Source organism: Squalius cephalus (genome assembly GCF_949319135.1).
Source record: "Squalius cephalus genome assembly, chromosome: 18".
In the NCBI taxonomy this organism is placed as follows: domain Eukaryota; kingdom Metazoa; phylum Chordata; class Actinopteri; order Cypriniformes; family Leuciscidae; genus Squalius; species Squalius cephalus.
Genome location: NC_137139.1, coordinates 16,831,191 through 16,903,279, shown reverse-complemented (window position 1 = coordinate 16,903,279; position 72,089 = coordinate 16,831,191). Strand labels below are relative to the sequence as shown.

Genomic DNA, 72,089 nt, shown 5'->3' with positions numbered 1-72,089 from the left:
TTTCAGGCTTCTGCAAGAAGAGCGGCCCAGTCATCCAGCAGTTGGGTTGAACCAAATCACTCAGTTTCTTGCCTCGGGTCAGGGCATCCGCTGGGTTGTTTGAGCTGTCGACATATCTCCAGTCATCACTGTCGGTGAGTTCCTGGATTTCTGCGATCCGGGTGCCGACGAAGACCTTATAGTGGCACGACTCGGATTTCAACCAGGTCAACACCGTTGTGGAGTCACTCCAGAGGGTAGTTTGAGCTAACGACAAGGTAAGTTCCGACCTCAAGGTCGTGGCTAACTGTGCCCCTAATAAGGCAGCACTCAGTTCAAGTCGGGGTATTGACAACTGTCTCTTCGGTGACACTCTGGAACGGGCCATGATGAAGGCCACATGAATGTGATTTTGATTGTCCTGGACACGCAAATAAGCCACAGCACCATAGGCCCGTTCCGCGGCATCACAGAAGACATGAAGCTCTCGGTATATACCCGACTGGTCCGCACAAGGGGGCACATAACAGCGGGGCAGTCTGATGCTGGGGAGCTCCGACAGTTCCTGTTCCCACTTTAGCCATTGATCTGCTAATACGGACGGAGTGATAGGGTCATCCCAACCTTGTTTGAGTTTCCACAAGTCCTGCACCAGCACTTTAGCCCGGGTGGTATAAGGTAAGATGTACCCTAATGGGTCATATTGACTGGCAAGAGTGCGGTAGATGAGACGGAGTGTGGGAATCCTGATTGGCATCACCCTGTGTTTGTATCCCAGGCTATCCGGAAGGCAGCACCAACACAAGCCTAGGATGGATTCTTGAGGATCAACACCCAATTGAGAGAGCCACAAGTCAGTGCTCACAGATCTTGCCTCAGGGGAAAGATGTTCTACCACACTGGAGTCATTACTCGCCCACTGACGGATTTCGAATCCTCCTTGAGACAGTGTAGCGCGAAGTTTGTCCAATAGAGCTTTGGCGGTGGCTGATGTATCAAAGCTCTGCAGACAATTGTCAACATAGAAAGCTCTTAGCACTGAGTTCAACACTTCATGGTCACTCTCAGGGTGCTCCTTCACGTGACGTTGCAGGGCGTAAATGGCGCAGCAAGGACTGCAAGCTGTGCCAAAAGGTAACACTTGCCACTCATAGGTTTTTGGGGGAGTTGTCTTAGCCATAGCTCGCCAGAGGAACCTGAGTAATGGCCGGTCAGCAGGGAGTAGATGCACTTGGTGGAACATAGATTTTATATCACCACTGATGGCCACACTATGCTCACGGAAACGGAGGAGCACACCAAGAAGAGAGGGACCGAGAGTTGGACCAGGAAGAAGACTACTATTCAGGCTGAGACTATGAAGCTGGAAAGAGCAGTTGAACACCAGTCGGTGTTTCCCACTGGCTTGTTTGATAACATGATGTGGGACTAGCCAAGATTCTGACCCTGGCTGGTCATCTTTGGGATCCACCTCCTTCACATACTCCATATCAACGAGCTTCTGAATCTCCTGGTGGTAAATCTCAATTAGCTCTGGGTCCTTGTTCAGTCTGCGCTCGGTTCCCCGGAGCCATGGCAACAAAGTATGGGCTGAGGAGGATAATCTAGGACTGTTGGGTGCTCTGAGCAATGGGGTAGCATACCGCAAGACCTCACCTACTTCTTTGACAGCAGTCTTAGTCTCAAGCAGTTCCAGGCAATAATGGTCTTGTTTAGATCGGGTTACATCCTTCTCCTTACGGTGTGGGAAAGAATCCAGTCTCCACAGTCTCTTCACATTCTCCATCAACTCCGCAGTAGCGGGGCAGGATACACGATCACAGATAGTAAACAAAGCTTGTACATCTGAAGGAGGAGATCGGTATGAATGGCGATAGGTCCCCCATAAAGTCCAATACGGACAGGCTCTTTGGGCACCAACAAGTGGGAATGATCTGAGCCTATTAGGATTAATGGCTGAGCATGGACAAAGTCTGGTAAGGGTAAGCCTCGCAAGTGGGAATATTCCCTCTGCAGGTCAGAGGCACAACAAGAATGCTCAGCCAAATTGAGGACTGGGGCAGTAAAGGCATTGGCTATATGAAACCTAATCTTCTTCCTCTGGCTCACAGGGGAGATATAACAGGAGATGGTCTCACCACTCATGGGAATTACTTCATGTCGCACAGTTCTGAGATTAAGGGTCTCTTTTGGCCCTGTAAGTTGTAGCTGGGACGCTGCTGAGGTCAGAATGATTGTTCTTTCTGAACCATCATCGAGTATGGCATACGTCTTCAGCCTCTTCCGGCCATTGATTAATAAGACCGGAACTACCTTCAACATCACCTGAGGCGATCGGTTTTGCTGATCGATGTACAGTGTGTTGTCAATACAGGGTGCACGGACGAGCACATTGAGAATGTCTGCCGTAGCCAATTTCTCTGGGCTTTGTGGGTATGTGGCCAGTTGACGTGCAATGCTATGCAGAATGGTGAGATGCAGTTCATTGCAAATGTTGCAAGGCTTTTTTAGGGTGCATTTATCCGGCTTATGGCAGCGGGCACATCTGTAACAACGATCATTCTTCTCTATCCAAGTTCTCAGTTCTGATGGACTGAACTCCTTCACCTTTGGACAGGTTCCCAAGAAGTGGTTGTTATTGTTACAGTATGGACAGAAAGGTTGGAACTTGGGTTTACCAAGGATGGTCATCCCTTTCCCACGGCCTCCTTGGACACTAGGCTGTCTTTCCACAGTGGCTGTGTTGCTTAGGTACATAGTGGTAGGCATCACCTTTCTCACTTGGCTCTTTTGAACTGGTTCTCTTCTCTCAATTGAGGCAGGGACAAAGACTTGTTGGGCAAGACTCTTGGCCCTGGCTTTCACCTGGAGCCAGTCAGAGAAGTCTTCCAAGGTATATGTTTGTTCTGCACCATCTCTAAGGATGCCACGATTCAAACAGTGCTCAACGAAACTGTCCCGATAATTAAGGGGGAGCTTGGTTAATAGCTTATCAACATGAGAACCACACCGCAATTCACTTCCACCTGCTCCGTCCACCGATCGCAGCATGCCAATCAATGACTGTACAGAAAGAGCAAATTCCTGGAATGCATTGCTATCTCCGAATCTGACAGGTGGTGAATGAAGGATGCTGGCTAGTTCACTTTGGACCAACTGCCGTGGCTGGCCATACTTTGCCTTAAGGGCAGCAAGAGCAGATGTGTAGGGAGTTGAGGCATGCATATAAGACTGGGCTAGTTTGTACGCAGTAGGCAGCCTCAAGTGGTCCATTAGAACCTGGAACTTATATTGTTCAGAGAGGTGAGCATGGATATCTAACAGGTTTTCCAACGCCATCTTAAGCAAAACAAAGTCACTTTCTCTTCCACTCTCAAAATAAGGCAGTCTTGGCTTGGGGATGCCAAAAGCAGTGGCTACTAACAGCTCCATGATACTGGCTCCCTCTGATGTCCTTTCACTGGACTTCTGTAATGAAAGAGGTGCGGACGTATCAGGAACTGGATCTGAGGGTCTTTTACTCTGGGAAGGACGAGGTGCGGTCCGCACTAAATGGATGAACGAAGGAGGTGAGGGAGTTGCCTGCTCTGGACTCGACCTCTGAACTGCTGGGTGGCTCCCTTGAACAGGATGGAGAGTCTCAGACTGACTCACAGCATCGACAGGCTGAGGTAAGGATTGGAACGACGAAGTGGTTGGCTGATTCACTGGAACGGGATCAGAGACAGAAGTTGGATGACCAACACAACAAGCTTGTTGCTCTGAGTACAGATCGACAGGTTCACCTGAATCCAAAACTCTAGAGCTCATTGAAAAAGGAGCCAGTTCTTGAGGTGGCGGAGCAGGTGAATGTTCTGTGGTCACTTCTCCAGTGAATGAGGTTATCAGCCGAGCCTCTTCTAATTCTCGTTGAACCTTCCGCAGTCGTCGCTGTAGAGTCAGAGATCGGGACATCCTCTCTCGCTCTGTTAAAGCTGCTTGTGCTTGCCTATCCAGTTCTCGGGCCCGGCTATCCAGGGCTTGTTCCTCTTGGATTTGATTCTGGATCTCTTGCAGTTCTCCAAGTTTCCTCCTCTCCTCAATCATGGCTGCTTGTCGAGAGGTGAGCTCCACACCATGGCTCTTGCGCGAGCTTCGGGAACTTCCACTGCCAGAAAAGTATACGAGGTGGCCTTCGACCTGGGTGATGACTCCTGCTTATCCCTCTTGCCTCTAGATCTATTAGGTCTCCCCTCTCCCTGTGAGGGTAGAGTTGGTTGTGGCGCTAGTTGTGGAAGTGAATGTTCCTCAGCCGATTCGGGCTGGACATAATCGTGGGTGATTTCTTCATCCTCCACTTCTCCATTTCCAGCTTCGATTGGATTAGGAGATGGTTTGACTGCTCGGCTGGGATAAGGTAGGCTCTCGGGCTTACTAGAGGCTTTCCTAGCAGGAACCGGGAAGCCATAGCGGTCAGGTTGATGCCTCTCTGGTCTAGATAAGGTGCTACTGGGTTTAACTGGGAGAGCCCTCTCCAACTCCGACTCTTCCTCATCTTTTCCATCCATACCAATGCCTGCCATGGTATCCCTCACTCAGTCTCCGGCTCGAAGGACCACTGAAGAAACTGTAGTATAATGGGAATGGTTCAGGTGAAGTGAGGGGTTTGGTGAGCAAACAGAGTCTCGGTCAGAAGACGTCAGATGATATGGAGTGATGATGGAAGCAAGGAGAAGGCAAGGTTTATTGCAACACCAGTAGTAGTTTATTTATTGTTACGGTTGTCTTTGATTGAGATGCATGGTTTGTGTGCTGCAGAATTAAATAAAGAGATAACAATCAACAATTAATTGACAGTTGTCAATCCACAAATTAAACAATACAAATAAACAAAAAGGATATGAATTTACTAATCACAACTAAACAGGCTGTTAAAACATGAATCAAACAAACAATCGTCCCACATGGTTCATGGCACATGTCTGGCAAACAAAGAAATTAACCAACAGTGCACATGTTAACAGTTGACAGTAAATCATAAAAAAGACAATCAAATGGAAACAAATTAACTCACGTTAACTGATGAAGACACACACAGTATACATCAGAGTGCCAGGAGAAAGTGCAAAGAGTGAGCCAAAAGGTGCAAAAGCAATTTATAGACAACAGGTGAGGCGGGCGTGGTCAGATGGCAAGTGGGAAAGTATCTTGGAAAGAGCGAAATGGAGTAGAAAGGGAATGGAATGGCCAGAGTCTTTTCAGATGCCGAGGTTGTGAGTTCGAGCCTCACCTGGAGCATGATTTTAGAAAGCCTGAGAATTTATAGCAGCAAAAGATTTAAAATTCTTACTAGAAAGATTGTTTGTGCATTGCAAGGCTGTAAACAATTAGAATAATTATCAGAAAGTAATGCAAAAGTCCTGAATATAACTGCATGGTCATCGTTCATTAAAAGAGAGTTCAAGGGCTAATGGATAGCCCAGCATTGCATTGGATAGATATGTTCAATTGAGGTACATAATAGGTAGAATGTGTGTTAATCATTCGGCAAGAGAGGCTTACAGGTAGGGGCTTGTGCGATCAAGCTTAACAGCAAAGCTTTAAATTGAACCATTTTGCTTCTGCTTACCCACATGATGTCTGATAATATGACTCTGCGTCAGAAGCTCCAGTGGAGCAATCGGTTAGCGCGCGGTACTTATAAGGCAGTACGCAGCTGAGCAATGCTGAGGTTGTGAGTTCGACCCTCACCTGGAGCATGGTTTTAGAAAGCAAGTGACGCTATGGAAGTTAAAGATTTCAATGTCTAACTTGAAAGATTGTCTGAACATCACATTGCCGTCATCCATTAGAAGAATCATCACGGAATAATGCAAAACATTTTTTTTTAATATTCTATGCTTAAACTAGTGAAGTATTAATGTAAGTGTACCCATTAAGCCCACCAAAATCTAAGTCTAGTTTTTTTTCATAGATATTAACATAGTTTATAAGAAAAATCATTTGTTAAAATGCAAGATTTATCTCTCATGTATTAATTAGTTGATTTACATTTTAGAATATAAAATTAATTTAATTTAGGAATAAAGTCAGAAGTCTGGCATGGGCTTAATTGGTACTTTGGCACCATTTAAGCCTGTGTCGTAGAAATTTTAAACTGTATATTAAAGCTACACTGTGTAACTTTTTTAGTTGATTCTTAGCAAAAAACACTTAGTTCTTTCAAAAATATATGTGCTCATTAATGTATATTTACTTCTTTCAAGTAATAAAGTATTCTCTTAAGTTTATAATCTGCCATTGAAAGTACATACGGGTGAGGGGTTCGAATGCCGGTCGCCATGTTGCCCCTCCATCTTGAAACTACATTAACCAAAGAGGGACATGCCTGTAAATTCAAGCTTCGCCTTTTGCGTTTTTCACTCAGTGACACCGTGACGAATGCGAGGGGGAGATTACTCGCGAGCTCGCGAGTGCCGGCAGATTTGAAAGATAGTGTGGTGTGTGTGTGTGTGTGCGTGCGTGTGTGTGCGTGCGTACTCACATTTGAAAGAGAGAATTAAAACGTCAACGCGACAGGCAAATCAGCAAGACCAAAGTCAATATTGGAGTAACTTTTCCCAGATGGAAAGAGCTCATGAGGAGAAAAGATTTTAAAACGGACGCCGAGGTTGCCTGCTTTCTTCTCGACAGGTAATTCAGCCTGTTGTAATTCATTTGTGTAAATTCGAAGTTTTATAGTTGCTTGTCTAACCATAGCATGGTTGTGCATAACGCCAGAACGACCTCTAGTATAACTTCATCCTCGCTCAATGGTGAAAAAGTTTTGTTTACCTTGTAACATAAATCTGTGCTGCGACGGATCACAGGTAATGAATAGTTTTAAAGGCACAATTTTTTAAGCTATATATAAAAAAGGACACTGTAAATTTTAGTTATTTTTAATTGCTTTTACTTTGTACACATTGTAACATTAGCCTAATCTGATTATGCTGGGATAGCCGATTCCAAGGGTGACGTTTACCTCCTGACATCTGTCCTGTAGTTTTATTCATTTTAGACGTATTGTTTATTATTGTCATGGACGAAGTTGATAACTGGAAGCCATGTTAATCTTGGAATAATACGGCCACCGTAGGAGTTAAAACGCCCTCGGAATTGAGAGGAACAGAAACTAATATTCACTGGGTAGTCATATACAATTTCACCGCTAGATGGGGGTAAAAATCACACAGTGTAGCTTTAAACTAACCATGTTTCTAACATCTAACCTTATTTAGCATGTAACATTTGAACAGGATGTACTGTACGAAACCAATGGAAAACTTGTGACTGAGTGTGTGCGTGTGTGTGTATAAATAACATAGTTTGGGAAATTAAACTAGACAGTCTGTTAGAATCTTGTGATTAACAAATGAAGTCATCATTAAAACAAAGTTTGCTTTACCTAGTAACAGAGGGGTTTGCATATGAAGAACCAATCAAATAGTGGGGAAATTATGTAATGCAGCATGACATTTGCCATACCTCTATACTATAAAAACTGTTGTATTCTTGTGTACTGTGGGATTTCTCAATGGAATTTGGCTGAGATCCTCTGGCCTTGATTCTTCTTGGGAGAGTTTCTCTGAGAACTGCTCGAACTCTCTCCCGGCCGTTAATAAAGGCATTTAAAGGACATTTGCTGAAAGTCTGTCTGTTATTACTGCTGCGCAGCAGGTCAGTTTAGGGAAGCAAGTAAGTTAGAGTAAGAGACTCAGCCAGTTGTCGACGGAAGACGCAAAGAGCTAGAGTATAGAAGTTATTAAGTGTCGATTTGTAGACGCTCGGTGTCGATCAGTAGACGCAACAGATTTATTTATTAATTGTTGATTTGCAGACGCTAGATAGTCAGGTTTAGGGAAGAAATCCACTACACCCGCATGTGCTCCAAATAAACCCACATCATCATTGATTCACAAAATATAAAAATTAATTGATTCTAAAGAAGTAAAACATCAATATATTTATTCAGTGACAGGGAAGTATTAAAAAAATTACTTTTGCTAATGTTTGATTAGAGTCCTGGGTGGGATGGGTAGGTGTTAGTGGCTGGTGGTCTGGTGCCTTAAGTCGGCTTGACTGGAGTTGTAGCTAGAGTCAAGCTGGAAGTTTGACCGGGTGTATCTCGGGAGCCAAGCCGAGTTGGGGCTCCATACTCTGGGCTTAGGGGGGCCTCCTAGTGGACCCCCCACACCGGGACTCTGGAGCCTTCAGTCGGCTTGGCTCCCGAGTTATGCCTGGTCAAAGGTGGAAGTTTAACCTGGTGTATCTCTGGAAGGAAGCCGAGTTTGGGCTCCAGACTCTGGGGTTTCGAGGGGGTCTCCTAGTGGGCCCCCCACACCGGGAGTATGCAGCCTTAGGTCGGCTTGACTCTGGAGTTATGCCCGATCAAAGTTCCACAGGAAGTGACTAGATCTCGGGAAGAAAGCCGAGTTAGAGCTCAATACTCCCGGCATAGGTGCCCCAACTCGGCTTGGGTCCCGAGTTTTGCTCGGTCAAAGCTGGACAGGAAGTGGTGGTATCTCGGAGCTGGACGGTCAAAGGAGCTCAGGACTGTGGAGAATGTAGGGTCCATCTGGGACATCTCCATGCCCGGAATCTCAAGCCTTAACTCAGCTTGGCTCCTGAATTATGCCTGGTTATACATTAAGGACTTTAGGACAAAACAGGCTCTATCTCATTTGAATGAATGTGTGTATTTTGTAGGCCTATCTAAATATAGTTGTAAATTAAGGTAGTAGGGTAAGGTTAAAAAGTTAGTAAGGTAAAAGCACACAAAGAAATGTTATCATTAAACACTTTCAGAAAATGTATCAAAGTTTTTCAAATTGAAACACATGAGGTGGGCTTAAGTGGTTCCACAGTGAGTAATGGTGAAAAAAGATTTTTTTTCCTTTAAAAATGTAATATATGTTTACAAATACATGCATGGACCTTAAATATACTGTGGACTAAGTATCATAGTAATTTTCATTGTGCCCACATTGAGAAATGTTAAGTTTTTTTCATTCAAGGTTAGCTTGTGTTGGCTATAGTTTTGTGGCCCTGTACCATTAAGCCCATCTTAAAAAAAAGTTAATTTATGAAAATAATCTTCTCTACAAAACAATTTATGATGTATTTATTTGTAAATTAATGTAAAATGAATCACAAAACATTTATTGTTTGCAGTTCACATTCTTATCACTTTGGCAGTCTAGCCTTTCTGTAAGGCTAATGGTTTGACCTAGAGATTAGCTTTGAACGGAAGCTAATAAAACTCATCTTTCAATTTAAAGGAAAATGATATTTACCAAGAAGGTTAAATATTTCAAAGTCTAACTTGAATGATTGGTTAAGGATTGCATGGCTGTCAACAATTAGAAGAATTCCCAGGCATTGATGCGAAAGACCTGTCTAACATTGTGGGGCCATCCTAAATTACTAGAGTGTTCAAGGGCTACCAAGAAAGATCATCTATTGTTTACTGTGCGGTACTTATAAATCAGAACGCAGCAAAGCAACACCTAGATTGTGAGTTCAAACCTTACCTAGAGCCATTATAGCAGCTAAAGTGTTCATTTGCTTAAAGGCCCCCTGAAATCAAAATATAAGTTTTTTAGCTGTTAGTATGAATATGTTTGTATTAAGGCTATGAATAAGCTGGTGTGTTCCAAACCAATGGGAAAATTCTATCTCATTACATGGTAAATTAAACCCAATGTAGTATTGAAATTGATTTCTGGACATCGTAATGTAATTTTTTCCAAAAATTGTTATTGTACACATATATTTTACATATATCTTAGCATGCTATAGCAACCTCTCCCCAGTCTCCCAGTCCCCACACCCCACACTCAAGTTTTATTAAGTTTTTTTATTCCCAACTGTTCATTGGTTAGGAATGAAATGACTTGAATTTATTCACACCTCTACTATTGAATCCAACGTATTACCAGTGCTCAGATTCACTTCCATGGTGCTGTCAAGTATCCTATGACTTGCAGGTCATGAGGTAAACTAAAGGCTATTGGCTATTTGAAAAGGGGGAGGAGCCAATCAATATGTCCTGCCTTAGCTTCCTGTTTCAGTGGAAATGACGTCAACGCATCATACAAAGCTGCGCGTTTCAAGGCACTTCAGTGGGCCTTTAATGTGCGTGTACACTGGAACAGAACAAGCATTACCAATTAATTCCTATGAAAGTTGAGCTAACCTCCATAGGAATGAACTGAAATTGCTCGCTCTGCTCAGTTCGCACTAGTAGGCACATACCGTAACGTGCAAGATCGGCTGAACATAGCATTGCCATCATCAATTATAAGAATGATCAGGGAATAATGCAAAAGACACATTTAACTTTGTATGGCTGTCTTAGGCTAGTAGAGTCAAGGTCTAACTTGAAATATTGTTTTAACACTGAATCACTCACATAACAGCAGCTCCAGTGGCACAATCAGTCAGTGCATGGTACTTACAAGGCAGTATGCAAAAGAGCAATTTTGGAGGTTGTGAGTTCAAACCTCACCTGAATCATGGTTTTAGACAGCAAGAGAAATTATGAGAACTTTCAGCAAAAGTGAAAACTTGAACTTAAACTTGAAAGATTAATTTTGTCAGATTGGTTGAACATTTTATGGCCGTCATCAATCTCAGGCAATACGTTTTTAGAAACCAAGGAATAGCAGCTGAAGAGTTGAACATTGCATGGCTGTCATCAATTAAGAAGAATTCTCAGAGAATGATGCAAAAGCCCTGTTTAAGACTGCATGGTTATCGTTCATTAAATTATGTTTTATTAACAAATTTTGGGAGGAGCACGTTCAGATAATTACCCTAATTATCAATTAGCGAGATAAGAGGTATGCAGCAGACTAAAGCTGGGTGCACACTTAGCGATTTATAATAGTCCTTTGCGATTGTTCCTTGTCAGACTGCACAAACATGATCCTCGCTGTAAGCCATGTCACACTGTAAGAGCTCAGTTGTCATTAATGTCAGACTGTACGACAGTCAACATGCGTTAAAAACGGATGCAGACAAGAAAAGTTGTCCTGAGTTTTACATCATCAATCAATGACACGTTCGGTGACTGATCTGCGTTACATGCGGGATTGAAATCGTGGCTACAAAGAAATCTCTTAACGTTTATTTTGGTCGCAATGATCACAATGGTCATTAATCGGCTGTCGGTGAACACATCAAACTAACGATCAAAGACTTCAGATTTTAGCCTAGGATCAGAGGATTCTTTTAGGATTTGCAAAATTTGTCTCAGATGGCCAAATTGTGGCCAAAATCGCACATTGTGCACCCGGCTTTGCCTCAGTTCCATGACAGTTTTCCAGCATCCCTCCACCACCCCATCTCCTCACCTCTGGTCTGTGCACTGTCCACGTAGCATTAATTTCGTAATCAGGAACGTCTGCAGACATCTGTGCACATGATCTGCATGCAACACAAATTTTCTTGTCCGCTCGGACAGTGCGTGTACACAGCACATGTGCAAGGTGAATGTTGAAACAGAAGAATCCACTAGGTGGCAATAAGCAGTTGCTATGTATTGTGCAGTATTTGAAGAATAGAGTGGAAAGAATGATACAAAACAACATGCTGTTCCAAGAACAGTAAACAAAGCAGCATATCATTCTCCATCGTTTTTGTCCTCCTAAACTTTGCATGCAATAGAGGATCTGCTACTTTTCTTCTTCTATTGTTCCAAGCCAAAAAAAAAAAAACATGACTCATGACTCTTCCATCAGTCGTTGGAAAGCTGTGTGGACACAACTGTGAGCTAGACAGAGTGGAACGTGTAAAATGAAGTATACCTGGCCAGACCTTTAAATTTGCAGTGTTCAAGGACTAACTTGAAAGATTGTTTTTACACCGTGTATCACCATCGTGTCCGTAGGTCCAGTTGCACAATCAGTCTTGTGCATTACTTTTAGGGCAGTATATAGATAATGGTTTTAGAAAGCTAGAGTTATTATGGTTGCAAAAGAGTTCAAGGGATAACTTGAAAGACTGATTGAACATTGCATTGCCATCATAAACTTGGAAGAATGCTCTGGAAATTATCTTAAAGACCATGTATAAAATTGTATGGACATCTTTAGTTGCCCAGAGTTTAAAGACTGGTTTACACAGAATGGCCATCGTTCATTAAGATAGGTCAAGAGCTAATGTGACAGACTACTCTTGTATCGGATCTTCAGTTAAGGCATGCACACAATAGGTAGTATATTAATCTTCCGTCCAGAGACTCTAAGGTAAGGGCTTTTTTACTTATAAGACAGAATGCAAGAGATCCATGCTGCAGTTGTTCGAGCCTTGCATCAAGCATGTTTTTAGAAAACAAGAGACAAAAGCAAGAGACTCGAAAGATTGGTTCGACATTTTATGGCTGCTGTAAAAATGAGAAAAATGAAAAAGTGTTAAAGGGAATGTTCAAATAATAATGTGAAAGACCGTCAACTTCAATTAAAAGACTGTGAAGGTCTAACCTGAAAGATCTGTAAAACATTGGCTGTCCATCAACTGAAAGGCACAATCTGTAGTGTGAAAGACAGCTAGGGAATAGGTATCTTGTGATATAGGTGAGTCTGCTGCCACAGTGGTGCAAATATTCAATGGACAATACTAATGCCACATGCAGCAGGGAAATGATAAGTTTTTTTGGTTCAAGCCTTACCATTTGAGTGCGTTTTTTTTTTAATGAAAGGGACATTCTAGGAAGACAAGTTCAGTAATTTGAAAAAAATGTATAGTGTTTGCTGGCAGTCTTGCTTAAAAAATGTCATGTATCCGTTCTTCCTTCTAGTTAGACTTGAAGATTGGGGCTAATCTAGACAAGCATATTAACAACCCCATTAAAGCCATTAAATAAGCAGGGCTCTTATCTCTATTTATAAGGCAAGATCACACTAAAAGGAAAATTTATTGAAACTAGGACCTTTTGTTAATTTTTATATTAAACACTTAATATAATACAGATAAGTAGTTCTAATCATACTGTAAATGACTGGATTTAACAGTTAACTGTATGCATGATGGCATGCTCTAGTCTAGCAGATGTCACAGTATTATGCACATTTTTTTTATAATTGCAATTTTATATAGTTTATGTCAGGTATAGCAGGCATAACAGGTTTTTACTTATAAGACATAATGCAAGAGAGCCATGCTTCAGTTGTTCGAGCCTCGCTTCGAGCATGTTTTTAGAAAGCAAGAGACAACAGCAAGAGAGTTCAAGAGCTAACTTGAAAGATTGGTTGAACATTTTATGGCTGTTATAAATTAGAAGAATGCAAAAGTGTTTAAGGCAATGTTCAAATAATAATGTGTTTTTTAATTGGTTCATCTACTTCACCTGTCTGTCTCATCAACTCCTTTGTTTGCCCTCTGTATTTAAGCCCTCAGTTTCAATTCATTCCTTGTTCTGGATTGTTTGTCGTGAGTGCTAAACATCATGTTGGTTGTGTTTCATTCTCCTATGTGTTCCTGTTGGGTTTTGTTTTAAAGGATTCCTTGTCCTCATTAGCTTTACCATTTACTACAGCCAACCATGACAGATTATACAAGCGACAAAGTTGTGTCTTAAATCAGACTAAATAACATAATTTGATGCTGACCCATTGAAAGTCTGTACTAAGAAAAAAATATCAACGTATAAGATGACGTTCTTTTATTGCAATTTTTTCCCAATAAAAACATTTTTGAGCTTGGGAAACCATCTTTGAACATATTGTGTTCTGTTTAGCATTCTCAGAGTCGGCGCCAGGGCAGATCTACTGGAGGGGCATTGGGTCATCGGCGGGGGGGCACTGACGTTTGACAAATATTTTGACGCAGTGGCGACATCATAGTCCAACACAGCAGAAATCCTATATAAAACTAAACACGTTTTTTACTATTATTATTATTATTAATTATTACATGGCTTCTTGGTTGAATTCTAATGTATAATGCGGTTTGTTATTTCTTGATAGCAGCCGCTGCTAAGTTTAACACACCGTTGCCATGAAAAACAGAGCGTTGCTATGGACGCAGGATTCTAACCGTAGAGACGGAACGGACTATTTTCTTTAGCGGAAGCAATACAATAGTTTTTAAATAAATAAACTCCTTTTTAAATCAATATTTTGTCAAATTATTGATTTATTTTGTAGGTAGCCATGTAATGCAACCGCCTCGCTCTACTTGCATATCTTACAGGCAGCCAAGTATAAAACACAAATGCAGATAGACCCAGCAAACATTCATCAACAATTCACCTGCTTAGTAGGCCTGATCATGAAAGCCAGGGCTGGCTTCAATAAGTGAAATGAACAAACGACTTACTCTCAGAAAAGTTGCAGACGACGAGTGTTGCTGCTGAACCGTCTAAGTACTGTGTCCTTCCATTCGCTTGTGCATTTGCGTGTCAAGTCTTTCTCGAATGCAAGCTGCACCAACCTGGCTTTTTTCTCGTGTAGCATTGTGTGTCTGTGTTCCGAAAAAACATTTTTCAGAGTGGAGAATGAATTCTCACACATTGCTGTGGATGCGCCAAATGTTAACGCATGTTTGAAAGCAGTCAGCACACTGGGCATTGCAATCAGATGGTTGTGGTACGTTGAGATGATGTGCTGTATGATCCAGTCTCCCTGCATTGCTTGCTTTTGTGACATTAAAAATTCTTTAGCAACTTCAAACTCGGCGTTAATCATAATCGATTGTGACAGGTCGAGAATATGCTTCACAGCTTTCACATCAAGGAAGTTATCGGCCTCTGGATTTAGTGCTGCAAGTGCACTTGCCAGTTGTGAGTTGCGCTCGCTGAATCTGCGCTCCAGTTCCCCAACCACCGAATCAATAGTGCTGTAGTACACTCTCCGAAGTTCAGTTTCCAAGTCATCATCACATCTGTGTCCTCCTGTAGGCCCTGTAACGATGAAACCATCCATCCGTGTGCTCTCTATGCGTCTCCGTTTGGGCCCGGGTCTCAGTGACTCGCTGGTGGGCGTGGCAGTATCCAGCATCTGCTTAAACTCTTCATCACAACGGAGTTTTTTAACACATGCTGTTCCACTCGCCACAACACTTAAACCAGTCAACAAGTCAGTGTCCTCTCTCTGAAGAAGCTTGTTCGGTGGGTCCAATAGAGAAAGGACTCTGTTGGTTAAGTTGGCAAGGAACATGAAACTTGGCTCAGATATCTCGCGCAGCAGGCCTGTAGCTTCCATTCTCGTCTCTGCGCCATAGTTCAGCACAGTGTCAGCATCGGTCAGAATCGATTTTATGTCATTAAATGACTTAAGAATGACTGAGACAGTGGCAAGATGCCCTGTCCATCTCTGCTCCAGAAAACGCTTAAGATGCGCACCTTTATAATGCATAGCAACCGTTGGCTTTCTACAGAACTTGTAGAGGGAATTGCACACCTCAAAAAACTCCAAAAGTGCGGACTCTGCAGACATGGTATGAACCACAACCAAATGCAACTGATGGTTTAGGCAGTGCACGTATGGTATCTCACGTCCAAGTCTGTCATGTAGAATTTTCTGAACACCACCACGTTTCCCCGACATAAGCGCAGCTCCGTCATATACCTGACTCAGAATTTTTGAGCTATCCAGGCCAACTTTGTTAAGCTCAGTCAGAACGGTGTCAGTTAATGTCTGTGCGTCACCTTTCTGAGCCGTAGCGATGCACAGTAGACGCTCTGTCACTTCGTAAGACTCATTCACAAATCGAAGCACAATCGATATATTTTCACATCCTGTGGGGTCACGCGTCCCATCAACTTTCAGAGTGTAATAAGAGTCACCAACTTCCTCCACTATAGCCTCTGTCACCACATTACTGAGTGTTCTTATAAGTACATTTTGCATATCATGACAGGTGTAAGTGGCATTGTGAGGGATTGTCTTCACCACATTAGCCAATTCATTATCCTTTTGGATGGTATAATAAAGCATGGAAAGGAAAAGTCCAGACCCCCCCTCCGACATGTCATCAAAAGCGTCAATCTTCCCCCGTAGTGGCAACTGATTTTCAACCAAGAACCCAACCACATCTATTAATGAAGACACATAATACCGTTTTTTCCTTAGTTGATCTGCATTCACAAGGGTTGATACCTCATTCCCCGTATTACGACGCATCTCCCTCTCCTTCCACATTGCATAGCAAGACATGTGGTCCTTCGAAGATTCATGTTTATGAAATCCACGGTCTTTGGCCATAGCGTGTTTCCAGTTACGATAGCCCACACTGGCGAAGGCATCCAATGTTCCAGATTTTCTAGTAAAGCTGAACATCCGACAGCAAAAACAAAATGCTGCGTCTGCCTTGACACTGTACCCCAACCACTCTCTGTTGTGAAACCATTTATCAACGAATGATCACCCCTTACCACTGTAAACAGTTACAGGATACTGTTTTAACACAATTTGGACAGTCCTGTCAGTCCCGATATCATCAACCGCTGTGCGCTGACTTGGAGGGCGTGTAGATTGTTGCTCTATGGCTGCGCTAGTTAAAGGTCCCGTTCTATGTGATCCCATGTTTCAAACTTTAGTTAGTGTGTAATGTTGTTGTTAGAGTATAAATAATATCTGTAAAATTATAAAGCTCAAAGTTCAATGCCAAGCGAGATATTTTATTTAACAGAAGTTGACTACAAAAAACGGCTGGATTGGACTACACCCCTCTACTTCCTTCTTTAGTGATGTCACTAGAACCGTAACCTCCGCCCACAGGAACACAGGCGTATTGATGGCGAAATGTCAACAGACGTGGTTGATGTTTATCTATAATCGGATACCGCAAAAGTTTAATTCGAAGTTGTTAGTTTGCTCTGTCCATTTCACCACGGACTGTTTTTCTAAACTGGAATAATATCAAGCAGACTTCTCTCAGCGTTTCATACTGACGAAGGGGGCAATTTCAACTATAGTCCAGCAAGCGGTAAGTAGTGATTTAATATGGAAGTAGCGATCACTCTTCACATCGTTCGTTTCTCTTAGTAGGATGAAAATAATCTTACTTAAACTGTGATTAATAAAGAAAGCGATCAAAGAACAATCCCTTTCCAATCGCCCAAGCTATCAATCACACAGCGCGAGTTTATCTGGACACTTGCCAAAACTCGTTATGAAATCAATGACGCTGTTACACTGCACAACGAAGCTCTTACTGTATTTATATGCCTCATGTTTGCATTGGTTAAAAATCATTAGTGAGAGTGCAGAAACTGCGTTGCAATGATAAGATCTTTTTTCACGCGATCAACAGGCTGTCATCTGCTCAATGCTCATAACTGCAACCTTTTATGTGATTGAAATAGATCTAAATACTTAAAAAACTTCTCACGATTTGTTAATCCAGATAGCTGTAATAGTAAAAACGTATAATAGCTGTAATAGTAAAAGTTTTCCAGATAGTTCCACATGTAATGCCAGATATTTCATATGCAAGCATGTCAGCCAATCACAGCAGAGGGCGTTTACACTGAAGTCTCACAGCAGACACGCCCCTTCAAACAGAGTGTTCAAACCAGGGAATGAAATCAGGCTAGGAAATATGCCTTTTATTTCTAAATTATAACAATTTTTGATCTAAAAAACATACTAACATTATAAGGGCACCCCTGGAAACATAAAATAATAAAAATAATCCATGGAATGGGACCTTTAAGTCTGTTGGCGGTTGTCCGGAGCTCGCATTAACAGAAGGGCCAGCTCGGCTCTCAAAGACCGTGGTACTGGTGGTGGTGGCCGGAGTTTCAGAGTCTGCTGATGGAAGAGGCTGAGGAGGACTAAACCATTTTCGTAAATCCATTTTTTGTCGAGAATTAGGCTAACAGTTAGCCGCTAACTGTATATTATATAGACGGACAAACTGTTGTTTTCGATTCAAACAACAACAACTTGAAATGGATTTTGCGCGCTGCAAATCAAATGTAACAAGTTTACTCAACGACCAATAAGCATTGACCAATGATGACTAAGCCTAGTAACATGTCATGAACAACCAAAATAATGCGTTTTCCCCATTCATTTCATTTTATTTCATGTAAGTTACAATTTGTACATTTAATATAAAAAAAAATAATAATAAAACATTTTTTTTGGGCCACGCCATGGCCTGTGGTAGGAGGGGCATCAATAACCGCTAGGGGGGGGGGGGGGGGGGCACGGCCCTCGAATGCCACACCACAGCGCCGACGCTGAGCATTCTACACAATATTTTACATAATTTATCAGATGCAGATTTTGGAAATATATACACACAGGCAGGGGTCATTCTATTTGTCATGAGCCATGCACCATCATAAATCAATACAAATATATTTACTGACCATATAAATATTCCTGTCTGCTGATCAGTTCTTTAATAAGAACTTTGAGCCAAGGACAGTGCACAGTGGAAACAAGATTATTTAATTGTGACATTCTGTTTGGTGCATTATTTCCTTGTTAAAACTAACTGGTTACACAATAGAAGTGGAGACTAAAACAAGCATGATATGCTTCACCTGCTTTACCTTCTTAGCACACACACCCTGTAGCATTCTTCCTATCAAAACCATAACGATAATTTAAATCTTGGTGTGACGATGCAGTTATTACATCATCACCTGATCCGTGTGATAGAAGTACATGAGCGCAAGGAACAATTTCTTTTATGGTTATTATTTATACACCCAGACGATAAAGCAGTGTATATTTAAGGAGGTTTAATTGTTTTTGTCATTCGTTATGTTGTTTTGGTTGGAGTGCATCAACGGGGAATGAAGACGTTGTTGTGTATGCTCTGTGATAGGTGCACATATCAACGAATATCACAACACGCTTCATTTGCCAATTCGGTTTTCAGTTTTCATGATATAAGGACATTACACATTTGTTTGTTTTTTACTATATTGTTTAAAATATGATGAACAGAGACTATCTCCTTTGTCAGCCGCCATGGCTTTGACGCTAGTGTTTACTTCCGCGTTAGATCATGGATTTTTCAAAGGAGTGGGCGCTTCCAGGGTCGCGCATTGGAAAGTACCAAATGTTTTTTTTTTTTTTCAGGTGTTATTTGCCTTTTACAAATGTATTGTTTAAGAAAATATTTCAAAGGATTATTTAATGATTGCATATTAAGTATTTGTCATTTTGTGTTACCACAGATGTCCAGTTCTACCAGAAAGACTTGGGAGAAATAATAATGTAACAAAGCATACATTTATTGATAGCCCAGCAAGCAATTATTTATAAAGTTCTTTGGCGTAGGCCCGTCCGTAGTGCATAATCCGAGGGTAGCAGATCTGCATTTCCTGCCTGAAGACGAAGGCAGGGGCGCAGCCGACCCCCCCGGAAGGTATAGACAGGACCTTCCTGGTGGTGGTGGGAGGGTGGAGGTGAATGAAGGCGTCAGCATCTGCGAACTCAAACATGTGTAAGTACCGATCTTTTATACAGCAAGTATAAGGACATGATTGGATAGATGTGAAGGTAATAAGTGATGTAGTAATTAAGTCTTCCTGGCAGAACTTATGCTGAAGCCTCATTTCTTCTGTAATCAAGAGATTAAGTTTTTTTTTCTTTCTTTTTCTTTTTCTTTTTCTTTTTCTTTTTCATTTCACACTATCTGAGTAAAGAGTTGGTTTTGTCCAGTTACTATTCTGGTGGGAATTTGGAGTATTTAAGCCAGACCTTTTCAGCCTTTGGGAAGGAAGGAAGGGTGACCCCCCCCCCCCGCAAGTGAGTTAAGCTGAGGTTGCGTTTGTGCTGTTTAAAGCAAAAAAGTGTGCGCTGAGTGAAAGTTTGTAAATATTCTTTTCTTCAATTTATTTTTTATTTTTTCACAGACTTGTAATTTGTACCCCAATTTTTGATATTTGATTAATAAAATTCACTCTCTTTCGATTATCCTGGTTTCCGCCTATCTGATTCTGGACTGATCTGATCAAACTTTGTTACACGTTATAGCTACATTTGTCTACTAATTCTCACTGGACAATGTGTGGCTGCCGTAAATAGGAGGTAATTTACAGTGTCATTAAAAATAATAATATTGAAAGCCCATTTTGCCAGCGGTAAATTGCCCCCTTAAGTAACTATTTTGCTCAAGCCGTGCTGTTCTGTGGTTTTAGTAGAGAGTGGAGAATGGGTTTCTGAGAAGAGCTCATCAAATGTTGTATTCCCAGAATCAATCTTCCAACACGTATAAGTTGTTGTTGGGTGCTCGAGCCCCTGCCTTTTTTCAAAATTAAAGTGCCCTTCTCAAACAAATATCAATGATAATATTGTGGTCAATAAAACAAAATGCATTTGATTATAATTAACATGACAACATGTACAAAACTAAAGTAGCCTAAATTCACGTTTATTTTTACGTTTCTGTCAGTCTGAGGTGTCATTGCCATAACGCGTTGCTATGGGTTGCATCACTAGCATGTGACTGTCTTACTTCGGAATTGACTGAAGGGGTCAGTCTCCTTTTTTGAGGGTCGAAAACTCCGGAGTGTGTGGACGGCAGGCATAACCATAGCAAAAGTTCTGCGTTTTAAAATGAAAATGCACTGGTGTAAACGTATAGGTATTCCACAGTCTGCTCGGGAACAGATGCTCTCGAGACAAATATGGTTCTTTCAGTGAGTAGGCCTATATGGCTCACAGGTTAGTAACAGTGTTCAACACAATGATTTACATAATTTACAACACTTTCTGCATCCCCTAATCTAAAGTGTAAACTATTCATCACTTAGTTGTGATTCTTGAAGTGGTACTCTACGAATGATGTGTAACACATTTACAAGTGATGAATAGTTTACACTTTAGATTAGGGGATGCAGAAAGTGCTGTAAATGATTTATTCATGCATTCATGCATGATTTATTATTCATTTATTTACACATCATCTATAACAGGCGTTGAACACTGTAGTGTGTACTGCAGTGTAAGTGCTGACTGGTGAGGGTATAGACAGCTGTCTTCTCTGAAACACATGGAGTCTTTAACCACTGTGCACCTGATGTGAGCAAAACATACAAAAAAAATGTAACATAATTTATTAAACATTTATGAAACGCATAGTCATGTTTTGTAAATGATTATTTAATCATTAACTAATCAATTGTAAATGACTTATAACTGAATCTACAAAACATACATAAAATAATGAACATATCACTTATTAATCATTTATGAATGCATAGTCACTTTTCATAAATAATTAGTTAATCATTTACTAATCACTTGTAAATGACTTGTAAATGAATTTACAAAACATACATAAAATGTTAGTCTATAACTTGCTAATCATTTATGAATGTTTTGTAAATGATTAGTTCATCATTAACTAACCACTTATAAATGACTTACAACTGAACGTTATTATAAAGTGTTACCCAAAAAGGTTTTATTTTTTCGTTTTGGTTGTATTGTGTTTTCATTTGATGCATTAGAACAAAGTGTGAAGAAAACTAAAATTTTCGTTTTGAAGACAAAAACGAGACCACAAATGATCTGACCTGGGCTGCATTCAGCCCCGACAAAAAGTCTCAAAACGTATTTTAAATGGAAACGGTGGTGCGTTGAACACCCTGTTCTGATGACGCAAGAGTTGCAACTATGGCAGCTGAGAAGGCCATTCTTTGTGTTCTTTTTGAATAATTTTCGGAGCCTGATGAAATCGGTATAAATACAGTCACTGCCCTTGCCGTCCAGAATAAAAGAGAACATCCCAATCGAGTGAAGGGATTTGTGGTAACTGACAAAACAAAAACAAACAAACTAATAAATAAATAAACAAGGAGGCGTTTCTCTGACTGGATGTTCTTCCTCCATTTTTGACCTATACTGGCGCTAAAAGAGGAGTATGGGAAATCCAGTTCTCATTAATATTCATAAACTCATTACCATAACTATTCTTACCTGTAATTTCTAGATATCTGTAATACTATTTTCACTAGTTAAAATGCTAATTCTTGATATCAACAAATGAATTTCAACTAGTAAAAACTATAATTCTTGATATCTGTAATTGTATTTCCACTGTGCGTGTGTTGCTGAGGGTGAGACTTGAAAGTCTTTGGTCTGAAAATTAAATATAATTTCTCCTGTGACAATGTTATTTGTTAAAAACAATTATTATGTTTCAACATAATTTTTTCAAGCTATCTACCATTAATTTAAATCAACCTCTGGTGTTTGATGGGGCGGCTCTTCATCAGCTTTTGAGGGGGAGGGCGTGTTAGGTGGGTGGAGTCTGTGTGAGGCGCTGCACAGCGTTCAGAGCTCATTCTAACTCATGACATAGAAGTGTACAGATGTGTTTTCGCGGAACTGCGTAAGGAATTTGTTTTCCTAAAACCTCTTCATCAGCTTGAGGAGGGGCGTGTTAGGTGGGTGGAGTCTGTGGGTGGCCCCTCGCAGCATCCCAGTGTCTCATTCTAACTTTTGACTTAGAAGCGTGCGGACTTGTTTCACTGAGCTGCGTAAGAGTTTTGTTCTTCTTTAACAACAGACTGTAAAACGTAAGACTATTTTTGATACTATCTTTGATACATGTCTGATGTAATTTTAACACTAACACATTTTTGATAACTTTTAGAAAATGCAATTTAAACTTTTTCATTGATGTTTTAACGTTTTTAACATTTTACAAATGTATGTATACCAACCCATGGTATTTGAATGATATACATAGTTTTAAATATCTTTTTATATGTGAAAGTACACCTTTTCTTCAAATGTAAGTGAAAAAACCTTGAACACTGATCTTATCTCGGACTCTGTCATCCTTATACAACGCTTCTTAAAAGTTTAAAATGCATTGTAGACACTTCAAAAACACAATTGCATTCCTATACAGTCATAAATACCTCAGGATGGTGGATAGTGGGGGTGATAAACAGATGGTCGGAACATGTGTCCATAACAGGTGTCCAGTCCGAAGTTGGGAGGGACGGGTTGGGGTGATTGGGAGGGTGTAAAGAATTTTTAAGGATCAATAAATCAAGTGGGGGTAGTGGGGGTGATAAACAGATGGCCAGAACAAGTGTCCATAGGTGTACAGTCCGAAAGTGGAAGGGAGGGGATTATGGAATTTATGGTATTTATGGAATTTTTATGGGGGCAATAAATCAATCAAAAGTGACACATTGTCCCCTACATTCTCTCTGATGCAGGTGGGAAGCTAAGAGCAAATATTGATCCGAACTGACAGATTGCTTCCTTGTGACACATTGTTGCATCCTATCACCCTTAAGGAGAGGAGTGCGAACACACACACACACAGGCTGAGACAATGAAATGAACTGCTTACAGCTCTACATTTGGCACACTCTATGAATAGAGTACAAATGAAGGCCTGAAAATCCTTACTTTTTTCAACAAATAGTCAATAAAAGAATTTTCTTAACCTTATGGAACACAGTTAAATATTCTTTATTATTTAAAAATAGTTAATAATTTTACAAATTAACTAAAGTATTTACTCAAATAATTGTAAGAATGTAAGAATGTATATGTATAATGTAATAGATTTCTGCTACAATTCAATAACAATTCAACAAAAGATTTTAATGCTGCTTAGGTGTTTCTAATAGTATCCAGCTGAGACCAGCGCACTAAGGCATCAGACACAGCCTGGAAGTGAGGGCGGAGCTTATACAGCTATTTCCACATGGATTTTGATTAGATTGTTCGTCATTGTCTCATCATCACTGTGTATTTAAGTTCCTCTTTGTGCTCACTTCAGGGTCCGATATTGTTTATGTCTTTGTTACGCTCTGTACGTTGCCTACTTCTCGCAATTGTGTGATTTGAGTTTTATACATAAATATTTTATTTTGGAACCTTTTGGACCTACACGTTACACACATGCATGTGGTATTATAATATACAATAAGTATTTAAAAAAAAGTACAGTATTTTAAAATATATAAATCTTGTTTAATGTTATGTTAAAAAACAATAGTTTGCTTATCGTAATAAATGCTATAAATGGTGTTCATTAATTGATATTTAATTTTAATAAATGTATTATTACCTTCATGTTCATGTCATTACAAATTAAAAACAGAGTATGGGCAATTTATGTCAAATATTCTGTATTTAATCATATCAAAATAAACATTTAATACAAAGCCTTGAACTAAAATAATTTAAAAACAGCTCATAATTTACTGAGCACATGAACAAAACACTCAAACTTTAAACATTAAATAGAAAGAACAACATCATTCCTGAAAACAACATTAAGTCATATTAGTATTATGTACATAATTTGTTTATAAACTAAAATGCACTTATTTCTCAACTATGACAAATGCAAACAACACACACACACGCGCACGCACGCACACACACACACACACACACACACACACACACACACACACACACACACACACACACACACACACACACACACACACACACACACACACACACACACATACATACGCACACACATATGCACACACACAAACAAACATTCACAAACCATAAATTTAACAGAAAGTGGAACAAACCATTCCATCATTCTACCATATCTATACAATAAATCATGACAACAAATTTAATCTTCAATAATAAAATAAGATGTGCACATGGCATGTGCACATGGCAATTAAAATATTATAACGTAAGCCAAAGAATTACTGAATACATCTTTAAAAATAAACCAAAAAAATAAACATGTACCCACGTTTATTGAAAGTGTACCCTAAATCGAGCCAATGTCTCGTAACTAATCTTAGTTGCCAGTAATGAAAAAGACCAGGGGAAATCTAGATCAAGGTGAGTAGTTTTATATCATCATCCTTCACCAACAGTATCTATTGGAAAAGGTAACCTATGCTCACTTAGTTCTCTTTAGCTTTCAAAAAAGAAATAAAAATCCTTTGGGATTTGATACAGCAACACAGTTTGGTTGTCATCTTCTGGTCATGAATTTGTTATTTATTCATTCATATCCTTTCCCCTCTTTCTCTGTCTTTTTAACCTTTTGGGGATGCCAGCTGGGAGAGTTTGCTGCCAAAGCATCACAATCCCAAAGGAATTAGTGCTCAAGCAAAGCCAGGGTGCATTTAGATTTGACTAGGGTGTGTGCTCAAAATACCAGAAGTCTAGTGCGCGCACACACACACACACACACACACACACACACACACACACACACACACACACACACACACACACACACACACACACACACACACACACACACACACACACACACACACACACACACACACACACACACACACACACACACACATAGACAAGCACATTCGGAAATGCACAAAATGACATCTGACCTGACAAACTTTATTGAAATACATAAACTGCCATGGAAGAACAACCACAATGTTAAAGGTTAAACCATTGTTTTGCTTAACTGAATCTATTGCTCTAGGCAGGCTACTAATATCACTGAAAGTGACTTTAATTCATAGCTTCACACTGAATAATATTTTTATCTATTTGTTTTAAATATAGGAGAAAATATGAGTAAAATCTCACAATCCACAGCATATCTGTGTTAAAAATATATATTATTATAGACTATTTTATAGCTTTACTGAAAAAAAAAAAAACATAAAACAATTATGAAACAAACAAAAAAAAAAACATGGAAAATTAAAAAGGTAACACAATTACATTATAAATATTATTTAAATTATATTCAATATATAAATATTATATAATGTTATAAATATTATAAAATATAAATTATATTTCCCATAAAATTATAAAATACATTAAGTACCATAATGATTTGTATTTAAAATTTATATTTAACACTGTGACACATAAATTACATTCTTGTTTGACAACCTATCTAATCTCCCCTATTAAGTGTACAGAGAAAGTTGTGTTGAAATGCGTATGAGCAAGTTAGCATTTAATTATTCTTAGATTATAATTGACTATACCTTACATCCAGTGCCCACATTAGTTGCCCATAGAAACTCATTAAAGCATTTCCAGATTTGCTTACTGCAAATCTCTCTGGACGCTTCTTTCGAGATGCTCATTTCCACTTTCCCTTCATGAAGCTGGAAGAGTCACAAGCTCATTGCCCTTACAGAATGTGTAATTAAGCACATGTGCAAAAGTAAAGATATGATGATGGCTTTCTGTTTGGGCAGAGATTGGAAATGCTGTGGGGTGTGAATTATGTGCACTGGCCCGCGTTCCCGAGAATCTTTTAAGAGCTTCATCGTGTGATCGTTCGCAACTTTTTACCAAAAATGCACTTATCAGAAGGTGAATTTGACATGAATGTGCGAATAAGAGTCGCTGTCCATTCATGAAGAGCTGAAATGTCAATCCATCTGCCTATAGATTTTTTTGTATAATAAATTATAAATATTTGAAATTTACTTAATGGGAAAGGTTTGAAGTTATTATTCTTTTTTTTTAATGTCTAATAACCCGATTTTCTACATAAATATAATTTTGTTTTTGTTTTGTTTTTGTGTGTAACAATCTATTACTTGCACATTTACTGCTTTGTTAATCTGATTGCAATTCCCAGTGATTAATTTTCTCAAATTCACAAGCTTCCAGGATCAAAGGCAGACATGGAGACAGTGGTTACTCACAGACTGATTGAGTGACTACTGAGTAACAAGGTTGACAGTGCTGCCAATATTGCGGAGTGCACATTGAAGTAGCGGAAGCTGCGCTTTAGTGAAATTTATCTATCAAGCGGTGGTCTGCTTTTTACTCCCCAAAAGGGATAATGATGACATTAATGCTGAACAGCAGTGCAAGCGGTATAGCGCCCTTGGGTTGAGAGGAAGAAAAAGGTTGTTAAAGAGGAGGAATATGTGAAAAACATTTTTACAAGACAACATTTACAATATATGGCCAGTTTTCATGTCGTTGACATGTTCTCCCTATTTCTTTATTTTTATCAGCATTCACAAATTGTAAAATTTCCCTTTCAAATGTAACATCTCTTCCTCTGAATTTAATTTGTAAAGTTGTCTGCAACAATCATGCAACAAATTTAATTGTACCAAACTACGTCCACAAAAATCAGTGTACTTTGTAGTAGTTTTATTAATTCAGTGTGCTTAGTTAGGCCTACTTGTTTTTATTTATTTTGAAATAATTTAATAATATCATTCATTTAAATTAAAACATTTAAATGAAAGTAAATAGAATAATAATAAATGTATTACACTTATATTTCACTCGTATTGTTTAGATGTAATTTTGCAGTTGTTACGTAGGTGCAAGCATGTATCTGTCTCCTTATGATGCACTTTAGCACTCTACATTTACTCAAGAATATCTGTAAATCTGTGACAAGTTTCTAGTACAACTTAAGTTACAATGCTTTTGGGAAACAGCCTGTATTTCTAAGATGATTAGCACACCGTTTCTACAATCTACTTACAGTAGGCCTACAATGCTTTTGGGAAAGGCAGCATTGGACATTAAATAAACAAAGTGTCATAAATGTGTCTTTAGTAATTATTAATGTACAGTGAATCTTCGGGCTATTGCTTTTTCAGCTCAGTTTTCTTCTTTTTACTAATTATGTGTTGAATTGGTCAGTGAATTGGTCTGTAAATCTGCCAATGTAAACTATGAACAATTATGGCGCTTTTCCACTGTATGGTACGGCTCGGTTCGGCTCGGTACGGTTCGACTCGGCGCGGAATGGTTCGGCTCGCTTCGCTTTTCCACTGCATGGTACGACTCGACTCGGTACGGCACGGTTCGGTTCGCTTTAGCTTGGTTGCTTTTCCACTGCAGTTAGTACCGCTTCAAAGTGGGTGGGACTGATCGTTATAGTTGCCGTCTCTACTGCCATGACATCATCATATTAAATGCGAATTTTTCATTCCGTGTTTCCCCATCCGCTCCTCGGCAACCAACGAGAGGAACGTCTGCACCTCGTCCACTGACCACGATTCAGCCATTTCTTTTTTTTAAAGTTTATATACTACTCTTTTTTTGAAGCAAATACTTTTAAAACAGGTGCTACAGCGTTGGCTGTTGTCTACTGGCTATTTAAATCTAGCGGGTCTCGTGTCGTAAATACAATGACGCTGGTAGTGACGATTCTGTCTGACCAATCAGTGATCTGCAGTGTTTTCACGTCACATTTTAGTACCGGTACGGTACGCTTGGAACCTCAACAGAGGTGGTACCATTTAAAGCGAGCCGAAGCGAGCCGTACCGTACCGTACCATGCAGTGGAAATGCGCCATAAGTGAGCCGTACTGAACCTAGCCGTACCGTACCATGCAGTGTAAAAGCGCCAAAGCGTGCCGTACTGAACCGAGCCGTACCGTACCATGCAGTGGAAAAGCGCCATCATAAGGTTTCATGGTACTGTATGCAAAGAAAGAGTAAAGTTTGAAAAACACAGACAGAGAAAAAGTTTGATGTGTCTTTGAACGTGAGAAACGTTTTCCCTGGCTCACTTGGTGCCCTCGGTCAGTGGTTCTCAAACTTTTAAGCCAGCGACCCCTAATCTAACATCGACGAGAACTCGCGACCCCCACTACCACAGCATACACAAACAATAAACAAAAAAAAAGTTGTTTTAAATCCTTCACAACATTTCAATTATGTTGCATCCACTTCCTATGGAAGCCTGTTTCCGCAACAGAATAAAAAATAAAAAAGGTAATTGCGACTTTATATCACGCAATTCTGACTTTATAACTTGCACTGCAAGTTTATATCTCACAATTCTGAGAAATCAAGTCAGAATTGCAAGATGTAAACTGTAAATTTTGAGATAAAAAATCGCAAATATCAATTATCTTGTGGGGTAAACAAGCTTCCATTACTTCCACTATATTTACTGTATATAAATTTAGGCTTACCTTTCAGTGGGATGGGTGCACTTGTTTTTCGGTGCACAAAAGCTTAATCTGTGGCCTGATGGTGGATACGGCTACTCGCAGTTCATCCTCAACATCAAAACGTGATCTGTATTTATTTTTCATGTATATAACAGCGGAAATATTCTGCTTGCACAAATATGTAGATCCAAATGGAAGCAGTGCATCGATTGCCAAGTGATTGAACAGCCCAATTATGTTTGACTGCATCTCAGTGCTGCTCCACCCTTTGGGATCCAATCACCTCAACAATCACATCCATCACAGACCGTAGACAACCTCTAGACTGGGCAGTGCCTGAAGACAGTCTGATAAGGTCAAACACATTAGCCATTTGTTTGCGTGTTTGTGTGATTTAGGATAGACACCAGTGAATTGCAAAGTGTCGGCATGTCTCATATTTTGTGTATCTGTAATGCCTCTGGATATTGTTTTAAAAGGAATATTATTTAAACCAGAAATTTAACATGAATAATACACTGAGATTTATTACTTCCTGTAATGATGTGAGCAATACAAATTGAGCCACAAGAGAAACATAATTCCATTTTTATTCAATTATTTGCAAAACAAAATCCATTATTAAACATCACAAGCTTGATAAACAATTAAACTGTGATGCAGAGTAAAAGCTTTTTGAACAATTTATTATTCAGAATTAGTCCCCCATTCAAATGAATACATAATAAAACTGAATTTCTGTCTTAATTTAGGAAATAATAACAAGACACATCAACATCAGCACATTTATACTATTCAAAGCCAGTATTAAGTACAGTACTAACATATTTTTTAAAAAACACAGAATGTTACATATACCACAAACAGAGTTAACATCAATTGTGGGATTTAGATTGTATTGATTCAGATGGGTTTTGAATTCATTGACTGATGACACTATGAGCATGGAGGCACAGTCTAAAGGCATGCAATCTATTTAAAACACTGTAAAGTTTAGCGCCATACAAATTAGTTATTGTGTAGCCTTATTTCAGGCTCACATAGAGAAAGGTATCGATTTTGAAGGCAACAACAGTAACATTACAATAAAAAAGTCATAGCGACAAATAGATCATCCAAACAAAATGAGTTAGACATACTGGTCCACATGACTGTTATTTCCCAGAGAGCCATCAAGCAAACATTTGAACCTTTCTTACTGAGTTGGCCTTGTTTTCTCTTCAGCCTCAGCAGGTGGTCTCTCATACGTTCACTTTCTCATTTCCTTTTTTTATGTTGCTTGCTCTGCCCTTACAGCCCTGGCCATCATACCATCATGTTATGCACATTTTCTTCCATTCAGAATTCTTCAACATACCGGTCTACAACTCCGCTCAAGTGCTCAGCTTCCTCCCTGCTGTGAATATTCACCCTGTTCTCTAGAATTCACTCACGGTGATTGATGTAGATGGATTTCAACAAAACGGTACCAAAATGTGATCCATCTAAATTCACATCAAGAATCCAGTCATCTCAGGAGCTTAACAAAAGCTTTATTTTACATGGAGTGTATTTACTCATGGGGGCAGCTGTGTTGAGATCACATGACCAGCTAAAGATCAATATCAATTTCATCTTGGAAAAAATTATATTATTGGATACTTTTATGTGTGAAATAAATTAATAGTGACTGCAAATAGGCCAATGGCATCAGTAACTGAAAATGACTTTTGCTATAAGTTCAGCACAATATGCTAGGAACCAACCCTTCCTCATTTCCACCTTCATATTTTTATTATAATCTTCTTTTTTAAATATTAAACATCATATTATGGAAAATCAGCTGCCTACACTGCACCATGAACAGAGCTTCCTCATCCTCACTTTTAAGGCATAAGAAAGCACTGCAGACTATCCCATTTTCCCGAATTTCCCCATTTTCTCTAGCTTTCCTTTAGTTTTATCACATTCTATTATCCACATCATCACAGACCCTCTACATCCCAGCCCGCTCATCTCTCTCTCTAAATGGTTCGCTGTGATTGATGGGTGTATTTGTTGTAAAGCACGGCACAGTCCACAAGTCTCTGGCCAAAGTTTCTAAGAGATAAGCTAAAAAGTTATTGTGTGCTACTTCTCTTTCCTTCATCCACGCATATTCTCACTCCAGGCTTATTGGAAAAAACATGCCCGTGACAACATTTCTTATGATACTCACTGCAGAGCCAAATGGTTGGAGCTTGATCTAATCCAGGGGTGGATCTAAGGGGTGGATCTTAACCTGATTAGCTTTAGGGATAGAGTCAATGTTAGGGTTAGATGTGGTTAGACCTTTAGCTCCACTGATAAGGTCCAGAGGGGGGCAGCTGGACGTCAAGCTCCAGCCATTGGCCATCCAGCCTTCCAACCTATCACATTTGTGCAAAATGATATTACGAACTTTCAAAATGAAATGTTGAGTGAGTGGCACTAAAACAATGTTGAGTTTTCTCAGATACAGTTGAAAATGAATGTGGCAACATTGTATTACATTGATTATTGAATGTATTGTGGCAGTTTAATTATTTTCAACTGTAAAAATGAAATGTCCGATTAGTGGTGCTGAAAGGTTAATGGTCTATCGCGTTTGAAATACTTTTTTTGAAATACTACCAAGTATTTTGAAATACTACCTACACTAATCCAGTGTTGTTAAAAGTACCTGTTGTTTGGTACCAAGTAGATACTTAATTGATGATACATGCTTTCTGCAATACCTGTTGTATAGAGTATCGGGTCAATTCGGTACCTGCTTGAAGGCAGCTATGCTGAGCACTCTGTAAAAAATGTCAAAGGTTTCTGTTTACAACGTGTTTTTTACACCGTTGAGCATTGTAGCCTGAGTGAATTCAGTAGCTATTCAGTGGCGTTTAAAGTCGACATGAAACATGAGTTGCTATAGTCTTTTTTCCCTTTGTGACATATAACCGTGTGAAATAAACAAGAAGAAATGTAGGGTGGGGCTTGGTTTTGTACAATTTGTCCAGTGTGAGCATATGCTGAAGCACATGTGCCATTTAAGTTTGCTTTTACAAGTCATTAAGCTCTTTCATCATAACTTGTGTGTCACAGGACTCAATCCAAGTGCTCCACATTGCATTCAACTTAAATTACATTAAACTTGTTGTACCAGGTTGCTGTACCAGGTGAGCTACAGAGCAATTTTGCCATGGCAGAAAAGCCATTATGCAAAAGTAAAAAAATGAATTAGTTTATAAATGATTTACTATGGCAAAAGATTTTTGAGGTTATAACAGTATTGTGCAAGGAACCAAAAAAAAAAGTCTTTATTAATCGACAATCTGCACTTCTAACAATAATTTGTGTAAAAAGGAATAAAAGTCGTTGGTGTTTTACTGCCACAAGTGTTCATTTCAGCTGAAAACTTCAGTAAATTGTATGTATACGTTTTGGAGTTGTATAGCACATTTTTCCAATGAGCCTATGTTGCATATTCTATCATTGAAGGCTCTCCTTTCGCTCTCTCTCTGCAAATTGCAAATCAAGGCAGTGTTTAAATGAAGCTACTTTAGAATGAAAGAATCAATTATGCCCGTGATCCTGTAGAGCATTCTTCAGTTTTCACACAAGAGCACTGCCTTCTTTGTATGTAGACTGTTGCTAAGGCTACGGAATGGTGACACTGTCTTAGTATGTCGCAAGCAAGAGTCACTTCTTTGACAATGTAGCAGCCTCCACTTTGAATGCACCAGTGAATAAAATAAAATTGAAAATGGTGTATGTCCTTGTGTTCACAGTTATTCCAGTGTTGGTAAATTACATCAGCTGGATATAAAGACTCTGTGTACACAACAGCAACTGTCTGCAGTCTGTTCCCTTCATATGATCATTGTTATATTTCATATTTCAATTGAGAAACAATGTACATCCGGATATACATTTGATATAATATGTATTTACACTGTTTCAGCTCATTATTCATTGTTTTTGGTGTGTATTTTGTGCTACATACCCTCCCATAAACACGATAAGTGTCTCTCTCTGGTGCCAGTTCTGCAATGCACAAAGCTCCATATGGCGATTCAGTAGCACGAATATAAAACAAATTCTTGTAATAATAACTCAATATGAAAACATGCTTCGCTTCAGTGGTCTCTTCTTGGCTGAGAGAATTGAATGACTGAATCTTGACAGTGTTTAGTAAATGGTTTCTTTGATGACATTGGTGGAGAAGGTCTGGTTGCTGCAGATGCTGATAGAGTGTCTGGTGAGAATGCGCTTCTGCTTATTATGGCGGCAGGGCAGGATTAGGTAGCGAAGCGTGGAAAAAAAAATTTGCCGGTAGTTTGCCGAGACGAGGTTGTAGAGAATGGGGTTGATGGCCGAGCTGACGTAGAAGAGCACATTGGTGACCATGTAGAAGTAGTGGTAGAAATCATAGAGAGAACTGTGGAAGAGAAAAAATAAGTATATACTGAGAGAGATGTTGATGTACCATTGTCATGCATATAGATATTTGCACTCTTTTTGAAGCCTGAAAGCTCCTGTCAACATTTACAACAAGTATGTGTAAATAAAGTTGCCAGTAAGAAGGTGAGCAAATGTTCATTACATATGCCTTTTATGTCTTGGGTATCTACTGTATGTAGTCTGATTGCTGATAAATATTGGGTCTTTTTACATCACTTTTTGTCGTTATAAACAAATATGATGGTGATGATGATGATCTTCATTCAACCAATCTTTTTTTGACCTTTTATATAAAGTAACACACAGGCACACATGCTATATTGTGTGTATAAGTAATTATAATTATTTGTAGATTCAGTTTGCTGCTCAGCTTTCATAAAGAAATCAAAGTACTAAGCGTTGATTAAACCGGTAGCACTTTTTGCAAGTGAAATTATAGATGACTCATGCTTAATTCATATCTATTTCAGCTATCCATTAAAAATTCTTTTTCAATTTCCCCAGACCGTCAGAAATCCATATTTGTTATACTATTATTTTGAAAGAAATGAATACTTTTATTCAGCAAGGAAGACATTTATAATGTTACAAAAGATTTTTATTTCAAATAAATTCCGGGGGTTTTTTTATTTTATTTTTTAAATTGCACAATTTTTATTATTTCAAAATCCTTTAAAAAATGCCAGTTAACACAAAAATGTTTTTTTGAGCAGAAATCAGCATATGAGAATGATTTCTGAAGGATAATGTGACACTGAAGACTGAAAAAAATGGCTGCTGAGAATTCAGCTTTGCCCTCACAGGAATAAATCACATTTTAAAATATATTAAAATACAAAATAGTTATTTAAAATTGTAATCATATTTCACTGTATCACTGTTATTACTGTATTTTTGACCAAATAAATGCAGCCTTTGCGAGAATGTCTGTACATACAGAAAGAATGAGCATGTTTATAACATAAATACATAACATAAATGTTTATGTATATGCTATGGCTGATTTAATTTTATATCTGCTTGATTTCGATGACTTTGGTGCACTATATTCAATGATTTGTTGTTTTGAAAGTGAGAGCAATTTTTTCCTAGTGTGGGAGAGAGAGAGAGGGATGGTTTTGCATAGTGATTTGAGTGTGTGTCGGTAATATTAATGTCAAATGCTTCAAATGAAGGCTGCGTTTGACCCACCCTGGTGCCATCTCATGAATAATCGTATATCTCTTGGATTCATGTCTCGTCATCGCATTAAAAAAAAAGGAAATTAGATTTTAACTACACAGGGCAAACGTCATATTCATATTCCATTATCCATTATTCCTGTGATATTTGATCACATCAGGATTATGATATGTAGCATATCCACAGAAGACAGAACCAGTATGAATCTCTATCAGCTCAGCAAGAGTATTGACATTCAATGCAACAATCTTTGCAAACTTTGGTAAACTATTTCTTCAAGTGCTTATTGTAGCAGCCTGGGAACTTGAAAACAAAACTGTCTCTGGGGACTGATAAACACCTGTGCGCCCTGACTTCCGGAATTTGTGCCAAGCCAGCCAATCAGATTGGAGCTTGCTGTTTTCAAAAAGCTCCTACAATTTTTGTGTGCAATATACATCAGGCATTTAATAAACTGTCTGTTGCCATTCCATTTGAGTCTGTTATACATATTGGTAGCATACCAAAACCTTGAATGCCTTAACACCTCCCCATTCATATGCTAACAAAAAGTACAACCTATATTTCTGAAACCTGCAGAGGACAGAAAAAATACATCAAACATCCATCTACTTTGGAGGCAAATGGCCTAACCATCAGCAAAAAATACTTGAAACTGATGTCCCACTGCCCCGTAGCTCTCCAAATGTATATAAAATGTAACGCTTTTTATTATAATATCAGTCCTCATGCTACACTTCTCAAATGTATTTAAAATATATGTATTCTTCCAGCTTGAATACCTTTAAAGTATGAATAATGAGTATAATAATTTGCAATGCATCTTTAAAGAAGCTGATTTTGGTCATCTGGGTGAAGCTTCTAATGTCCTCCCTTAGGCAACATTGATGATGAGCCCTGTACCATAAAAAGCTAAACAGAACTGAGAACAATCATTAATCTGAAAGACTTTTCTTTTCATTATTTTTATGAATGATAAATTAATTCAGTGGCTGTATAGGCTTTTGTGGAAATTATACAGCATAACATTATTCTGCAGCAGTTTAGTCAATCTTATTGAAATGTATATATGTAATAATCACTTGTCATGAGTCTCCACTCAGATTAAATGAAAAGACCTTTAATCAAATAGAAGTAAAATGTCAGGCTGACATTACGAGTCAATAATTAATCAATATTGTCCATATTTGTGTTTTTGTAAAATCCTTTTTTGTCACCATAATGCTTCTTCATCAAAACCTTAATGCTGCCTTTCCATAACATTTTCCTTTCATATGTTCACTCCTTATCTTCTGATTCTTTCTGCTTTACTAAAACATCAAACGTACTACAACATCAAGTACTGCCTCAGCTCACTGGCACATATTAAAGGACTCCTGTAAAAAAATAAAAAGTAACCCTTGCAGGTAAAAAGTACAGATGCATCTCATACCTATAATCAGCACATCAAACCACTCAGAACACAATATCAACCACATAACAACACACTAAAAACCACCCTGAATGCCCTGGCAACTGCATAACGACACACAATTACCCCTCAGAACAGCATTGCAACTGCAAGACTTCCTGTAGCTCAAACAGTAGAGCGTTGGCGCTTGCAACGCCAAGGTCATGGGTTGCAAGGTCCCAGGGAAAGCAAGAACTGATAAGAATGTAAAATGTGTTCCTTGAAATGCAATGTAAGTTGCTTTGGATAAAAGCATCTGCCAAATAGCAAACTCATAGAAAGACACAACTCCACTTAGAACACCACATACAGTAGCAACACATTAAAACCACCAGCAATAACCTTAGAAGTGAGAATAAGCTGGTGTTTTTTACCAAACCAAACCAAACCTTCAAACTACATTCACAAAACCCCTGACTCTTCTGGCAAAATCAAACAATCGGCTCAAAACAAATTTTATCTCTCTCTCAAAAACCATTTCAGTCGTATCCGACTTGATGATTATATGGCCATCTCTCATCATACGCGAGAGACTGTCCATGAATTTTCTTGGCAATGTTTTTTCTGGGGTAGGTTGCCAGATCTTTCCCCAACCCATTACATGACTTGGGACTCACACACATTCACACCTATGGCCAATTTGGCATGTCCAATCCACCTAACCTGCATGTCTTTGGACTGTGTGGGGGAAACCAGAGCACAAACAAACTCCACACAGAAAAAGGAGTCCTGGCTCAGCTGGGGCTGGAACCGGCGACAGTGCTACCTACTGAGCCACCGTGCCACCAAAACCATTTTACTGGTACTCAAAATCAAACAATGCTTTCAGATCATTCACACAGCCAATATATAAACACTACAGATCATTCATTAGACACTTAATAAAACATCTGGTGTGCCAAATCCTGCCTTGACAACACTCCACACCTTACTCTTCCTCATCCTCATCCTCATCCTCTTTCTCCTCGTCCACCACCTCTTACGCATACTCTTCCTCCTCTCCCTCTCAGATTGTTTCCATCCACTGTTGGTATCAACATTCAGTGCACCTATGCTCTCTGAGCTGGCTTATATTTTGTACAGTTCACATCATTTAGAACACCAACAACCACTTAGAACACCAAAGCAACTGCATAGAAACACACTGTAGTTTTTATGGGCAAGTACCACTATACCACAATATTTCTAAATCTAGTTGTCATTACTGTCAAAACCAATGCATTTTTGAGCAAGGGTTCACACATCATGCCATTCTGGATATTGGAATTCCACTGAGGTGAACTGTGCATCAAATCATAAAAATGTCCCATCACTCATCAGCATGTGGTTTAGGAAGTTCACGCAAGCTATGCATGACAACCACAACATAAATCTGTGTGCAGTCAGCCACTGAAAAAAAATCACATGTACACACTCACATGTTCAGATTAGTTTGCTCTGTGTATGTGGTGCTCTGTATGAATTATAAGATGAGTGTAAGAGTATGTGCCTCATTTATCGATTCACCCCTTGAATCATAGAAGAAAACTCCCAGAAATCTCTACCACCACCAGATGCATCATGATTTATGTGCACTGCTGTTGGTGGGCGCTGCCCAGAACAAAGCATTGATTTGTGGAGCTATAATGTGCGGTGAGCTGGCTACAGGCTATAACTTTTCATCTTTTGTGCCTTTGTATGTTATTATAAGCTACTTTGTATGTTATTAATAAAAAGCTCATGGACTTCAGCAACTCGGTCTCTAAAAAACAGAGGAATTTGATATCATTTGCAAATTGCAGTTCGATTTTTTGTGCATCTGCATACTTGCAGCATGTGTGCATTGTCCAATAAGAGAGTACAAATCGAAGAGTTGAGAGAATGTTTTACATTTGAAGTTTCATTTGATTTTTATTGTATTGTGTTGTGATTTTTTTTTAAAACTGAAACTCACGTCCATTCAGTGACATAGCAGTACATTAGTCTTCGAGCATGGTACGGCAACCAGCACACCACAAAAGCAATGACCACGGCACCTGTGGAGAATAAAATAAAAGAGAAATATTAGGTAAAACATTCATAATAAGGAGCAATTTCACCTTTGTGAAATAATATATGTAAATCAACAGGTTTTAAGAGCACTGGTGGCTTCAGCATGTAATAGTCACATTTTTTAGAAACAGAATTTGTTTCCTGACAGAAATGAATTTGAACTCTCACACTTTTCTTTTACCGATCCCCTTTCAATCTTTCGACCCCTTTAGGTCTGATTGATTCACTCATCTCAGTTGTATCTTTGTATGAGGCTCTTGACTAGACGCACAAGGCTATTGATCTCTCATATAGTGTGAGGCAGTGACAGCAAAAATTTGCTTCCTTCCTCTGTATCAACTTCATGTCCATATCAAGGCTTTTAGATTATTATTTTTTTTTTTTTTAAGTTGGCTTCAACGTTATGGGACTTATCCATGAAAAACAAGCAGAATGAATTTCTGTATAAATTGTATGTACAACCATTTATGCAAGTGGTCTCACTGTCACACAGTTGAATGTAACAATTTACACATGGATGGCTTCATGAACTGTTTACATAGCAATTTGTTTTGCTTGTGTTTCATAAATAAAACCTAATGGTAGATTACAAGTCATGAACGTCTGGACAATGAGATAAATATGAATGTTAACAGATAGCTTATAGTATTAATGACCTCCTTGGTTATTCAAGAGGCAGTGTTCTAGTACAAACTTGTGTTAATTCATATTCTATAATTAGTTTGTGCAAAAATGTTCAAAAGCATTTAGTAATCACTTAAAATTGTTAGTAATGAAAAGATCATTTCTGCCAATTGTATATTACTATATATGTTGACCTATCATTACTTTATTTTATTTTATTTTATTTTATTTAAATAAAGAGTTCAACTTTGGTTGTGTTTTACTTGGCCCTACGGTATATATATAGGCTATATATATAAAATGAATGAATGAACTAATGAATTAATATATATATATATATATATATACACTGCTCAAAAAAATTAAAGGAACACTTTGAAAACACATCAGATCTCAATGGGGAAAAATATCATGCTGGATATCTATACTAATATGGACTGGGTAATGTGTTATGAACGAAAGGATGCCACATCGTTTGATGGAAATGAAAATGATCAACCTACAGAGGATTGAATTCAAAGACACCCCGGAAATCTAAGTGAAAAAATGATGCAGCAGACTTGTCAATTTTGCTGAAATTTCATTGCAGCAACTCAAAATGGTACTCAGTAGTTTGTATGGCCCCCACGTGCTTGTATGCATGCCTGACAACGTCGGGGTATGCTCTTAATGAGACGACGGATGGTGTCCTGGGGTATTTCCTCCCAGATCTGGACCAGCGCATCACTGAGCTCCTGGACAGTCTGAGGTGCAACCAGGTGATGTCAGATGGACCGAAACACAAACACAATGTCCCAGAGGTGTTCTATTGGATGTAGGTCAGGTGAGCGTGGTGGCCCTTCAATGGTATCATTCCTTCATCCTCCAGGAACTGCCTGCATGCTCTCGCCACATGAGGCCGGGCATTGTTGTGCACCAGGAGGAACCCAGGACCCACTGCACCAGCATAGGGTCTGACAATGGATCCAAGGATTTCATCCCGATACCTAATGGCAGTCAGGGTGCCATTGTCTAGCCAGCAGAGGTCTGTGCGTCCCTCCATGGATATGCCTCCCCAGACCATCACTGACCCACCACCAAACCGGTCATGCTGAACGATGTTACAGGCAGCATAACATTCTCCACGGCTTCTCCAGACCCTTTCCTGTCTGTCACGTGCTCAGGGTGAACCTGCTCTCATTTGTGAAAACCACAGGGCACCAGTGGCGGACCTGCCAATTCTGGTGTTCAATGGGAAATGCCAATCGAGCTCCCTGGTGCTGGGCAGTGAGCACAGGGCCCACTAGAGGACGTCGGGCCTTCAGGCCACCCTCATGAAGTCTGTTTCTGATTGTTTGGTCAGAGACATTCACACCAGTGGCCTGCTGAAGGTCATTTTGTAGGGCTCTGGCAGTGCTCATCATGTTCCTCCTCGCACAAAGGAGCAGATACCGGTCCTGCTGATGGGTTAAGGACCTTCTACGGCCCTGTCCAGCTCTCCTAGAGTAGCTGTCTGTCTTCCTGGAATCTCCTCCATGCTCTTGAGACTGTGCTGGGAGACACAGCAAACCTTCTGGCAATGGCACGTATTGATGAGCCATCCTGAAGGAGCTGGACTGCCTGCGCAACCTCTGTAGGGTCCAGGTATCGCCTCATGCTACCAGTAGTGACACTGACCCTAGCCAAATGCAAAACTGGTGAAAAACAGTCCGAAAAGATGAGTAGGGAAAAAATGTCAGTGGCCTCCACCTGTAAAACCATTCCTGTTTTGGGGGTTGTCTCACTGTTGCCCATCTAGTGCACCTGCTGTTAATGTCATTAACACTAAAGCAGCTGAAACTGATTACCAACCCCCTCTGTTACTTAACTGACCAGGGGCCTCATTTATAAAACTTTGCGTAGGATTTGCGTCAGAAGTGGCGTACGGATGAAACATAGGTCGTGCGTACGCACAGAAATATTCGGATTTATAAAACCGTGCGCACGCACATCCTATGCAGTTTTCCCTTAATAAATCACAATCAATTCTAAATGTAGCGCAGCTTTTGCGGCTTCATGTCACGCCCATAGTTGCCCATAAATAGTCCGTGAAACTCCCACAAGTTAATATTCATTGATTGCGAAATCATGGCAAACACAGAGAAGAAAACCAAGAAACGTAACTTCACTCACGTCATTACGCATTGTGATGGCATCATGGCATTTTATTACCATCCATTTGATTGCATCTGACAAGCTACAGATGTGTTATGAGGATGAATTGCATAACATGCCAATATGATTGCAGAACATATTTCACTTTTGTGAAAATGTGTTAATTTGCATTTCTGTTGTAGCCTAATCTTCGTTTGATTTTGTTTGTTTTACAATGCAGATCGATCAAACGGGTGTTCGTGTAGGCTGTTAATTGTAAGACTTGCTTTGTGAAGTCTTCATATTATTTATGAGAGGCAGTATTGCCATTTCTTTTACACAACGGTCTACAGTTTCACTCACTTTCATGTGTTTCTTCCATCTGCCGACGGTGTCGCCATTTCTCATTTCACCCGTTTTTGTGCGTACGCCTGGGTCAGAGTTTGCGTGAAGGACCGCACATTTTCCCGTCAAGTTTGCTTTTAATAAATACCAATTATTGCGTAGAGAGCAGCGTACGCCTTCTTTTGTGCGTACGCAACGTTTATAAATGAGGCCCCAGATCAATATCCCAGGAGTTTAACTGACTTGATGCTATTCTCTGATTAAAAAGTGTTCCCTTTATTTTTTTGAGCAGTGTATATATATATATATATATATATATATATATATATATATATATATATATATATATATATATATATATTCATTCATTCATTCATTCATTTTCTTTCCAGTGTTGTGGAAGCTACTTTGAAACTATAATTTGTATTAGTAAAAATTGGTGGATAATTATTTTAAACCGGTTCATTGACATAAACCTCCTGAACAACCCAATTCACTAGAATGAACCGTTTAGGGCAAACTGATAGCATGTTTCTGACTTAACTCTACATATGAGCACATTCATGTTGCTGAAAATTTAAGTTATTAGCGTCAGCATCATTACTTTTACTCCCCAAAACTGGAATTTTGTCTGGAATTTCAACATAATTACTGTAAATATTCTATTTAATGATTTGGTGTGCAGCGAAATAGCAAATCATGTGTTGTTACAGTATTTACAGAAAAGAGTAGGGGTGTAACCCCGGCATCCTGGCCAAATTTGCCCCTTGGCCTCTGTCTATCATGGCCTCCTAATCACCCCCATATACTGATTGGCTTCATCACTGTCTCCTCTCCACCAGTAAGCTGGTGTGTGGTGGGTGTTCTGGCGCAATATGGCTGCCGTCGCATCATCCAAGTGGATGCTGCACATTGGTGGTGGTTGAGGAGATTCCCCCCTTCTATGTAAAGTGCTTTGAGGTCTCAGAAAAAGCGCTATATAAATGTAATGAATTATTATTATTATTATTATTTACAAGAACTATGGAGAATATCAGCAAGTGATTTCAAATCAGTTTCACTATTGTCAAGCATCAATTCACCTCAAGCAAATTCATTCAGCTCCCCGTATTGTTTATCTCTCTGTGCCAAAACAGAGAAGTGCTAAAAGCACAGGCATTTAATTTTTTATGGATATAACTAGTCACCAATTTGTCACACAGATGGTGATTTAAATGGCTGTGCATGTGTGTGTGTGTGCAAAAAAGCAATTAAAAGATAAAGCCCAAGAGAGGGAGGCTGGAGACAGATAAATGTTGCATGGTCTCAGCTTGTTTCTTTTGAAATTCTGTCTCAGTTATCGGGGGTTTCCACCATCAGCAATCACTGGTGTAAGTGTTGCCCTTTCTTTTGATCATTTTATCCAGTAACATGAAAATATTGAACAGTAAAATAATTACAAGAGCAAAAATGGTTGATCAGAGGTTCTCTGCCCCCAGTACATTCTAAACTTTTTCCTTTGATAATGTGATATTATTGTAAATCCGCCTCTGCTCGTTTCAGCCCACTGCAGTGCAATGCCGACTGCTTTAGGCATTTTGGATGTAACACTTTGACTGCGGTTAATTCAAATCCCTCACCGCCACTCTAAATGATCTTGTTTTCTTTGATTAATTTCATTTTCTCCTTATTCCACCTGTCTATCTCCTTATCTTATCACTAATGGAGCAGTAAACGAGTAAGTCACCCTATATCTGAAATGTTAATGTGTCAGGACAATGTTGGCGCAGAGCCATGGATGAAATTTGTGAAATTCAATCATGAATACACTTTTGTCTGATTAGCTTTGAAATGAAAAGCTAAATTAAATCATTTGGGTACACGCATGTGTGATATATGTTTGTTTTTCAATAGTCAGTCAGTCTTTATTCTCAAAGCCCGGCTGATCCCATTCCTCACAATAGCTTTGGATTTATAAAGAAACATAAATACAGATCAGCGACAGATCGCACAGAAGAGGATTAGGCTTCTACACAGCAGCAAAAACACGGATTGCTTCAGACAGCGCTGTCGACATAAATAAATGTTTACAGCATACAAACACGTTGGTTGCCTACACAATAATGCTGCATTTTTAGTGTGACTCAGGAGCCGGGTGAAGAAAAAAAGAAGCTTTTCTATCTCATGTCTTTGTATCAGTATGTGTTGTTTTCATTTGAAATCAGCAGATGCATAAACAACATTCACAAATGACAAAAATCTTGCCCAGTGCCATGCTTTGATAAGACCTAATTAGTTCTATTATTTTAGGTTGTGAATATGGTAATTAGGCAGTGCTATTGAGTATTTTGTCCATTAAATTGTGCCCCCAACCCACTTTAATTCTTTGGTGGGTTCAATCTCATTTAGCAGATTAAGACTCATTTACAAACTTGAATTATTCATGTTGCTTTTGTATAGCATATTTGTGAGAGAAACAGAAAATTATACAAAATGGTGTGTAATATCTTATGCGAAGCAATTATTAGCATTTGAAAAGGACCAGAGATGGTACTTCCTCTTCTCAGTCAGATCAACACTTGCTGCCACAGTTCTTGCACAGGGTCAAGATGAGCACCTAATCACATTGCAAGCCAGAATAGATCACCTCTCTTTCACTCTCTCTTACAAAAGTGAATCCATATCTACTGTCTGTCTGTCTGTCTGTCTGTCTGTCTTGTTGTTTGAATTCATCTCTCCTAAATGCTGTCCCGCAGTCAGATCCCATCCTTCAGGACTTTTGTATTTTTTAAATACAGAGTGACTGAGATGATTGACATCTGTGTTTGTTAATGGACTTTCAGTGTTTTTTATCTGTCACGTTTCTTTGTTCATTTTCCTGCTACTTGTCCGTCTCCTTGGTTATCGTCATTATTAGTTCATGTGCGTCAGCTGTGTTTAGTAATTATCCTCTTGTGTTCACTACTTAAGTTGTTCCTTCTCCTGCGCTCCTTGTCCAGACACCGTAATACCTATTGTCATGTTAATGTAAGTTTCCCGGCCTGTAAGCTGATTCTTGAGTGTTATTATTAAAGTGTTGTTTGGATTTCAACCCTTCAGCCTGTTCCTGAGTACACAACACCGTTACAACATCAAGAAGAATGAGCCGAAACTAAGCAACTTTATATGTGACACATGCTTTTTCATGGTAAGTAACACTTTAGAACTTATTAGCTCATAGCTAATGAATTAGGCAAATAAATAAAAAAGTACAACACAATGAAGAAGAGTAAAGGTGCAGACTAATTATAAAACCAGCAGACTCAATTCATAATGAAGAAAAAATGTCCAGACCATGACAATAGATGGAAAAGTTAAAATATATATATGGCTTTTTCTCCACATTTGACTGAGCACCACTGTTATTTTGATATTATTTATATACTATTTTAGTATTTATTGACAGTATTTTTTACTTTAAGTTAACTTTTACTTTTGACTTTTGACTTCAACTTTAACTTATTTCATTTAGGTTCAAAGACAACATTTATACTTTTTTTTTAATCTAATATTTTATTTCATTTTATTTCAGCTTTATTTCAAATAAAAAAAGATTTTTACTAGATTTAGTTTCAGTTAACAATAACAACACTGATGAGCACTTTGTTGACTACACTAACATAGAGTTTTGTATAGAATGTGCTGTAGTTATATGGCCCTAAACCCCACTAGCCTACAAAACAATATCTTTCTCTTTCATTATAGAATACAGAACATCACCATAACTTCTCGAGATGTCTCACTAAGTGCCTGCTTTCGATCCAGTTCAAGAATGAAAGTGGGTAATTCTGTTTCTGAATTTTAACAGCACTCGCACAAATTCAAATTCAGTTGACGTAGAAGCGAGTGGAGCCAACATTAGATAAATTGAGAAGAATGGATAAAAGTGCTGCCAACACTCTCTGACCCTGTATGAACCTGCTGGGCACAAGAAAGTGCCCTCTGCAGATTTGCCTAAATTAGTCTTTTAGTCATCAATTTGCAGGCTCCTTACATCAACCATGGATCACCTCACCCACTCATGCTGTCACAGTGACAGATTAAGTGTTTTATAGACAAACTGCTAGATTTATCAGTACATGATCGGAAATGGTGAGGATAGAAGGTGATCAACCTATAATGATATATGGAAATTATTCTTTGAAGTTAGGTCAAGTGTGAGAGAACATGCATTTCAGTTGGGAAAACAAACTCATAAAGGGGTCCTATTATGCTTTTCCACTTTGTTTAACTTTTGTTATTGTGTAATGTTGCTGTTTGAGCAAAACTAAAGTCCTCTCCAAAAAATCCACTTTTCAAGAACTACAATGAACGTCTCATTAGGACTACAACATGATTAAATGGTGGATAACATTGTATCTATAATGTATACGATAAACATACACCTCTGAAACGTCCTGTGAAATCAGTGCTTGCAAAGTCTGTGCGTGAAATCCGTTCTGGATGATCCTCTTGTTTGTTAACAATAACATTGTCAGGGTCTGAATCGAGCTTGAATTGGTTTAAATTGCTGCCATCCTTTATTTACACTAGAGTAGAGCTCGCTCGCGCTAAGTGCTGCCAATCACAACTCACTGGGCCAGCTAATCAATCACAGCACATTTCATATTTCGGAAGGAGAAGCTTCATCAAAAACGACGCGTTACACCAGATAATATTATTATTACCAGCTGTAATAATGTAAAACATGTATAAAAAAAATATGTTTTTTGAACAATCAAGCATGAAAGCATATTCTAGTACACCCCAAAAACCAAATCAATACTTTGTAAAAGGGCATAATAGGATGTGTGGATCCACAGACTGTATTTTATTACTGATATAACTGAGCTTTTACACATACTCGCACATGTGCAGAAATGAGAGGTGTCTTTCATTTCGATTTTAATTTTTTTCTTGAGGGGGCATTAATTGCAGGATATGGCATACACACCTGCTTTTGTATTTATTTATTTATTTATTATAATCACTTATAGTAGTAATTGGAAGCTGCATTGAAAAATAACTTTGTAAAAATTATAAGGAGACTTGGCTTGAACATGGCACTATGGGACGATAAACGCGAAATCTGTTTGATCGTTGTGGTGACGGGCTGGGCTCTGGGTCGGGCTTTGGCTGATGTATGGATCGGGGGTAAACACTCTCAACGTGTCTCGTTGTTGTAAGGTAATGAATGGCGAAACGGCAAAACTCCACGGTAAAGACATTATGTTGGCTGTTTCAGGCCAACGCAGCAATTCTGGCTGCAAAATCCATTTTTAGGTCCGGTCTTCTGTCAGCAAGGGTTGAGGACAGGCACACGAAGATGACGATTTAGGTAAATCTGCTTTAATAAGCTTCAAAGATATATCGCAGCAGGTAACAAAAGAAACACAAACGCAAACAGACGCTAATGTAAACATAGACCGGACACTTGAGAACTGAAACAATATACTTATATACAGATGGTAATGGGGTGAACACAGCTGAAACAAATGACAAATCATATTAGTAACCATGATGATGACATACAAAGGTCCGGAAACTGAACAAATGAAAACAGGAACCAATGAATACCAAATAAAAGTCCAAGAAAGTGAAACTAACTATCTATAACATTTATGCCCCACTTAAATAGGACTTAAGTACAGCTTAATGGCCCGGTTTCACAGACAGGGCTTTGACTAAACTAGGATTAGGCCTGAGTTTATCAATTAGGGCATTCAAGTAGCTTGTATATACATGTTTATTAACGCAACATAAATCATTAAAACATAATGATTTAAAATATACTTTAAGGTAAAACCTTTAATTTGCTTTTAAAAGTGTACTTTGGTGTGTTAAGAAACATTGTCATGAAACTGTACTCTATTAAATACACCTAAAAGCCTTTTATTTCATTAATACGGTATCATCAACAAGTTCAGGTTTTTTTTTTAAATATAATTTTAAGATTTGCACATTCAATACAATTAACACACTACTTTACCACAAGGGAAGGAAGTGATGACTATACATTTTATTGACGATATAAAGCCCCTTGCTTTTGTGTTTGAAATTGCAGTGTAACTGCATTTTGTCATGAAATACTGCATTTCGTGTCGTGTAATTCCCTCAGTCCATTAAATTATTCAGGTTACACTTAGTACCCTTAAGGGGCTTCTGGCAGAAAATCACATCAAACAGTCTCTTATGATGCAGTAAATTAAATGAACAGTAATGATTGTCTCCCCCATGGTGCTGACAGCTGCTGTGAGAGCAGTCAAAAGTCTTACACCGGTACACTGACCCTTTAATGGAGAATGCAGTCAACTGGCAAAACAAACTAACTCTGGATTCTTCCCCGGTGTACATATCTCAACTGCATCTCTAATGGAAAATACATGTTCTTCCTGTTTAAGTGATTTAAATGACTTTGTAAATTAAGTTAAATTGAATAGCTGTGGCATATTTTTTTATATTTTCATATTTTTAGCTCCCGTCTTTCAAATCATCCCCTTGTTAGACCAGCACAAAACATTTTCTAAATCCAAACCACGGGATAACAATCACTGAAAGTGCTGTGTGAGAAAACATAATTTTCATTGCACACATACAGTATTCAGTTTTCAATTGCCTGTAAAATTAAAAAAATATATTAGTGTGTAGAAAAAATAGCTGTTTATAAAAGCAAGACAGTGTACAGAGCCCTGCAGTGTATTCTGAGCATTATAATAGGTGTTGTTTGTGACTCAGCCTTGTCCCTGTATTATCTATGAGGATATAAATACATTGCTTTTAGTTTTCACTGTTTCACTTTGAAGAGTTTATGGTCATATTCAACCATAGAGAGACTGCATTGGATTAAATGAGAGAACCACTCTTATTAACGTTTTGTTCATTGATCAGTGCACTCAGTGGGACTCTGCACAACACTTGTCATGATAATAAGGACACACACACACACACACACACACACACACACACACACACACACATACACACACACACACACACACACACACACACACACATGCATTCTCCTACAGAATGAAACCAGTTGGCAAGTGTTTTAATAAAGGTTTCGACATAATCTCTATAATAGGGGTAAATTCCAAAAATCATTCCAAAAATCATGGCAACGGACGTTGGTAAGTTTATATATATCACAGCCACCACAATAGACATTATTATTATTAATGGAAGGAAACGTAGGCGTGTTATCCAAGCATTAATGGCAAGGAAAGACCCTTATACTGTGAGCGGCACATATGAGGTGTTTCTGGGTTTTTCTCACTCATTTCTGCTCCGAGGTCTTGATTGTGGCATTTCTTTGAGGTTTAGAATCCAGTATTTCTGTCATTCTTTTGTCTTTTATGAATTTAATAAAGAACTCTGTCTCGTATTCTGTCCAAACACACCGTGACTTCTAAGTCAGGTGACTGTAAATGCGCAAAAACTGTTTCCATTGCAGTTTTGCGAAATATTCCTTTTTCGAATTGCCTGAAAAACCACCTCATGCGAGCGTAAAAACTTTTTTGCGATAAATGGGAGTTTTTGTGAAATTGACGTGTTTCCATTGGGTGTATTTTCAATTCGCAATTTCAATTTGCGCAATTTGAAGGGTAATGGAAACGCGGCTAGTGTCACATGATCCCTCAGAAATCATTCTAATATGCTGATTTGCTGCTTAAGAAACATTTCTTATTACAGTATTATAAATGTCTAAAACCGTTGTGCTGCTTGATCGTGAAACAAATCGTGATCATGAATGATGAAAACACATTTAGTAAACACCAAGAACGTTACAGAGCATGAAACTTCAACACAGGACCAAGAACAGACAAAGACAGAGGGTTTAAATACACAAGATGATGAGCCACTAATCTATGAAACAATGAGTAACTAAGGAAACATGAACTAAACACACAGGAACTGAACACAGCCAAAACAAGACAAAAGAATATCAAAATAAGAGTCCTTGAAAACAGACACATGGGAATTGTGACAGTACCACTGTTGGAAGTCCACCACCTCAAAAGTTTATCTTATTTAATATATTCAGTGTTTGACTCCTGTATACTACTGATTGTATGCATACATTGTAAATTCATTTATAATATTATATTGTACACTTGAAAAAACATAAAGGTACTCACGCAGCACCATGACTCCATGGCGCATTGATTGGGCACGGTTGGGTTCAACAGCGACACTAAGCATGGTAGCGTTGCCTCCGATGATACAGATGCGATTGTCCTGGGCAGACTCCCGAAACATGCGCAGCAGCTGACTGGCTATGACTCCATTTAATACGGAGATCAGTGCCATGGGAACCACAAAGGACAGGAAGGCATTCACCTTGAGGAGTTATAGGGAACAAAGGAAAATGAGGGAATAAGTAGGCAAGTGGCTTTGACTTTTATGATGCTTTTTTGTTTGATGCAATGGGTCTCTCTCTCTCTCTCTCTCTCTCTCTCTCTCTCTCTCTATCTCTCTCTCTCTCTCTCTCTCTCTCTCTCTCTCTCTCTCTCTCTTTTTTTAAAATTATTTTTATGGTATGCCTTTTGTTTAGACTTGTGTAGACCCTGAAGAACTGCACAATTCTATCTCAATTTGACAAGACCGGCTAGGGAAATGTGTATGATAAAAGCCAGGAAGTCAGTTGGATCGAATTTAAATTTTATCCAAAATTTTATCCAAAGCAGGACTGCAATTATTTCATGCATTCAAGGTATTCAGTACATTTTAGAATTTCCTGGGAGTCGAACCCAAGTATGTCGAATAGGCCTAATGTTTTTTTTTTCACATTTTTCACATTTACGTTGTAATACCAGTGTAATACCTATGTCATTATACATATTTGTGTCCTAATAAATCATATAAACAAGCACAAACACACACAGACACACAGACATGCACAATTATTACTGCAAGGTATGCAGGGCTCTTTTCTTGAACTGGTCACATTCCTAGATCTGTCATTAAACTGGTATTTTGTTCCTTTCCTTTTTTCTTTTTTTCTTTCTTTTTTTTTTTTTTTTTTGCTGTTGCCAAAGCAAGTTAATCTCATGTGATCTGACAATCTGCACTGCATGAAAAAAAACTGAGATTAAGCCAAGACTATTGAAATACTCCTCAGCACTAATTTAGAAGAACATAGTGTTAGTTTAAGCAGTCATGTTAAATTGGTGTTGAACAGATGACTGGAGTTTAAGAGTCCAGCACTGTTCCTTCCAGACTGAGAAACATAAAAGAGATCAGAAGGAACATATCAAAAACCCACTGAAGGGAAAGAAGATGTGAATATTTAGAGTATTTTAATGAGGAAGGTCAGAGATGTTAAAACTGACCATGGGAGGAAAAAAATATAATTTTTGGCGTGTTACTGCAAGGTTGAACCAGAGCTATTAATTAGGACTAAAGCAAACACTTTTTTTTTTTTAAACATTACTTTAGGAGTTTGAAATAAAAATAGTGAGTGTGTTTGTGGTACAGCCGCGGATCAGTTACACAGTGCAAACGCAGCATATGTGAAAGCACTATAGCGCATGCTGCTCCTGCACCGCATACGCACCGCAACACGCACCACATACTCACTGCATTACTTTAGGAGTTCACTGGTAAGAGGATTTGGGTGCTAACATAGCTGTGTGTTGCAAACGAACAAAATATAATATTATAAAAATATTTTTTGCACCTGCCTGCATACCTGCCTAAGCATGACTCCTTACAGATTTAGTTCCACTCACTTGAAAGTGCCCTGAAAAGTGGACTTTATTTGGTCATAATTAATATTAGGTCTGGTTTCTATGTTGTGACATGAAAGCCAAGTATGGTAACCCATACTCGGAATTTGTCAGTCGTGGGTATTGAGGGTGGAAGAGGTCGCTGTTAGTCCTACTATATATAGTAGACGAAAAGCAGTACATGAAGAGTATGTCTGATTCATATGCTGCTTCCTTACCTTTTTATATAAGCGTTTTTAAGTTGTGTGGCTTTAAGAACCTTAATGGGATAATTATTTATGTATTATGTAACCGCAGGCTGCCTTACTAATCATGTTTGTAAGATCAGTACTCCCACTGAGCAAAAATGAGAATGCAGAGAAGAATCATTTGTGTGTTTATGAAGACACACAAACAGAAGCAAAAGTAAGATTTCGGTTTGCATTATGGAAACTATGGGTACATTGGCAAACAAATGTAGATTCTTTGGCTGAGTTCAGTAAGATGCAAAGGCCAGACCCAGCATAATTGATCAAGTTAATGTATCTATTATTCGGTCATGGCAACAGTCACGAAAATGTCTTGCTTTTATATGTATTGATTTCCCAGGCATCATAGATGGAATGTTATGCTGTGATTGCATGGACAAATTATTTTAAACTCCCCTGTAAAGACCCTATCTCCATGGAAACCACAGAGGCTATTTAAAAGTTTTCAACCACCTTATAAAATGACCAAAAGGGTTTTGGGAGACAGTTCAAATTTATCTGAATGACAGAGTTTGTATAGAGTAACACTTATAATACAGTATAATGGCAGTGATCTGCCCTGCAGCTCAGGCTGGAAACCTATACATTTATCTCTGCTGCTTCCTTTACAAATTTGCAGGAACCAATCACAAACTGGCTTATCCACCTGGCAAGCTATTGGCAGGTTTAATCCAATCCAATTCCAGAGCCGTTACGGCTGTGTCCAATTCCTTTTAACCTCTCGACGATGCTCAATGGCTTCTTTTTAGCAAACAAATAGTTTGAGTGGGTGTGAATACCACTGACTTTTGTTTTTTTTGCATAACCTGCAAAAATCGCTCGATTCCATTGCTGCTTCTGCAAACCGCTGATCAACACGTTTGGTTACACATTTCCTGCCTGCAGTTTTCGCGTTATTCTGCAAAGTACTTCACCCGGATCATTGGTCTGATTGGTTGAAGGACTATCCAATTGCGTACAGAGTCATTTGAACTATGCCCGTTGATCACGCCTCTTGTGCAGTAGAAAATACATAGCAGACTCCCCAGACCAATGTTCAATCTTAAAAGATTGAGCTTGGTCTGGTGATAGCCAGACTACATTCCAGTATTACTTCTCCATCAAAGCTTTCCAGCAGGTACATCTCACTTAGGCACAGTGCACATGCACTCACGAATAAACAAACAAATCATGTGGCAAATCAAATTCCGCTCAAGTGTCTGCTTGTCAAGGAGCCTGTGCTCAGGTTACTGCAGTCCTAATCCATGCGTGGATTATCTACACCTTGACTGAAGATGCTCACTGTGTTTGTATTTCGTCTGGAAACTGAAGCATCACAACAGCATGATCATGGCTCAGTATTAAAGGGATAGTTCACCCAAAAATGAAAATTCTGTCAGTAATTACTCACCCTCATGTTGTTCCAACCCCGTAAGACATTCGTTCATCTTCGGAACACAAATTAAGATATTTTTGATTAAATCTGAGAGTTGTCTAACTCCTCCATAGGCTTCTAAGGGATTGGAACTTGCTGGCCCAGAAAATGTATTAAAGACATCGTTAATATAGTCCAAGTGACTCCAGTGGCTCGATCTTAAGTTTATAAAGCGACGAGAATACTTTTTGTGCGCAAAAACAAACAAAAATAACGACTTTATTCCACTTTTCATTTCCTTCTCTCTGGGCCTCGGGTCTTTTCACGTAGTGTTTAAGCGTAGCGCGTCTGTGTTGCACGTCACCACGTATCACACATGACCAGCGTCGGCCAATAGTGAGCCTACGTGGTGACGTGCAACACAGACGCGCTACGCTTAAACACTACGTGAAAAGACCCGAGGCCCAGAGAGAAGGAAATGAAAAGTGGAATAAAGTCGTTATTTTTGTTTGTTTTTGCGCACAAAAAGTATTCTCGTCGCTTTATAAACTTAAAGGGGGGGTACAATGGTGTTTCATGTATTCAGAGTTGTTTACAGTGTTAAAGAGATAGATTCTCATGCTAAACATGGGCAAAGTTTTAAAAAAATATTTTGGACGAATAACGGAGAATTTCTATGCTGAAAATCTTACTTCCGGGTTGGTACAAGTTTCGGCTGGTTTTTTTTAGATCGTGGATCTAATGACGTAGATCAGAGTGCAACTCCTTATATGAGCATTTCTCTAGGAAAAGCGCGCCCGCGAGCACGTCGACTAGAGGAGAGCGAGACCGCGCACATCAACGCGCTTCAACAAGAAATCATCGGCAGCGCTGCATAGGATTTGTTCAAGAATGTCTCCAAAAAAGTGTGTATTTGGATGTGAGGGAAAGCTTACCGTGTTCAGTTTTCCAAAGAACCCAGTGTTACAGGAACAGTGGATGCAGTTTGTTTTTCCGGGGCAGCAACGGAGTGTAGGAAGTGCGGTTGTGTGTTCTGGTCGTTTCAGTGACGAATGTTTTATTAACAAGGCTCAGGTCGACGCTGGATTTGCAAATCGTTTGCTATTAAAACGTGGAGCGGTCCCAGTGATAAAAGACCCCATTCATGTAAGTACAACTGGATCAGATTTCTGTCTTTTGCTGGAAATCAAGAACTACCGCTTGACTCTATAGCTCCGCCTCCAGGACCTCGGCTTTTTCCGGAGAGAATCGGAAAGCTGTATTTTTCTTTTCTAAATATAATAAAACTAAACACTTTTTTGAGATATTAAGGATGCACTACTACTCTATAGGTACTCAAGATTAACATGAGATTAGGTGAAACTGTGCATGTTATGTACCCTTTAAAGGACAAGTTCGGTATTTTACACTTAAAGCCCTGTTTACAGATCGTTTCTGATGAAATAGAACGGTTAAGATTAAAATGTGGACACATGCTGCTGTCCCGAGAATTTTAGGTTTATTTCGCTTTCCCCCCCACCTACACAATGGCAGCCAATGGGCACTGGAACAATCCTTCATAAAACGCATTAAACTTTCGTTTACAAAGACGTGAAACTCACCGAGTGGTCAGGGGTGTTCAATGATATGCTCACAAAAAAATCGCTGCAAAAGATGCTTTCCAACAGGTGTTTTACCATTCGTTGTAAAACTGTGGACCTATTTTTCCAAACGTCTCACACCCGTAGATTCTTCCGTTGAGAGCTTGAATAATAAACACTCCAGCCCAGTTGGTGGCGATAATGCACCTTTGCCAATTACAAGCAAACCACTGGCATTTAATTGAATACACAGAAGAAGCAGAAGAAGAAGCGGCGGAGTAATACCGTACCGCACACAGCCCATCCAATTCAAGTCAATGGAGTTGGACAAAAACTACGATAAAACCTGTTGGAAAGCATCTTTTGCAGCGATTTTTGTGTGAGCATACCAGTGAACACCCCTGACCACTCGGTGAGTTTCACGTCTTTGTAATCGAAAGTTTAATGCGTTTTAGGAAGGATTGTTCCAGTGCCCATAGGCTGCCATTCTGTAGGTGGGGGGGAGAAGCGAAATAAACCTAAAATTCTCGGGACAGCAGCATGTGTCCACATTTTTATCTCAACCGTTCTATTTCATCAGAAACGATCTGTAAACAGGGCTTTAAGTGTAAAATACTGAACTTGTCCTTTAAGATTGAGCCACTGGAGTCACTTGGACTATATTAACGATGTCTTTAATACATTTTCTGGTGACAAAATTTCAGTCCCTTAGAAGCCTATGGAGGAGTGAGACAACTCTCAGATTTAATCAAAAATATCTTAATTTGTGTTCCAAAGATGAACGAATGTCTTACAAAGGCCAGACCCAGCATAATCAATGTATCTATTATTCGGTCATGCCACATTTTAACAGTCACTATCTCCAGATTATGAACTTTTATCCCATTACTTTATTATTTAATGTTTGCAACACAGAAATAGCAAAATAATGTAGTTATAACTGTAGTTGAAAAGACTGTTTGTGAAGCTGTTTCAAATATAAAGCTTACATGAGCGCTGTTCTCTCTGGCTCAGCGGCAGCATGAAAGCAGGTTTAAATATTCCATTGTAATCGTAATTTCAAAGGTTTAACCCTCATAAGGTCTTCGTTTCCTGTTTACAAATCTGGTCTTTGGGGTCTATATGACCCCAACAATTGATAGAGAAATTGGACAAAAAATATACATTTTTAATTATACAAATAATATATGTTTTTTTTTGTTTACTTCTCATCTATTCATTAATGCTGTGTTTTGGGGGATATGAAGTACTTTTTTACCTATTTACTGCAAAATTCCTCAACTACACCATTAGCATACATATGAAATATAGTTTTTTTATGAAAAAAACACATTAATGATGATCAAATTTAACTATGAGTTGTTTCTGGATATTGATCTAGGTGTTAGATGCATAATTCTGCCATCTGCTGGTTAGATGTTTTTTTGTAGCTAATATAGTTTTAGCCACAAAGTGTAATTACCATATACTTCCAGCAGAGGCCCCATAGAGATCCATTCATTTTTCTGGATGTGACTTAATGCTCTTATAATAGCTTTTTTATGAATTACATATTTAAACATTGACAAAATACTGATTTAATGTATTTTAAAAAGTTTAGAATTTTTTTTGTTGTTGTTTGAGGTCTTTTGAAGTGTCTTATTATTGCAATAATTCTATATATATTTGCAATAATATCGTTATTGTTTGTCTCTCTGTGTGTATTTGATCTGTGTGTAGTCATGTTCTTTCCACGTTGCATTTGTGCTCTCATACCATACCTTCATTTATGTGTGAATTTTTTTAGATTTATGCAGAAATTATTGATTTTATTTCACAATTTCAGTAAAAATGCTCTCTATTGCAGTCACACCCTTTCTCTGTCTATGTGTGCATTTGTGTCTGTGTCTGTGTGGGCGCATATGTGTGTGTGATAATGTTCATTCCACATTACATTAGTGCTCTAGTACCAGGCCTTCATTTATGTGTGAGAATTTTCAGATTTATGCTGGAATTATTGATTTTATTTGTCAATTTCTATAAAAATGCTTTCTTTTGGAGTCAGACCTGTGTGTGTGTTTGTGTGCGCGAACATGTGTGTGTGCAAGTGGTCATGTTTGTTCCACATTTCATTTGTGCTCTAGTACCAGGACTTCATTGTGGTATTGAAATTTTCAGATTTATTCTGGATTTATATATTTTTTTTGACAAATGAAAAATAAAAAACATTTTTTCTTCGATTTTCCCATTCATTTCAATGTGGGGTCATATTGACCCCAAGGGACAGATTTGTGACTTTTTTTTTTACATACCTTTAGAACGACCGAATCAAGCCCAGTTTTTTTCTGTGTGTATAGATAGATAATGTAGGAAAAGTCACCAAATTTTATTCCACTGAGATGAAGGGAACCATTTTTTTTTATTAAAGAAAAGTCGCTTGGGGTCATATAGACCCCAAGGACCAATTGAGGGTTAATACACATAGCGGAATCATTGTCATTTAGGAACAAGATCACGTGTGTGTTTGAATTGAGATTGCAAACTTTCAACGATTAACTGTGCATATATATGTAGGCCAGTCCCGGGCGCACCACAATAATTTTTCTGCACAACAATAACTGAATCTTTGACGAATGAATAAGTGCAATTCACCTTTATTCAACAAGGTGGCAATGTCTGATACACAATGATGAAGTGATGTTTACTCATAGTTACCGCAGGCAGAAAACAAAAAATTAGGAAGTATCATCAGCAAAACTTAATTTCAAATGGTGGTTCTGGTGAAGAAGCTGTCAGTGATCAAAATATTGATTTTGAAGATGTTGAAAATTATATTTTCGAGAATACGTTTGAGATCGTGAATATAAGCCAGATACTGAATGTACTGGGAAATGAGCTCTGGCGAGGACAGTGATGATTATATAAAACATCTGTTCATACTGAACCCTTTCAAGCTCCAAAAGGTAACAAAATATGCTTTATTTTATTCTTCTGTAATTGTTACTCTAATATCAGGAGAGTTTTAGATTATCGCGACATGTTAGATATAATTGATTGGTATTAAATGGTAATTTTGAACTTTTTACCACCTGTATTATTATGGTGGTCATCAGTATATTGCATTTTAAAACATTTATTTTATTGAGAAGGTTAACTTTACTGATATGGTTCTTTTAAAAAATTGTGAGACCACAATTTGTGTGAGACACGAGTTCTGAGAGATTATTAGGCAAAGATTTACTCAAATTCAGCTAGTCAGACAACATCCACAAAATTACAACTAGCTAATGCAGCTTATCCATTGACTAATACTATATTTTTTCTGAAATGTTTTTCCTCCCTTGTTTTTTAGATTAATATTCTGATTAATTAATTCAGATTAGGTATTATTCTGTTAGTTTATTGTGTCCAATGTGAGACCACCTGAGCAGAACTCATAATTAAATTCTCTCTTTATTCAGCACAGCACTTTTAAAACATTTTAAAAATGCATTTCGAGGTGCTAAACAGATCAGCTGCCAGTTCATTTTTGTTTTTACCATAAATAGATTTCTATTTGCTATACCTCAGTCAACACAGTCTGATCCCAAAAGGCGACAACATCAAACTGAAAACCCCACAAATGGAAATACAACAGAGAGAGAGGGGAAGTTCTTATGAAACGGGTGATAAATGGAGCAACATGCATAGTGGTGTGTGTTAATAAAACACAGTTGTAGCATTGTAATAGGTTAGAGTTCAAATGAGCTCTTTGTGCCTTGTACACATTTGTTCAAGTCGTGCAATGTTTGATTTAACCAATTAATGACCCTTAGAGCCTCTAATGAAGTAATTAGCTAAATCTTGGGCCAGTGGTGTGTAGCTGCAACCTGCATGTGTGGTCCTTAAGGGTTATGAGCAATGCTAATTCATATTTGTTCACTTCAGATAGCAGTATGTCCATTGTGTGTTAAAGCTGACGCTGGATTAGTGAGGTTTCTATGGTTACTAATAGCACACTGTTTGCATATTTGTAGTCTTTTGTCTCTTGTGCAATGTTCTTCTCATAATCTTAATTCTCTCCCTTCTCAAATACACACTTAATGTCACAAATGAGCCAGTGTTTCTGCATTTAAAATAGGGCGATTTTACATTAAAGTGACTGGAAATATGTTCAACAAGTTTACTGTCTTCTGACATGTTCCTGGTCTTATTGGATTGAACAGTACATTGCTTCAAAGAAAAACTTTGTCTTTGTAATTTTGCATTATAATATAATAACTTCTCTACTCTTCCTCTGAAATGACTTTCTCTGCTGCTGCCATTCAGGCTGTGCCGGCTATTTTTTGTCATCGTTCATGGCATCATATTTTAACAAGAGTTTCAAAATTGTAGAATTTCTCAAGCACACTGTGAATTATTACTTCTGTGAATTATTTGGTTCTTCTTGCTACATCTGGATAGAACAAAGTCAACACAGTTTCCTCTAATTTCTTTAGTGCTGAGCAAAACCAAATGCTGAGCCACATTTTAAACAAGCTTTCATGGCAGGATTAACAATATTTACCAGACTATGTAGTATAGTCAAAAATGTAACTTGCAACACTATATCTGGTTTATAGCGCAGTACTGTGGCTCTGGGTAATTTTAATTGTGACAAAAATGAGGAGGCATGAAAAAGACAACCTTTCAGGCCTTTTAAAACATTCAGGACTAGTGCCACCCATGATAAGGTAAGAAAAAGAAGAAAACTTGTCAACACTTGTCATATTATTTACTGTCTGAAAGTTATCATTTCTCTTCTTTCTTTTGGCCTCAATTCCATCTCTCCGGTCAATTTTAACATTGAGCTCATTTTTTTGTACATTTGGAGTGCTGTCAATACAGAGAACAACGACAAAAATCGGTGTTGCCTACACCGAGTTATTCTATTTTTAAAATTTGCACCCTGTTGACTTCAATGGGGCAAGTACTAAACCTGCTTTTAGCCTCTTAACATCCTTGATGTGTCATTACAAGTGCACAGAAAATGTGAGTGATTCCTTCTGAGTGAACACGAGTGAGTCTGACTGCAGTAGATGTGAAAGAAATGTATAAAAATGATGTTATTTAAGCCAGCGCAAATACCTTTGTTTACATCCTGTTTTTCAGTTGAAGTCCAAAGTAGTCGATTGCCGAGTTCACGCGCGTGATCATAGGTATTAAACCTATGCGTGTGAACTCTGCAATCGACTACTTTGGACTTCAACTGAAAAACAGGATGTAAACAAAGGTATTTGCGCTGGCTTAAATAACATCATTTTTATACATTTCTTTCACATCTACTGCAGTCAGACTCACTCGTGTTCACTCAGAAGGAATCACTCACATTTTCTGTGCACTTGTAATGACACATCAAGGATGTTAAGAGGCTAAAAGCAGGTTTAGTACTTGCCCCATTGAAGTCAACAGGGTGCAAATTTTAAAAATAGAATAACTCGGTGTAGGCAACACCGATTTTTGTCGTTGTTCTCTGTATTGACAGCACTCCAAATGTACAAAAAAATGAGCTCAATGTTAAAATTGACCGGAGTTCTCCTTTAAATTTAAGTTTGTCTGAATTAAAAGAAACAATTTCATAAAACTCAAAACAATGTGAAATCAAAAGAAAAAGAAAGTTCAAATACCCATAAAAGTGAATTTGATTGAACTTATTTTTTTAATTTCAGTTTACCTGTTTAATTTCAGTTCTACCATTGTCCGGGAAGCAGACACACTCTGTCAGTTCAAAGCCAGATTAAAGACACATCTCTTTGACCTAGCATTCACATAATACATTATAGACTTCTATAATTTAATGTTAGGCTGCATAGATTAGGTCAGCCGGAACCGGGAACACTTCCCATAAATCCTGATGTACTCGTTACATCATGAGAAGAATGGCATCTACGCTAATTTTAGTGTCTGTGTTTATCCCGAGGTTTTCCTGCAGCCTGCCGGATCCAGGCCGTATCCAGATCTGACGAAGGACCTTCGCCTGGACCGATGACAACGCAGTGCTGAAGTGCCAACTAGTCTCTCCCTATGGAGGATCCCTCTACCACTCTACAGATAAGGCGTTGTCGGGAAATTCGTTTCGCGTTCCTACCCCAAAGCAACAAAATAAAATAAAATTCTTTATCAAAATTTATAAGGAAAGACAAGTACTTTGTTTAGGCTTGGCTTGTAGGGAATTCCAAACCTGCGTATTTTCAAACGCACATAACTATAGAACCCATTCTAAATGCGCATGTGAACGCCATCAGTGTTTCTCACAGGTTCGCGTTTAAAGTCTGTGTAGAGGGAATGGTGTTGTCTTAGCGGCCCCTAATTTAATAACAAATGATCGTTGCGACGGAAGCAAATCAATCAAAACTAACTTTAGATGGAAAATAACTTAACTCTGCTATAAAGCCAAAACAATCTCTGTTACCTTAAATTATACGCTTATCTCTGTGAAGCTGCTTTGAAACAATCTACGTTGTTAAATGCGCTATATAAATGAAGATGACTTGACTTGACTTGACTTTACTCAAACCAATAAATTATTCTTTTAAATTATTGAGCATTAGGGTTTACAGCTCTCAAGCACACAGGCTGCTAAACTCCCTTGCTGTGTTTTCCTGGCTGACCACCCTGGCAGATCTTTGAAGGACACAGATGCTTCACAACATGTAATTATACTGTAGCTTCATGAATGAACTGTTGGGCAGAGGAAACCGTTATTTACAAAGTGTATTTGTCCTGACCTACACTTGCCTGGAAAACCAAAAAAAAAAAAAAAAAAAAATGCACCAAAGCCCCCATCTTACACAACCATCTCTCTCCAGCAGATATACCCGTCAGTGAACAGAGACATCACGTCATCTCTATCTTTGCTGATTCCAGAGCTCACTGACATGTGTCATCTTAAATTTATTTCCGATTGTGCTTAAGCGCAAATATATATTTTTGTGTGGGCAGCCTGGTCTAGTTGAGACAGTTGTATCAGACAATTGCATTCATTATTTGTCTCAAATAAATCATATTTAAATAACGTTAAATATTTTACAGAGGCTTTCTTACAACTGAGCAAGATAAAGTGAACAGTCCAAGGGTTTCCTGCTGAAAAATCCAGCATCCAGGTATATGTTTGAGAACAGCATGTTGGTCCACCAGCTATACCAGCACTATACTAGTATAAACCAGCCTGGACCAACATGCAGGTTTATGATGTATATTTCAGCAGGGCTGCAAGAAAAAAAGAGATATTTTATTTTAATAACACTACTTTTTTCTATAGGTCGAACATAGGGCTCTCAATAGAATAATGACCTCTGGCCAGCATTTAGAAAGCAGAACAAAATAATACAATAATATGTAAAGTCAGTAAATGTTTTAAAATGGATTATATTAAACATATTTAATTAATATGTTAAGTTAATGCATTGACTGACAGACCTAAAATAATAACTAATAATTCTAATACTAATAACTTCTGGTCAAAGGTTTGGAATCTTCAAGGTTTTTGAAGGTTTTTGAAAGTCCCTTTTGCTCACAGAGCCTGCACTTTAATTGATCAAAAATACAATTAAAAATCTTTTTATTTTATTTGTATTTTTCAGTGTCACATGATCCTTCACAAATCATTCTAACATGCTGATTTGTTACATTTCATAGAAACATTTCTTATTATTATCAAAAATTAAAAACTACTTAATATTTTTGTGAAAACTGTGATACATTTTTTTTCTTATTTTTTACAATAAGTTTGTTTGTGAACAGTGTTTCAGCAGAACACAGCTAAGTATTATCTATCAAATTTCATCTCCCTCTCAAGAAGTTAAATCTATTTTTATCAGTCTTTCTTTGTTGTTGTTGTTGTTGTTGTTTTGTTTTTTTATCCAGAAAGCTGTGCTTTATGAATGGTATTGTACTGTTGAATGAAGGGGTGCAATGTCAGAACATGAAAATTTCAACTCAACAGTCCATCTCTCCTCTTTTGTTATGGCTAGAAGAGCTCTAAACACCTGCCAGAACAAAGTGCCAGTCCAATATCTACTAGCCAGTTATCTTGCCAATATGCACTGTCTGCTGCTAAATGTATATGTCGGTCTCACTTTATTTGTATACACATAATTTCAAGTGCAGTACTGGATTATTTTCAGATGTAGACTGTGCAATACAAAGATTCAGAATAACAAACAGAAGCGGATGAACCATTAGAAAGGCATTCAAGAAACCATTACCTAACCAAAAGATGCGGTATACATATTTATGTCAGTTTACACTTTATGTGGCAAGGTTATATCACATCACAAAAAGCAATAAAAGACCATTTATGTTTTCTTTCTGCAATCATTTTGTGTCCCACAGAGCACTAGTGGACTGGATTGTATTTCATATTGTGAAACCTTCTGTTTTTGAAAAAGGACATCTAGGGGGTTTACTGTGGTAACCAATTTGCCAAGACTAAAACATGATAAACCATTTGTCCAGTAGCAATAAGCTGATATTGCAACTATCATTCTTTTGACTGGAATATCTCAGGATGATACACACACTCAGCACCGACTGATGGAATTTGTCAGAACCAATTCATCTCGTATTCATACGCTCTATTCTCTCTCTCCAGTTTTTCTGCAGCTTTGCCTCTGTTTCGGTGTGCATTCATATTCTCCTTTTCTCTCTCTTTTTGCCGTCTGATTCAGATTGTGACTCACTGACTGTTTCCGCAGTGCTATGAGTTCCAATTATCCACAGGCTTTTCAAACACTGAATGCTGTAATATTACGCCATTTAAAATTAAGGATCATTTTAATACATTATTTAGCCTCTTATGCTACTCCACAGGTGTTCTTGTTTTTAATCTCACTCTGTTGTTGTTGTTGTTGTTGTTGTTTTCAAATGTAGAAAGATGGAAAGCTGATTGTTACAAGCAGGAGACCTCCTGTCCTTGTAAATGGATTGTGTTCCAAACTAAATTAGATTCACCGTGTAATAGAAAAGAATAAGGCAGGCACAAGGTTAAGGTCTACAAGACAAATTTTCCAAGAATCAAAGCATAATGTCTCCATTTCCAGGCAATTAGGATTTACTTTAGGGAACGGTCAAGTGCATTCCATTTTCGTAAGATAGCAAATCCTTATTTTGGAGCAAATCTTGGCACTTGTTACTTAAACTAATATACAGAAAATCCCTTAAGAGTCATGGTTGTAGGCTTGCATTTTCAAGAAACTGAGTAGTTAAATTCATTAGAATCACTGATTTATTTTGACTTTCATGACCATCAGTGCTCACAACAGAAGCAATTCGGACCCTGCTGCTTCTCATTTTAATGTGTTTGACTAATGAAGACATCAACATTTAATTTGCAATTCCAACAGAATCAAAGGGGCATAATACATATTAATTAATTTACCCACTGCTCTTGTGGTTTAGAATAAAATACACAGCAAAATGTTTTCAATTCAACTGAATTAATCCACTGCATTAGTTTAAACCAGCAAAAGTTATTTTTTTATGATCAGATCCTTATTTACACAGAAATAGCTCCTTGAGGTAAAATTAGCGCATTTTAAAAGTGTGCTTGGTAAGCTGTTTGGACTTCAAATTCAAATTGGTCAGTCAAATTTTACGTTTGACTGCTTGTTTGAACATTTTATTTTCATCTCACACACATTCGATTTGAAGTGTCTGGCACTGGTGTATGGAGGCAGAATAGTCTCAATTATAATTCACGCAGCTTTCGACCAGTTCATGGCTGAGCAGAGGTATGTGCAGTTGAATGGTTCATTTATGTGTTTACTGAAGTTAAAGAAGTTCGAGATCAGTTGAAGCAATAGTTTATGATCTATTTACTGATGTAAGCAAGTGCTGTGGTAATCATGTCCCATATTGTGTCAAAAATAAAGAATTATGCTTGTTTTGTTGTATTTTAGCTGCAGGTACAGACAGCTCTCACTGCTACAACAATCATGCTAATGATTGCAAAACAATGATCTGTGGTCAATACCCACCCTAGCTCTCTAAGCACTGGCCTCATCGAGATTGTTCTTTAAATACTAGTGAATAGACCTATTTTAATGAGTTGCTAACACAATGATAAATCATAAATCAGATGTATGTACAATAATTTTCACGTGAATAAATGCATAGACCCGACTATTTTAAGTGTGCCAGGCTTTTGCCAGGCGTGTCAGAGGTTCTGGGTTCTAATCCGCACTCGTATAGGGTTTTTTTTCTCATCAAAACCGATTATGTTTATCAGTGGTTGTATATCTGGCAGGGACCCGTTTGTGTGCATTTTGTTTTGTAATTTCACCGGAACTAATAGAGAGTCTCCACAACGGATTGAAGCGTGCGTCCGAGTGAAGACTGTGCGCGAGCCACAAGAGAACACAGTATCCGCGTCACTGATCGCGCCACTGATCGCAACAGCAACGAGCACTTTGATCACTTAAAAAACACAAAACACACAAAAAACAACGCTAGATCGCCTCTTATTTAACAAACGAACAAAATGAATGCTCTGCTAGTTAACTGGAGATGTTTTATTTATTTGTATTGGTACATTCGTGCCACGAGATGTTTCAAAAGTGGTGGGGACAATATCGACCTTAGCAAAAAGTGGTGGGGACATGTCCCACCCGTCCCACCCGCAAAATACGCCTATGGGTGGACAGGACATGAAAATCCATCAATGCTAAAAATAAATGTTTATGTTCACATGTGGACTAAACAGCAGTTAATAAACTATTGCTTCAACTGATCTCGAACTTCTTTAACTTCAGTAAACACACAGAAATGAACCGATCAACTGCACATACCTCTGCTCAGCCATGAACTGGTCGACAGCTGATGACGTAACATGCAGGTAGGCCCGCCCTCACGTGATACTGATTGGTCAGTTGATAAGCTTAAATCTGATTGGCTAAAGAGTACGACTCATCTGTGTAGGAGGCTGCCAGGAAAGTCTCGAAAACACACACACACAAATCCAAACAAATAACGATTTGCACATTCACATTCAAGGATAAACTCGTACATTTTAAACATTCAAAGGTTTTTGTGCACAGTTGTATATCTACGAATTGTGTTTTACATTTGTGAAATGTATTTTAATGAATATATAATTTTATTTTGCGCATGTGAATTGCTTTTTGTGAATACATATTTTTGTGTGTACGTGAATTAGGTTTCATGCATGTGAAATTGTCTGCGCATGTGTGAATCATGTTTTTTGCGTGAATTATAATTGAGACTATTCTGCCTCTATATTGGTGGATCGTACAAAATCCATTCCATCATTTTAGGCAATGCTGTTTACACAGGTATGGTTGTTGTGTTGTGTCTGTAGTATGCAAATTGTGGTTTGATTAGTTGCTTGTTTTGTTTAGATGGTGTTTTTTTTTAACCCTTTGGGTTACACTTTATTTCGACATTCTACTACCTATAAGTAACTTTGCAACTACATGTCAGCTAACTCTCATTAGATTATTAGTAGACTGTCAGGTTAGTGTTAGTATAGGTTGTTAGGGTTCATGTTAGTAGAATAAGTTGACGTAGTCAGAGGTGGACCGTAACAAAGTCCATTTACTTGAGTACTGTTCTTAAGTACACTTTTTGAGTATCTGTACTTTACATGAGTATTATTTTTTCTGGAAACTTTTTACTTTAACTTCACTACATTTGAAAGACAAGTATCATACTTTTTACTTCACTACATTTCATTCAAGGTCCTTGAGTAGAAAGTAGTAACGTCAGTAAGGGGATGATTTTGGTTACAGGGGTTGCATTTTGGTTGGAAATGAAAGTCGGCTGACGTCAGAACTTGACGTCAGATTGACGTCAGAACCCGATGTCGGGATGGCGTCAACATCCAGTTATAGTTAAAAGGTAGTTAGTTAAGAAAGTTACCTAAAATTAGGAAATGTCTAAAGTGGACTTTCGTAATAAAGTTATATAATGCTTTGTACAGTAAATTACCTTGAAACCTGTCTGGAAGCTTGTTACCACCACAGAATAAAAATAAAAAAGGTAATTGCTACTATTTATCTCACAATTCTGACTTTTTTCTCGCAATTGCAAATTTACATCTCGCAATTCACTCGCAATTGCAGGTTCTAAATTCAGAATTGCGTGATATAAACTTGCAAATACAGAATTATCAGAATTGTGAGAAGTCGCAATTACCTTTTTATTTTTTTTATTCTGTGGCAGAAATAAGCTTCCATAGAAAGCAATATATAAAGTAAAAGTTATTATTATTATTATTATTATTATCATCATCATCCTTTTTTTTTTTTAGTAGCTGTGATGCTGCTGGTCACGTGATCTTGCCCATGAGAGAGCAATCCGCTCCATAAATAATAAAACAAGATTTGTATTGTTATTATTTTTTTAAACTGATAGGCATTAAGTCTTCATCTCACGTGAGCCTATTGCTTATCAAAAGTTGAGAGTATTTTTTTATTACCAAAAAAAAAAAATCTGAATGCACACTTTTTACAATGTTGAACTGAAATTTTTCGTTTAAAGTGGACCATCGAAATAAAGTGATACCATGCTTTGTTCAGTAAATTGCATTGAAAGCACTTTATAAAGTAAAAGCTACTATAATTATCATCATTACTATTTTTTATTAGTAGTCGGTGATGCTGCTGGTCACGTGATCTTGCCCACGAGGGAGCGATCTCCATAAAGAATAAAACAAGATTTTTATTATTATTTTTGAAAACTGATATATGAATATCAGTTATCAGATATCTTTCTCTCATGTGGAACGGCATTATTTATCAAAAGTTCTGAGTATTTTTTTTATTAGCAAAAAAAAAAATAATAAAAAAAATAAAGAAAAGAAAAGAAAAACTAAGCCCACACTATTTACAATGTTGAAATTCGTGTTGGATGTTGACAATTTTCCTTTAAAAATTATTAGGTATTAACCAGCGACGCTACGCAACAGGTTATTCCTTAATTATGATAAAGACACTTTTGGTTGTAGTAGCTATTATAAGAAAAAAATAATAATCCAACGCAATACAAGCTATAACCAAATCAATACAGAAATATATGGAAATAATCCACTCGTTGCAAGCAAGGAAAGAGAGCTGTGCGCGCTCACCTGTAGAACGGTTTTAGCAGTTATCGGGGACGCGATTGTGGTGCATATAAATTCATCATTCACCAGTCGCTGTCCCATGGTGAAAAGCATCGGAGTAGCCAGGAGAAAAGAGGCGATCCACATGGCGCTGATGAGTTTCTTGGTGCGGCTCCGCGACATGATGCTCTTCGCCTTGAACGGGTGGCAGATGGCCATGAAGCGCTCCACGCTCAGGCTGGCGATATTGAACGCCGTCGCATACGAGCAGCCGTCCCGCAGAAAGTAGTACCCTTTACAAACAGCCTCCCCAAAAGCCCACGGGTGATGAACCCAGATGAAGTTGTATAACTCGATGGGCATGCAGAGGATCAAGATGAGCAGGTCGGATATGGCCAGACTCGCCAGGTGATAGTGCACCGTACTCTGGAGGTTTTGGAGAGATTTTTTCGTGAGAAGTGTGTACAGGGTGATCGAGTTCCCCAAACAGCCGATTACAAACAATAGCACATAAATCACAGTGACGAAAACTTTAGAATAGATGTTTGTATTCACGTCCAAATCATCTTCGGAGACGTGCTCCGTTTCATTGTCCAGAAATGGCTGAGACCGGTTCGCCAAAGAGAGAAGTTTCTGCGTTAAGATGCGCAAGTCTATGAAGTTGCGCCCTGGTAGCGTAGTATTAACCTCCATGGTAGTCGTTAAATATCAACACATAATAAAAACGAGTGCCAAATTAATAGCGCGTTCCTTGCAAAGTGTTTCACATTTGTACGTTTGAGGAGCTATGCGTAAAGCAGGTGAAGTGCTGCCCACTGCTCTAAACTTACTCTCACAGGTCTGTGAAAGCGAGATGTCCAGACGCTTTTATATGATGAGGAGGCGTAGCTATGAACGCAAACCTTGAGCAATGACGCAGTGCCATTTAACGATTGGTGTATTTCTATTGTGAGGCTGAGCTACCTTGAACACATTTATTGAGTCTCAGTTCTGACTGCTTTATTGAAATGTCCTGAATTTAAGCATAAACCAACTGGTTTTAAAATACATTGGATGCTGATTTTACATTTTCCTTGGCTACAGTGTAAAATATTATAGGCTAATGATTATTTTCTAGCATTTTTGTCTCCATTTTTCCATCCAATTTGTTCCTGTCATTTCTACTCCACTTTATGAATTTTCAGTGTTTTCTTAAGTTGTAACGGAATTATAAATGGTAAAATAAATAAATAAATAAAAATCTGTACCTACTCATCAATGGTTGTCCCTTTTGCTCCACTTTAGTTTTGGCTACTTAAAAATTAAGGTATCAGGCTTGAGTTCTCGGCTTGAGTAGATTGAAAAAAATGGCTGCGTCCGAAATCGCATACTATCCTGAGTAGGTAATTATATTGAATATGTACTTATTTCAAGACTGCTAAAGAATTATGTTCTATGTAGTATGAGTGTGTAGTATGAATGTAATCTAGACGTACAACATTCGCCATGCTGTTATTATCATATGCCAGACAAGCGTCAGTTGTGTCGCTTCACTGCCATTCACAAATCCTCTCCAGTGGCCTCATGGGATAGTAAAGTGTCCATCATATGCAGGCTTCAGAATCTCGCCGGAAGAAGTAGGCCATCCGAGTACTGTGAATTCGGACGTACTTCTTTTGTCACACTGTTTTTCGCCTAATATATAATAGGGAAGTATGTGATTCGGATGCAGTCATAGTAAAAATTATGACTATGAAAAAGTCTGAAAATTATGAGTTTTTTATAGAAATTATTATATTATCTCATTGATGAGACAGTAGAAATACAAAACAGGCGCCCAGCAATGTAGTAAACAGGTTTCCTGGATGATTGGTCAAGTGTAATAATTTAGAAATATTTGTCTGCTAAATGGCGTGATTGACCAATCAGAAGAGGAATTAAGTAAAGTAGGCAGTGCGGTATCTGAGGGCTTCTTTTGTAATCTTGTTCGTGACGGGAACCTCCAGAAGCATCTCTCGGATTTTAGTTGTACAGATTGTGTCGTGACTGTGTGACTGGTGTGTTTGTATGTCTAGAATAACATTTGAATATTATTTGGATATAAATAATGAAGGCATATTAATTTATTAATTTGACTTCTGTCTGCAAGTGCTACCATAATTAATGACCCATAGATGAAACAAAAATGAAAATGTTTAAAGGTCAATGGCATTTAATTCTATAGAATAACTGTCTATCATTGTGAAATGAAGTTTAATGAAGACAATGTTTTTATGAATCAAGGCTGTCATGAATCAGGTAATTGCTGGAAATAAGTAGGCATTTGCCATCAGACTGTTCTCAGTGTTGTGATCTCTTTCGTCAGCTCTGTCTCTTGTCTCCAGAATAATGGTCTCTGAATGTCCTTTGATTATATAAATCTCTTCACCACCTGCCTCTAATTCTGGCTGTCACAAGGAGGATGAAGTTGAACTCCTTCCTAATCCCATCTTCATTAGTTGACATAATGTAAATCATGTTTTTATGTATGCCCATTTTTCAAAATGCTCTAGCACACCATTAGCCTAGCACACCATAGCAGTTTGTTGGAAATTATTTGAATTGAATGCTTCACTTATCTTAGCATATACAACATTTGAGTTAAAACTATAAGTGATGTTCTAATGCACATTATTATTACAAAATAACAAAACTGAAAATAGCGTCAGTAAGTTAACATTATCTATGTTTGTCCCAGTTGTACTTAAAAGAAAAGTATTAAGCATTTATGCAAACACCCCAGGTGAATAGGGTTAAAAAAAACAAAAAACCTAACAGATATCAATCACCACACAATCACCGATAGTTCTTTATATTTGAAAGCCGATAACCGATATGTTGGCCAATAAATCGAAATCCATTTTTTTATATAATTTTAGAGCCTGATTACAAAAACAAAAGTCTCACCATTGAAATCCATGCCCCAAGCACACAATTATAATGATGTCTAATGATTATCTAACTATATTACTTTAAATGTCACAGATATGATGTTAGGATGTAGTTATTAGAACTGTCAGAAGTGATTTCTACAATTACAACCAAAAATGTTAAATCCAGTTTAAGACTAAGAAACTGCCTCTCTGAAAGATAGCTTGCCAAATGTTGTTATTTTTGTGCTTTCTTTCATCATGGCTTTTACATAAAACCATGACTCCTGAGGTTAGCACTCTCCTCCCTCTCCTTCTCCTCTTTGGTGATAACTTTTTTGTTTCCCACAATCATAAATCATGCAGAAGCAAACAGAAGAAGAAGAAAAAACAAACCAAACCAAGAATATTTCAAAAATAGATGAGATAATAAAAACCGATAAGAAAGAAAGAAAGAAAGAAAGAAAGAAAGAAAGAAAGAAAACAAAGATACAGCATTCATTTTAACCTGTTAGTTAATGTCCCATTCATTGCATCCATCTTGCCCTATGAGACTGTCTATAGCACTTTCAGTTCACTAAATCTGAATCCAGATGCTTTAGGCAGTTTTTAGCTACACTTTGTGGTTTGGCTCAGTTCTGTGTAGATTAATTACCATTTGGATGTAAATGTGACCCCCTTTCTCATGTTAATTAGATTTTACAGTGATCAAGTTTGTAATAATTCTCAATGGCCCATCCTGATAACCATTTTATAATTTATGGCCGTTATTAAAAGTAGAGTAATTACTTGATTTTCTGTATAGAGCCTGAGTTTTTTTACACAGCAGAAACTTTGCCTGCTGTTGTAGTTTATAGTTCTGGCATGAAACTCTAGATGGTGCAAACACGTCATTATCTACATAGCACAGCTGATTCGTTGTTGTTGCACCAGCGTCCAATGAGCTGCGGCTCAACATTCAGACTAATACCGGTAGAGTTGCTGTCAGCAGTCTGTAGCTGAAACCCTCCAACTTCCCCAGCTCCACCTGTATAGATCTACTATGGGGGTTATTTCATGTTACATATGAAGCAGCAGCAGCATGTCTTACATGCTCACAGCAATGTCTGTGAATTTATTGCCAATAGCAAGTTTCGATACTTGCTCTGCAGCAGCAGCGTGGCAGATCTATTCAGCCGAGACCATATACATTAACATTGCCGTATCTATTACCATGCCAAACTCTACCAATCCCAATCTCCAGAGAGTTGTAATGACAGAAATATGGCTTTGCTCATTTACTGCTTTTACATGTGGTTGGTTTTACATGCATTCATTATTTTTAAAACATCATTATTACAGTACATCCTATTATGAATCAAATACACTCTACTCAACTTCACATAAGTGCCTCTTTCCCTTTTGGCATGGATGGGAAAACATAGGTGTGAAACATATTTTCAGAATTAGCCAGAACTCAAGAAGACTACAAAAGTGTTTCTCAATTTAAAAGTAAATCACAATAGGTTCTCACAATAGGTCCACTTATTAAGATTCAAATTTCTTCAAAACATCCATCTCTGGCTTTGAGAATGGTTGATTTCTTGAACATTTGTCACTGTGTCGCCAACATGTAATTTATTGGTTATAACTGAGTTGAAAGGAAGGTTCCCAATGGGAGCTCTAATTTCCCCCTGAAGTGTCATGCACCATTAAAATGTTTTCTGAGACTATGGCAGGCATATTGTATTATATTTCTGATCTGTGAATTAGTGTGGTATGCACTGTATGACCGTTCTCATGCACTGCATCTCATGTGTATATGTTTACCTGCTCGTAGCCTTTTAATATTGTAGAAAGGGACATCTGTAACGTTGCGGTTGAAACATAGGAGGAAGCAGGATCCATGTGCAGCACACTTTATTTAAACAAACTCAAAACTTGACGGAACAGGACTCGGGAACAGGACTCGGGAACAGGACTCGGGAACAGGACTCGGGAACAGGACTCGGGAACAGGACTCGGGAACAGGACTCGGGAACAGGACAACCAACAAACAACATCAAGAACTCACAAAGACTGAAACTAGACACAGGGCTTAAATACACAGGCAAACAAGCTAAACAAGATAAAAAAGGGGCGTGGCTAATTAGAAACACCTGGGGAGACTAATAAACAAGAAAAACTACAAAGGACTACAAAACATGGCACAGGACAGGAAATGACAAAAATCCACACAAGACAAGGGGAACACAAGACAGGAACAA

The 72,089-nt window shown here is 38.3% G+C and overlaps 1 protein-coding gene across 1 annotated transcript; it reads right to left on the bottom strand.

Annotated features, from left to right (window-relative positions):
- Nucleotides 1–29,372: 29,372 nt before the first annotated feature.
- ntsr1 (neurotensin receptor 1 (high affinity)) lies at nt 29,373–67,797 on the bottom strand. The gene is made up of 4 exons (XM_079848138.1): nt 66,980–67,797; nt 49,127–49,328; nt 37,813–37,894; nt 29,373–33,224 (listed from the first exon to the last, which is right to left on the bottom strand). Exons 1-4 carry the CDS (start codon nt 67,646–67,648, stop codon nt 32,975–32,977), a joined length of 1,203 nt encoding a protein of 400 aa, XP_079704264.1. The 5' UTR covers nt 67,649–67,797; the 3' UTR covers nt 29,373–32,974.
- Nucleotides 67,798–72,089: the final 4,292 nt, after the last annotated feature.

Coding starts and splice junctions, on each gene's coding strand:
- ntsr1 (XM_079848138.1), bottom strand. CDS start 67,648: ATGGAGGTTAATACTACGCTACCAGGGCGCAACTTCATAGACTTGCGC. Junction 37,895..49,126: donor CCATGGAGTCATGGTGCTGC/GTGAGTACCTTT, acceptor TATTCTCCACAG/GTGCCGTGGTCATTGCTTTT. Junction 33,225..37,812: donor TGCTATGTCACTGAATGGAC/GTGAGTTTCAGT, acceptor TCTCTTCCACAG/TTCTCTCTATGATTTCTACC.